Genomic DNA, 65,057 nt, shown 5'->3' with positions numbered 1-65,057 from the left:
TCAATGACTTACTGTCCATCCCAGAATGGTCGCAATATGCTGATGCCCCCCCATGTGGATCCGGAAGTAGAAACCGAAATTGCTGCGCTACAAGAGCAATACAAGGGCTTAATAATAGCATGATATGATACCACTCCTGGCAAGCTGTTGCGATATGGTGGAGTCTCAGTTACAGTCATCCTACTCCGGGTCTGTTTTCAGCTAGTGGGAAGCAGCCAACATCATGGGCAAGCAGAATATGTCCTAATTTCACTTCCAAACACCGGCGATACAACTCTACCGTACGAAAAGCCTAATATGGCACATGAGCAAAGTTAATCGGCAGATCCTTCCGCAGCACGTGCAACTTCACGCGGAGTCAATACAGATACGTACCAGTTATCTGGCACGCTCGGGACCGGACGCTGTTGGATAAATGAATATCCTGCATGACTAAAGCTGCATAGCCATCTTGTGTTCACACATTAGAAGGACGGCAGAACATTGCTCCTTTTCAGTTCCAAAATTGTTGTCACGTGTGAGAAAACTGACCGAAAGTGGGTCATGTGTTGGCAAAAATGAGGAAAAGTGAGTCAAGTGTTTATAAAACTGTGTGAAAACGAGTCACGTGTACTGTCTAAAGTGCAAAATCTCCCAATTTCCAACGAACACACCGACATTTTGCTCCGTTGTGCGGGCAAATTCCCTTTCAAATTTCTTCGATATTTTGCTAGCAGAATTGCTAGCAAAATCGGGCTATGCCTAATGTGAGTAGATGAAGGGCCAATGATAGCCCGGTCGTGTGATGAGAAACATGTGCATACAATTCCTTGCAACAACTCCGCATTATACACGATTCCATATATCTCATCGCTGCCGTGCTGCTTTGTGCCATCAAATTAATAGTGTGTGTTTTTTTTGTTAAAAAAATAATGGAGGGCAGATCCTGAACTCAGCTGAAGGTGTAAGGTCTACCGATTTGAATAATGTGTGCGTTAATTGCCTCCCAAACCCTGCTACAATCTGTACGATTTTCCTTTGTTCACAACTGGCCGTTAAGTTGAACTCATCCAAGGTACTGAAAACGGGCTGAGAAAGCCCCTAAAATAATAGCTCCATCAGCTGTCAATAAGAATGAAGTTCCCAACAAAGGTGCAGCGTTGCATTCGCTCCAATTCTCTCTCCAAACCCACATCGGGCTCTGAATGACGTGAATGGCCAACATGTTAGTCAAATAAGGAGACAAGAATTAATATACTCGGGGGCACATCATGCTCTGGCCAATACGGTACTCCCCTTTTCCTGTGTGTACGGATGGATTTATCCAGCCAAACGTGCCAAAATCGGAACATCTCGCCACAGCGGGGTATGTGCACATTCACTACACATGCATCAGCATTATTTGTTAGGTGTTTGCTGCATAAACTCTCTACATTGTTATGCCTACACATTGAGAGCAGCAATGACTTCGGCAGGCATTCCACTACATGATGTTGGTATGTAAATCATTATCATCAATGAGAGTGTATGTGGTCTCTGTCCATGCCCACCCGCCCGCCCACCCGCCCGCCCGCCCGCCCGCCCACCCGCCACAAGCTACATGTCTATCGAAGTGAGTCAACGGGCTTCTGACTCTACTGGGATCCCTGCGAAACAAGTCTGCCAAGGTCAGGGCTCACCACGACCGTACAAAGCGTCAATAACGGTTATTTGGATTTGACCCATCAGAGCACGGCAAAACGAACCGTTTCTTGCAATTGAGGGGTGCTCTCTGAGCTGAACTTGGCGGTATTCGTTGGTTTTAGACGATAGCCATTGTGGATTTGTGTTCAGGAGGTGTGTCTTTGGAGGGTTTCTGTCTCGAATTTTCCGATTTGGCCTTCGTTTGGCTGAGGTCGGATGGTGAATCACTCAAACTCGAAGACGTGCGAACAAGTGAATGAAAAGAAAATTTAGAAATCGGGGACGGTGCCGATAGAGAATTCCAAAAACCGAGAAAATGAGCTATCTACGGTGAGAATCGGCCGAATAGAACCACTTTTTACTTTTTTGAAGACATCAAGGTAGGCGTGCGTTCCTGCGCGCACCAACAAAAACTGGCAGCCGTGCGCATATCTGCAAGTACAACAAGAAAGGGCCGAGGAAACAGCAAGCGTTCCAAGTGAAGAGTTTACCTTCGTGTTGACTCGAGCTAAGGACTCAGGCCAGTCAGGGATCATACCAGTCACTTGTCATCATGGTCTAGGCGCGTAATGCCGTATCGCAAAAATCGCAAACAAAGCAGCTAGGGTTTGCCGTGCCATGTCCGCAAAATGCCCAAAACAGGATAAAAAAGTACCGCAAAGTCCGCGTGCAGCGTTCACCTGTCGATGCGTGGACTGGACGTGTACAAGTACCGGGTATGAGGTCTTTCATACATGTTGCGTGCAGGGTATACAGTATGTCAATCTTGAACATGATTGAACATGCTAGCCATTTTCGACACCTTTGAAAACCGTAAAACAGCAGCGACACCGGTGCGAGGGGAGCTGAGTGTGAACGTGAAGCAGGGGGAGTAGTAAATGCCGGTATTTTACTGCTCCCTAGCCCTGGTGTGAAGTGACTACACTGTGCTGAGTTTGTTCCAACTTGCTGCTACCTACCAGTCGAGGAAAAGAAGCACGTTTTTTTGCAAGTCCAAATGTCGGAGCCTCGAGCAAAACTTTTGTAAGAAGCAGCCGATAGCACATGTATATGTAGTTCAAGGAGAATTATGTATACTGTATTTCCCCGATTATAAGTCGCACCTATTTACACTAAAAGTCAGGGTAAAAAAGGAGGTGCGACTTACAATCGAGCATGACTTGCTACTGAAGTGAATATATCGAAACAATGTGGCTCAAACCTGAAAATGGGGGTGTGACTTATAATCGAGTGCCACTTATAGTCGGAGAAATACGGTACATGCTACGATTGTAGTCTGCTGTATGAGACTCGTTTCTGAGTGCAGTTTACCGCAAAACTTCAAAATAAAAGGACCTATCTGAGCCAGTAAAGCATCCTTGGCTGCAAAAATGAAAATAGAGTGAATTATCTTGGACACTATGTGGCGTAACATGACCTTCCAAAGCAGACCGAACAGTCCTATGCCACGCCCCTGCGGTCATGACTAAGGTATTCATTTGTGGCCACGAAACTCCACACTCGCAGGGTGAAATTTGCGAGGTCAAACAGAAAAGAGTTTGCCGAGTCGCGATCAGGAAACGCTGTGTTCTACTGACAACATTGGTTAGCTAGGTGCTGCAAAATATTGTACAGTAAATAGTGGATATAACGTGCCCCATTGATTTTCGATAATTTATCACTATATCCGGTGCATCACTATAGCCGATTTGCATGTGTGACTGACACATGGCACATGACTGTGCATGAAATGATGCGTACATGCTGGAAAAAGCATGAAAAGCAGCCACGTGTACATGTGGCTGCTTACAGCATACAGGGAAGAATTTTCTCTCAATCATGTCTGCCGCCAGATGCATCCAGGCAACACTGGATCAGTTTTGGAAGAAGTGAACTATATTGGAAGAACAATTGTTTTGTGATCATCACTCTTGATCAGTATATGCGATATTTTCCTGTGCATTTATATGGTTTGCTTCCTGAAGCCCATCACAATAAGCGATATATCGGTATAGCCGATAATAGTGTGTATAGTGATATTTTAGCTGTATTGTTTGTGATTTGATTTTGATTTTGGCGAGTTCTATCATTGTAGCCGGTATATCGTTACACCCGGTCACTTTAAAAACGATACTCACTGTACTTCGAAGTAGATGCCAGGACTCCAGTTCACCAGTAGGGAGGTTCTGCTATACGTGAAACGTAGAGAAATCACGAAGAGAGCAGGTGTCTTGGTTAGAGTCTACGGCTTCGCGTGTTTTGGCTCCAGATTTCTACGCGGAGATGGGGTTCTCTACGTTGTGGCACACGCAGAGAAAATGCGTACGGATTTGCTGGGTATCGATCAACTGCATGCAGAAAACTGCCAAATATGGAAGGGGAAATTCCCATCACTCATTCCACGTGACTTCTCTAGTTGAAACGTAGAGCAGAACAGCATTTCTTTACGTTACGGGAACGCGAAGAAAGTTCGCGTGATTCTTTGCGTCGCATTCCCAAAACGTAGAGCAGAACCTCCCTAATACCTCACGGACATACATGTATCTTGGTCGACATGCAACAGCGGATTGAGAAAAAAGACCAACGTGGCTTGGAGAAAGGACTTTTACAGTTCTCCGCGTGTCTTTCCCGGCGTTAACAAATAGATTCTCTTCGGCATTGGCCCTTCACGGTACAGACTAGACCAGGGAGTCGTAAAATACAGGTATTTTACAACTCGACTGTACATCGCGTACATGGATCAGCATGAACTCCGGTGCGTAGCCGCTATGACCGTACAAACTCTGGCCTACCCGGCTGTCGCCATTTTTCAAAATGGTGGTCGACGCGTTTTAATTTTGTATGATCGTGGTGAGCCCTGATGTATTTGCTGTAGTACTAATTTGCTGCTGAACGAAGAGTGCTATTTTCAAACAGAAACTCACCAGAAAGTGCTTTCACCCTTGGAAACTGCACTTTACTAACGGTTTGCTTGGAAGCGTTTTCTTGATGCTGCGCTAACTACGAAGCGATACTAAGCAACAAGGTTTGCTACATTCGGCTTACCTTCAAAGACCTGCATGGCGTTCCTTGCCCAGGACGACCTTGGACTTCTCAGGCGAGCGTGGGCCATGACGGCGAATAGCCTGGCTAGACGATTCCAACTTCTACAAGCACAAGCACTTCGAGGCCACGCTAGCCCTTCTGACACAACAGATTGCAATTTACTACTGCTCAGGCTTGCGCTCCACGCAAAAAGCCTCCACTGCGAGCCGAAACACAAAGTGTTGACAGCGATAGAGAAAGTGGGGCTAGATTAGAGAGCCCAGGCCATTATGGATATGCAGTGCAGGGGCGCGGCGTCGCACACGGTACGGTCACTACGCCGTCTACGGTATTGACCGTACCACTATTTTTTGCCCCAAGTACCCTGTGCATCAATAATACGCACTGATTTGGGCTCTAAATTTCCAATTTTTTCGGCTCAGCCACCCCTCCCCCACGAGTAAATTGTACTTCAGTTCAGTTGGCTGTCCGTACCACACTAAAATACCTTCCGACGCCCCTGCAGTGAATGTCACGCGCAAGCGACAAGGAAAACACGAGGCCCATCGAGGACAGCAACAGAGGACAGCAACTGTTGTACCATCATCATTTAGAAAAGCGATCCTGTCAGCTTTTCTATTATTGTGTTTGTACATTGTCATTGGTGCGAAATCGTGCCTACAAGACTTTTTACTCGTACAAGACATGACAGGGGGTCGTTCACACCTTTGGTTTTTTGCCACCAATGGCATGTGTGGGTAGGAATTGTCGTATCCATACTATTGACACGTGCCTTTTAGGCCTAGCGCCTCTACGGGACAAGTACCGTAAAATCCCGCCAGAGCGCCCCGTCTCATCCCATCCGCCCCTCGAGGCCTCCCTGACTTCTTGTCAGGGACGTGATTATCCTCGCGAGTCGTATGACTCTGTCGCGCGCAGTCTGTGATGCCGTACTGTACTGCAGACGCGTGCTCAACCCCGTTGGAAATGTACGCAACAGTGCCCATCCTCTCGACCAGTAATCGCACAAACCCTGCATTTTGTCGGGTCTGTACAGGGAGTCGTAAGGTATTTTACGACTCCCTGGGTCTGTACGACTCCTGGGCCCTCTCTTTTTCTTTTTTCTTTTTTTTTACAATGAGGCTGTGTGTGTTTACATGAGAAATTTCAACCCGGGTCGAGTTCAGCCCGGGTTGAAAGTCTGTACGATAGACAAAAGAGGTGAGCGTTTACATGAAGACAGTTGACCCGGGTCAAATACTGATATGCCGCCAAAAGTCCACTTCTACAGTCCTGCATGATCACGTGACTCCTGGCTCTTGACCTTTGATCGGTGTACGAGATGCACGAACAGTATAGTAGGGAGGTTCCGGAGTACGATTTTTCGTGCCACACGTTTTTCTTTGCAATAATTTGTACAGGATCAGGCTTCGGTCAACCACAGGTTCCGGATTCGTCTGATAATCCGTGTACAGTGCGCATTGCATCATCAAATGACGTCAACTTGAAATTCTGTCGGGACTAGTGCTGACCCGAGTTTGCTAGCAATTCTTCTAGCAAAATATCGAAGAATTTTGAAAGGGAATTTGCTGGCAAAATGGAGCAAAATATCGGTGTGTTGGCTGGGAATTGGGAGATTTTACACATATACGGTGCACATGACTCATTTCGGCACAATTTTACCAACACGTGACTCACTTTTTCTCATTTTTGCCAACACGTAACCCACTTTCGGTCAGTTTTCTCACACGTGACACAAATTTTGGAGCAAAAAGGGAGCAAAATATCGAGTGGCCTAGCAAAATGAAAGCAAAATTTCGACGATGCGCGCACGAGCAAAATTATGCCGCAAAATATCGAGATTCAGCTGGCAAATTCGGGTCAGCACTAGTCGGGACAGCACCCATAGTGGAGTTGCATACTCTGGGGGTTTATGTACTCTTGGTAGCACTGAATGCGGCAAGGACTCGCCCATCCGCCCCTCCCCACATGATGAGCTGAAGCGTCGAGGAGGTAGGGGCGCTCTGGCGGGATTTTACGGTATGCCTTATTTAGGTGTCTCTCTAAGGCTGTCATCACACCATGGTACAAAGCGCTGCGTCTACGTCCACGTAAGGAGTTTTTGGTCGGTTGTCATGATGATCCGTATACGGGGTGAAAACGGGAGCAGAGGAAACGGGAGACGTGGACGTGGTATGGAGAGGGGGGGGGGGGTATACGACTTTTTGTATGAACGTGCGTATCTCCCCCAGCCTTTTTCCGATCGACCCTGTACTTCGATGTACGTGGGTTCAAATTTCTCCACAAAACCTGACTGCGTGTACGCGTCAAGAACTGTGCCTATCTGATGACACGACCACCCGTTTTGGTTTTTTCACCATAGACGTAGACGTAAACGGGAGTCGGAGAACGTGGTGTGATGACGGCCTAATTATTTATCTATCTCCCGTAAACGGGCTCATAATCGTCTTTATTTTATGTCTTCACACAAGGCCTTCCTTATTTGGTATGTATAGGATATTACCAAGAGTACATTATGTACTCTTGATATTACCCAAGCACGAGGGTGTTACCTCCCGAATATCAATTACTAGCCCCCTCCTTCAGTCACTGTTTCTCCTGCGTTCAGTTGGCCCGCACACAAATGCTCGTACTCGTGGCCAGGATACAGCTGCCTTAGTATTACCTACTGTACATATTGGGTATGGACTGCGCTCAGTTTCTTTTCTGGCGGCAGGTCGGTGGAACACTCTTCCTCCAAACTGTCGTCAGGCACAATCTGCTGGTACTTTTGCTCACCTCACAAAGATTCACCTAGGGTTCCCTGTAACAAGGCCATGCCTGTTGGGACTCCCCTAGTCAAAATTTATAATAAATACTACTACTACTACTACTACTAATATCATCCCGACTGCGTACTGTGCGTAGCAGGAGGGATTTTTTAGGAGGGTACGGTAACACCCGAGTACGCGGGTCAATATCCTACTTCTTTTTTTTTACAGTATTATAGCCTCTTGTACGGGCAAGAACAAAGTAGGGAGGTTGTTTTTTTTTCAGGATAGAAGTAAGCCTCTTGTACGGGCAAAGCAAACTAAAAAGAAGAAGAGAAGAAAAACTAAACTAAAAGGAAGAAAACTAAACTAAAAAGAAGCACCCATTTTGTTAAGCCAGGGGCTGGCTCACGCCTGGCATGAAAATGATAGATTGAGAACTAAAGAAATTAAACATGATGACAACTGTCTAGCTGACCACCAGCTGTGCCTCTGCTCGGACCAGGTCGACAGGGGCATGGTCAAAGTGACGGCGGCGAATTGAGCGTGATCCACGGACACAGCGAATAGCAGACCTGGCTAGCGAAAAGCTTAGCATGCATCTGAGCCAACACACCATCTGGCTGTACGGCGCATGCCTCTTCACGGCTAAAGCACTTGCCAGCCTCTTCACCGTGATGGCAGCTTCGTGGCCCATCCCCCCACAGGAAGAGAAGACCAGAGGGGTGAAGGAACCATGCTCGACGTGGAGAATTCTCTCCCCATACGCACGCTTCTTCTCCCCTTCAAAGCTTCGGTACAGAGAGGAGAGGGATCTGGAGCGGTAGCTTGACGCATGGGGATAGAACACCCTTGTATCAAAGAATGCGTTTCTGCTATCAGTCCAGAACCCCCTCACTCTCAGGTCAGCGCGGGCATCCGGGTCGGTGTTGGCGGTGCGTCGCTGGAGGACCTCACCGGTGAGAGGTTGGAGCTTCGGCTCCACCTCAACATCACAATGCACCTCCTTCATGCATGAGGCGATAAAGTCGGTAGGATCGTTGTGACGCATATGGATGAAGCCGGAGAGTTTACAAATCTGCGCATGATCCACCGAGTAGCGTGCTCCACATGGGCAAGAAGCCGGCAGGTTGTCCAGTGGCCAACAATATCGCATGCGCACGTGGTCATGGAAGTCGGACTTGACGTCGAAGCAGAATCCGTGCTCAGCCACCGGTATTGTTGTGAGCGTGCTGGAGGCTCCCTTCTCTCTTGCCAACGCCATGGCCCGTTGTTGCGGCTCGGGCAGCCGAGACTGGATTTCGTTAGCCTTGGTGTCGAGGGTGGCGCGGTGGCGCTGTTGCACGGCAGTCTTTGCTTCATGGTCTTGTCTGATGCTCCCTATCAGGTCCGAGCCGCCTGTGGCGATCTGGGTTGCAAGATTAGCGGTGCACTCAACCGATGCCGTATGTTTGCGGGAGGAATCGATGACGGGGTTGTCCAACGACAGACCTCCATATCGAGCTGGAAGCGCAACCATATCCATCTCGACGTCACTGACCTCATGCTTGGTCAGGGCAGGTAACAAATGGCTGCGAATAGCACTGAGCAAGGGCTCCATATGAGTGCCCATTGTAGGCATGGTACGCTGAAGGAAGGTCCAACGATGTCGGAGGCCAAAAACATAGCCAGCAAATGCAGCATGGGGGTGTGTTGCGGCAATGTCGGCGAGGCGGTCCACTTGTGCTGTCCATTAATTTAGTTCCCACGTAACGGAAACGCGTACGTGGGTGATCCACGTAAAGTGGATGAAGGGCACCCACGTTGCAATGTTGTGTTTAGTCACACGGAACAAACAAAAGCATAAAGCGAATGGCCCAAACCTGGTCAAAGACGAAGCTACCCGGGCCTAAGAAGCTCATCCAATATTTTGATTTCGTGCTTCGGAAACTTCTTCAGCTGAGCACCCTCACAGCTTGCACAATGCGCTCCATTCTGATTTTCACCCACGTTCTGGCAGAACGTGGGTGAGCCTCCATACACGGCATGTCGTGAATCAGAAAACGTCTGTACGTGGGTCACTGAGTATCACGTGGTACACACACGTAAAGTACCCACGGATTACGTGGGACTAAACCTCCCTAGTAATACAGCTAGCGTGTGTTGAAGAAGAAAATGAGCGGAAACGTACTATGCTGTGAAACATGCATGCGGCATGATCAGGGCAAATGACAGCTGAAAAGAAAAGGAAAGAAAACAAACACACACACACACACACACACACACACACACACACACACACACACACACACATAACAACAACAAGTGCCATACGCATGAATGTTAACGGCCGACACCATCGCAAATTGCCAGCCCACCGAGACGACGACGTGAACCCCGGAGACGAAGGTCGACAGCCCGGAAAACAGCAAACTGATGGTGGATCCGCACCCAGGACATGACGTTGCTGTAGGACTTGTCCCACCTGGAGGCAAGGCGCATAGCAAGTCGCCGTTGATACGCACGGTACTCTGTGTGCAGTGCACCATCAGTGGAGCAGACCAGCGGGGTGAAGGATGCTCGCAGCTCCTCAGCGGCCGCCTTGTATTTTCTCTTCTTGAAAGAGGCAGCACTGTTGGATACGGCGTTCCAAGAGAGGTTCGAGCGGACGTAGCTGGGTGCGTCGGCATCCACGATGCGGTTGTCAAAGTACGCCACCCTGTCTCCTTCCCAAACTCCCCGGACCAGCCAATCTGCCTGCAGTGTGGGGCGGTTGTTGCCATCCTGCACAGGTACCATCACCGGCTCGACAGCCACACCTCCCCATGCAACGTCTGCCAGCCGGGCATCGAAGTCGCGGACATCGTTGTGCCCGCGCTTGATGAGCCCACCATTCATGCAATCCAGACCATGCTGTAGGGAGAAAGCAGCTCCACAGCCATCGCAATGCGACGGGAGAGCGTTCGGCTCCTGGCCATAGCGAATGGCCAACTGATCGCGGAACTAGACCGCCGACATGTCATAACCTTCCTGCTTGAGAGGAAGCACGGTCAACCAGCCGGAAGCGTTGCCATCAACGATGCGGTTGAGGGTCCGCTGTTGGCGACGCGGAAGCGCAGCTCGGAGGACTTTACTACGTTCCGTCATCTGCAGGTCTCGAGCACGGCTGACCTCGCTGGTGACTTGACGGCACTGGCTGATGTGGTGAGCCATGTCGACCGGTGCACCGGTGCAAATGGCAGCCTGCAGAATCTCAGTGGCGCGCTTCGATGTGGCATGAGCATCAGGGGCTGACGTAACGGGATTGGCCAGGCCGAGACCCCCCACTTTGGCTGGAAGGGCCAACAGATCTTGCTCAACGTCAAGCACCTCACAACCTAGCAAGCTGGGGGCGAATACGTGCCGGATAGTGTCCCGCAGGGGAGTATACTCGGTCTCGCTGCCTTCCAACACACGCTGGAGGTAGGTCCACTCGCACGAGAGGGATCTCGTAAACGCGGAGTGTGCTGACTGCGGGTACGCCTTTGCTGCCTTGGGAAGACAGTTGACACTATCGACCCAATCACTCACTCTGCTACGAACAAAGGAAGAGACTCCCTCTGGATCACCAATGTAGCTACCCAGGAAGCGACCGGAGGTGGTGACTTGCACGTTTAGATTGCCGAAGATTGTCTTGGCGGCCTCCACATGATGGGGCTTGACGATCACGATGGATTTCGAGGGCTCGGCGAAGTACCCAAACGCTGGACCCTGCTCAAGGAGGGAGAGGAACCACTCCTTGATTCGCAGCAACCTCCCGAGGCACGATGAGTCGTCTGCGTACTAATTCTGGATGTGATGACTTGGATCCTTGAGACGCTCGATGAGGGGCTGTATGCCGATAGCATACATGAGCATGGCTAATGGGCAGCCTTGGGTTGTTCCTTCGCGGCTGAGGATGGTATGGGTGCCGGCGCCATTCGGGTCTTTCAGAACTACCACTGGGAAGCCCCGATAGCAGTTGAAGAGGAACCTTGAACAGCGTGGCCACAAAACCCTGCAGTTTCAGAGAGCTGCTGGCCGACTGATGGAGTTGAACGCGTTTGCCGCGTCCACCAGTAAAAGACCTTCAGTCTCGTCCTGATTGAATAGCTGGGACATGGAGTGAACAGCAGCTTCAATACCAGCCTTGGCCCCAGAACATAGCTGGTCTGCACCGCAGGTCTCCTGCACATCCTGGCCGGTTGCAAGGGCCATTGCCTTTGCCTCAATGCGTTGGCGACACTCGCCGGTGCCGATAGGACGGACACCGGGTTGCTTGTCCAACGCAATACCACGGCGTGCGAGAAAGGCACTGATGTCAGACCACGGCACAACTTCGTTGGCGTGCCTCCGAGTTGAAGCGGCAACTGCTTCTCGGAGACGAGTGCTGGCATTTCCGAAGCGCAGCAGGAATGCACGCCAGTGATCAGAATCGGTCCCACATGGTCCTGCACTGCCGAAGAGCCGCTTGGCAACATGTATGTATATCCTACTTATCCCAGGTACATCTACGCATTTTGGGGATCGACGCAACTGCGTTCTGAATACAATTGCCAAGGTACAGCTATACCAAAAACAAGATGCTGCCTTTCTTTTCAATCCAGTCAAGGTTTGAAAGCGATGGAGCTCGGGAGACAAGTTGCATTTTAGTAGTTGGACGAGAGAATTGACGAAGATTGCACTGTAATGATACATAGTCATTTGGTTCAAAGTAAGGGCCATACTTCAAGTCACGGCGAGATACCACGTCATTATGGAGGCTGGTGCTGACTTCCTTGTCATTGGATCGGCGTGGAACTTTCAACGGTTTGGGATCCTTGCTGAACACTGTCCGTGCAGGCAGTAACCACATTGTACATATCGTCGGACATTGGCACCAGTGAGTAAAGTGCATTTCGTTGTATCAAGACGCTTCGTTGTATCACTATCGGCCACTTTGAAATCAGAAGAACGTTGATCTTGTTATATTATAGGCATACTGGATCATCAGCAGCATCTACGTTTTAGATTGTTCTTGTGGTAATCGTACTGGATACTGTATAACAGTGTCATGATAATCACCGCAGGTCGCATCTTGCATCAATATCTTATCTACATCACACATGGATTGCTTTGCAGCCCCTACTCTCCCTGCTGTTTTGTCATTGTATACTCTGTTGTCTTCTCCCCTTCTGACGAGTAGGTTGTGTACTTAGTAAAATAAATAAATAAAAAATAAAAATTGCTGAGCTCTTCTTCTTTCACACTGTTGAATATTCTGTACAAGATTTTTCCTCTCACTTTCATGTCTTGTACTTTTCGTGTTGTTATGGTATCTCTCCTTGCAATTAGTAATTTCAAGAGTACATGAAAACCCGGTTTTCATGTACTCTTGGTAATTTTCACTCGGATGGTGATACTTTGTGTAGTTTTCGAGTTTACAAAGAGTGAATGAGAACAGATGCACTTCGAAGTCTCCTTTGTGTCGTAGTGTTGAGTTGAATAGTAGACACCCTTATAGGGCATTCACACCAGGGAGTAGTACAATACCGGTATTGTACTACTACTAGTACTCCCTGGTTCACATAAGCAAAATCGGCGCCGCAAGACATCGGCGGTGGCCCGGGTTGAAAGTCTGTACGATAGACAAAAGAGGTGAGCGTTTACATGAAGACAGTTGACCCGGGTCAAATACTGATATGCCGCCAAAAGTCCACTTCTACAGTCCTGCATGGTCACGTGAATCCGTTCGCGCGAAATTTGCATCTGCAGTGCCGTTCAAACCTGGCGCGAGATACGCACAGAAGTACGTTTGTACGATTTTCTTGACCCGGGTTGATTTCAACCCTCCCCTTGGCCTTGGGGGGAGGGTTGAAATCAACCCGGGGCGAAATTTCAACCCGGGTCAAGCGCAATGCGTCATGTAAACGCGCAATTCATTTTATGCACATGGCGGGTTGAAATCTGACCCGGGTCGAACTCAACCCGGGTTGAAACGCTTCATGTAAACACAGCCTAAGTGATTATGTCGAAATTATGCTTGCCAACGTTGGTGAAGTCACAAGAACTTGCCAATGCATCCATCATATTATTTATTTGTTTCAATTGTATTTGTGTCAGAAGTTGCACAATGGTCAAGCAGATCATCCGAGAAGGACGGGCTGGTATGCTGACTTATTTGCCACCTTGAAGCGACTACAAGAATGGCGAACGGACCTCCTCTCTAGCTTCAATTTAGGAAAATTTAGGACAAGTATTGGTTTGATATTTTGACAAAGTCTGGCTCCCGGTGTAAACGCGAAAACGGTTCCTCCGCGAAAATGGTTCCAGGCATACACCGGTTATCCCCTGGAACCTAGCCGCGAAAACAGTTCCTCCGCGAAAACGGTTCTTCCACACATTTCCTGCATCTATGGCCCTCTTGGAACCGTTTTCGCGGATGGGGCCTCACCGCGAAAACGGTTCCAGCTAGCCGCGAAAACGGTTCCTCCGCGAAAACGGTTCCACACATTTCCTGCATCTATGGACCGTTTTCGCGGATCGACATGCATCCGCGAAATCAGTTCCCAATCATGAGTTGTGCTTTCGGTTTTTTTCTTCAAAACGTCCTGAAGATGTCTTCTCTTGGTGGTAATCGGGTGTGTTACGACGAAGTCTTGCAAGCGTTGCTTGCAAACGCCTGCCTCGTTTCCTGCGGACGCGAAGAGGCGTAGAGCAATAAAACGCTTTGCAGTCAACTTCGTCTTGGATCGTGGGGTCCTTTTTCGCCAAACAGATGAAGGCCTACCGCAATGGATCACAGACGACGGCCAACAAAAGGAGATCTTGCATCCATGGCACTCGCATGATATGTCTGGTCACATTGGCCGTGAAAAGAGAGGAGGAAGGTCTGTGAGAGGTGAGTAACTAATATTACTTGGATTTATTTATTTTCAGTCTCAAGTCAGTGAAAGTCGAGAGGGTGGTAGTGTGTGGTGTAAGTAAGGGAGTTAGTGAACCACATTTAATTATTATTACTTTCAACCGTCTTCATGAAGGCCCACACACAAAACTGACCACAACTGACAAGGCTTCTGTTGGCATATCAGTACAGTAATTGACCCGGATTAACTCACTTCATATACATGTATGCACGCACCTAATTTTCCACCATACATGACTGTACAGACTTTCAACCCGGGTTGAAAATTCTCATGTTAACACACTAAGGCCCGGGTTCCACTGCGGCTCCGCTTCTCCGCGGTACATGCAGCGGAGCAGCGCGGTTCCACTGACACTCGCCATTCGCGGTACCGCGGTCGTGCTCCACACTTTTTGATGACGTTTCATTTGCCTGCAAGTGCAGTGCTTGAACAAAGGAAAATTCAAAATTTAACATTTCCTGGCATTTTCAGGAGGTCACTATGGATACATTGACGGTAGCAAAGTTTGTCCAGCGCTGTGTGAACTGGATCAGTGCCAGTGTTATCTTGCTGCAGCGTGTTGGAGTGTTTTGAGTCTGCCTTGTTCGTTCTGCCGTTATGTCACGCAAGTACTGTTCTCTATCTGACCTTTTTTTGCAAATTATCTGTATGTGTCCACTTGTTGTGTAGCTTTCGACTTCGTAGTTTTCGGCTGTAGTTTATTAGTAGAATAGTGGTGCATACATGTATTTGCTCGTATTACAGTCATGTACAATCATGTATGTCCGCGGCTTTTAAAGGGGAAGTGCATCGATTTTTCGAGTAGGGTCCAGAAGAAAGACAATTTGATATCGGTTCGAATGGCATATCTCCCGCTTCCATCCGATAAGCCAAACTTGCCTTATCGCCAATTGTATACTCACGTTGCCATAGCGACCAGCGCAGTGATGACGTATGAAAGGCTTAGCTCCACCACAGAGAAGGTCGATCACTGCAGAAATTGGTCATTTTCGCCTTACTGTATTCACGATGTGAAAGAAGTGCTGTGTTCAATGCCGTTAGTGCCGTGAACTGTTTATCGGCCTTCCCCTGCATTTCCCTAGGCTGACTGTGCCTAAGAAATGGTTTCCTCTAGGAGAAGATGCTTGGTATTCGCCATCTCTCCTGATGTCTCCGCACTCCAGCTTTCTCCTGTCGGTGTCACGTCCCAGGACACAACCGAGAGGACTACTAACAAGCAGTTCACTGCACTAACAGCATTGAAAACAGCCCTTCTTTCACTTCATGAATACAATAAACCAATTGAAAATGACCAAATTCTGCAGTGATCGACCTTCTCTGTGGTGGAGCTAAGCCTTACATACGTCATCACTGCGCTGGGCGCTATGGCAACGTTATGTACTCTTGGTTAGAATAATGGCTTTTACAGTAGTCTTTGTAGCATGCCCAAAAGTAGTTTGTTGTTTGTGTTTCCCTTTAGCTGACTTGTCCTTCCTCCGATGTGGATGGTGTGGTAGTTTCGGCAGACTCCGTTCAGCAAGGAGCGGAAGAAGCTGATGTAAGTTGACCTTGCCCAGTGCGTATTTTATGCACTTTTCATGAGTGCGTCGTGAGCTTTCAACCTAATCTTTGTAGCATGCCCAAAAAGTAGTTTGTTTGTGTTTTCCTTTAGCCTATTTGTCCTTCCTCCGATGTGGATTGCATGGTAACTGGCGCCAAAAATGGGTACAATTGGTGGGTACCTCCTCGTGGTTGTACCTGGTAACCATTGTAGCACGCCATAGAAGCACCAGACACCATTCTCCGCAGCTTCCCACATTGTGCAATCCAGCTGTGGAATTCCCTGCCGCCAGCTTTTCTAAACTCCGCCCCAACTCGCCAAAATCTTCAAAAGTTTAAGTGCAACGTCAACGATTACCTCCGCCGACAGGATTGACGATGGTCCACGGACATTCTGCCTGTCGACCCACCTACATTCTAGTGCCCCGTCAACGACTCCCATTGCTACGAATGCGCTGCACACTAGTACTAGCTGTTGCTTGCCCTTGCTTTCTTTTTATTTTTGCTGACCCTTACAGCTCTATCTTTTGTTTTTGGTGCGTGTTTCTGGCCGTGATGCCGAGACCTCAGGTCGGCAGAGCCATCAATGTCCCACCATCACTGCTGCATCTCGGTGCAGCCCCTTCTCAGTAGTTGTCACGTTTGTCCTTGTCTCAGTACCATTGTCTTCTGTATTATTTTATGAGTTGGGTATGTGAACATAGTAAAAAATAAATAAAATAAAATAAAAATAATATTAAAAGATTTAAACACACGGCGAGGAGACAATAATTTGATAACCGCAACCAATAAAACTAGCTGAACCGACATTTGTGTACTTTATTCATGCAATGTAAAAACGGTGGAGACGATGTGCAATAAAACGATGAAAATATGAAGAAATGGTGTAGGAAAAAAATATGGATTCAAACAAGTTTTCGTACAACACTCATCAGGAATCGTCGTAACAAATGTCGGTTCAGCTAGTTTTATTGATTGCGGTTATCAAAATATTAAAAGAGTACGGGATAAGTGACGTCCGACTGCACTTACGCACCCAGCCATGGTACAACCAACTCCTTTTCTGCCGTTACGCAGTTCCGTGCATCAGACCGCCTGGTATCTGATCAGCGTTTTTCAAGTACATGTAATGTACTGTAATTTAAAACACGAAACGGAGTAACGGCTAACGGCCGGCAGACAAGGGCTTGGCCATGTCATTGCTGTGTGAGTCTTGTGTTCACTGGATCTGTCCATTGGATGTAGAGCACTGCACTGTATACGCAGCCTGAGGATACTGTAGTAGACAACTGTCATCATCATCATCATCATCATCATCATCATCATCATGAGAAAAGCCTCTTTTACGGGCAAAGCAAATGTATATCATTACAATATGTAAAGTGAACAGGGGAAATCAACACAAAACCAACCGGAAAATGATGAAACACAAAAGCAGTCAAGGAAGTAAATCAATACAAAAACAAGCAATGAACACAGAGTAATAAAAGGGGAAAAAACCAAAATAGCATTATATTAAGTTGAGGCCAAAGGCAGCACCCTACTCCGCCTGGCGGCACTGGGCCAGAAATGAGTTCGGCTGTCGCCTCTTGCCGTACGAACCGCGGCAACCGCGGAAGCAGGTGACTGCCCATCGCAGCAAGCAGAAAGACAAACGGGTGCGTAGTATGCCCATTACTAGTGGGTACTTCAGTTCAGTATGGCGCTCAACAAACAGGGAGGCCAATGATTTCAGGAATTGAGTAGTTTCTGGGCCACTAAAGCCGTACGTCGAGAACACAAGTGGCGTGAAGGAGCCGCGCTCCACGTTAACCACACGGCTGGCGTATTGATTTTTCTTGTTTCGCTCGTGAGACTTCAGCTGACTCAGGGCTTGTGATCGAGACAACACAGACGCTGCGGGATGAGTGATCCGCACATCAAAGTAAGCGTCCTGTTGCCACGACCAAAAGCCGCGAGCCCGCACATCCAGACGAGCTTCTGCGCATCGGTTGAGGGAACGACCACCAGGCAAATGCTCACTGCTGCAGGGCAATAGCCGGGGCTCCGTCTCTACGTCCACCACTCCAGCCTCCCTCAGTAGTCCAGCAACCAAGTCCCGCACCTCATTGTGACGGGCAATGGTATAGCCGCCAGTGGCACAGGTAAGTGCATGAGCGGGGCTGAGAGGCACACCACAAACACATGAATCGGGTAGCCCACTCAACCTTCGCCCATAGCGGATGCACAGGGCATCACGGAAGTCGGATTTCTTTAGGATGGTTCCATCTTGCCACCGCGGGGCAACAGTCAACCATGACGATACTCCCTTTTCGGACGCGATTTCAACAAGAAATTGTTGCTCCGAGCTCAAGTCCGCCTTAATGTCTTGTTGCCGGCTGCATAGGCTCCGCATTTTGCTTGTCCGAGTCGAGCGTGCCAGCTGGCGGGTGTCCCCAACAGCATCGCGGACGGGATCATGATTGGAGAGCCTCACTCGGTCGGCAACCTCCTGGGTTGTATCACCGGAGCCCTCTGACTGGGCAGTATCCGACAAATCGCTCCTTGCCATATCACCAGGCACGCTTGGAGGGTTCGCATATGTGCCAGTCAACAGTAGCTGAACAAGAGGCTTTGTGATGCTCAAGGATGCTGCGAGCTCTGCTGGTGCACTGTCCTGCAACAGAGGGAGGGCCAAACCACCAAGACGCACTGGAAATGACATCAGCTCTCTCTCAGGGCTACCAGGACGAACGCCATCCCCCAGAAGGGCAGGTATCAGGCAATCATTGATCCTCTCATCAAGCTCGGCCAGTATCTCAGCCGAACAAGGTGAGCAACGCAAGTGGTATGTCCATGTGGATGACAGACCCTTCGTAAAAACGGTGTATGCGGCCTGAGGCTGAGTGACAGCCATCCCCGTCAGGGAATCCAGAACCTGCTTCCATTTATCCACCTTCTTGGCCATGAAGGCAGAGCAGAACTCCTCACTGCCAATCGCTCCGCCGAGGTGACGGTTGCCGCTGGTCTTGATGGTAACTCCAGTGGCGGAGAAGAGGCGCTGGGCCTCTTCCTCATGCTCCGGCTTGACCAGCAACATTGATTTCTGTGGGTTTGGAAAGTATCCATAGTCAGGGCCCAGTTGGCTTATGTCTCCCCAGTATGTGGACAATGAAGAAACGCGGCCACCTGCAGAATCGTCGTCCGCGTACCAAACCTGAGCCACAGATGGATTGGATTCCTGGAGGCGCCGAATCATCGGGACTGTAGCGATACCATACAGAGCCATGGCCAGCGGATCGCCCTGGCAAGTACCCTCCAGTGACTCAATCTCCCCGCCGCCAGAGACGAAGAGACGAATTGAAGAACTGTACGTGTTCTGGAACACCTTTGCCATAGCGGGGCATACATAGGGCACGTTATGGAGGGCCGCGTTTCTATTCAATGAATTGAACGCATTCGTAGCATCTACAAACAAGATGCCTTCCGTGTCCTCTCGTGCGAACAACTCCTGCATTGCATGAACCCCTGCCTCACAGGCAGACGGCACCCCAATGCACAATTGCATGGGAGCAGTAGCACGCAGTACATCGGACTCAAGCACCCGCATAACGGCACGACACACAAGCCGGCGGAACACTTCACCCACCGCAATCGGCCGCACACCTGGGTGTTTGTCCAATGGAATAAGTCTAGCGGCGGTAAATGCGGATAGGTGTTCCGGATCCAAGTCCTCCGAGCACAGGCATTGGGCAAAGCTGGCAAGAGCAGTACAGAGACCATCTGACGATTTGCGATAACAGGTTAGCATCCGGCACCACGCGTCAGAGTCCAGACCAGATGGGCCCGAGGACCCCTTCATCTGTCGGCCCAGACGTCGGATGAGCTCCGGTGTGATTTTCTGGAACACTATACTGTTGATTGGCTCCGGGTCGCCGGCGAGAAGTATCGAAACCGGGGGCTCGGCAGCAGGTGGATGTTTTTGCAACAGTGCCTCCTTCACGGTAGTTCCAGTTTCTTCGTCCACTACATCTGTCATACCCAGCACATCATTGGACGAATCACTGGACAGGTAGCGAATGGCAGACTTAATTTTTCCCGAAAATACCAGGTTGCTGAATGTGATATCACTCTTCTCTCCTCCACCAGACGAGGTAGAGTACCGGGGCTTGAGACGATCCTGAAGGGACTCTCCTTCAGTAGTCAGATCATCTATTCGGCCAGATTTCCATAGAGTGAGTCGACGCCGTAAATGGTCGCTATAGTTTGACATCATCTTAGAATCATGCGGACGCTGGAGAAGCAGGTGGCAGGCAACACCGACGGCCTTCCATGCAACTGGTCGTAATGAGGAGCCATTGGTGAAACCCTTGATGAGCCCAGTGAGCACGTCAACAAAATCACCACCAGCCGAGCCCAATGGAACGTTGAATAAGTTTCTCCGCCAGGTCACCACCTTCTCATACGCTCGGGATATGTCGTTGTTGAGGGAGGTGTTCGAAGATAGGGAATCATCACTGCTCATAGTATTAACTCTGGCACCCGCAGGAGAGACCTGTGATGTAGAAGTCTGCCGAGCGACCGCGGCAGCCGGAGAAGCAGCAGCAGCAGGCTGGGCCGAGCCCTGCCCCACAGCAGCAGCTCCTGGCAACAGGGAGGGCGCAGGATCCACCCCGCTCCGCCCACCAATGCGATGAGCCGGCCGACCAACCGCGCCTCCGAAATCGCCGGCCGGTAATGACGAGGTGCCGGCATCACCGCTGTCTGCCGCTTGTCCAGAGGACTCAGGACCCGAAGCATCTAGGGTAGCCAGGAGCTCCACCTGAGAACCTGTGGGATGAATGTTGGATGTCGACGCTCCAGCCCGTGAGGTGCCAAGGCCATCACCTTGAATCTGAGAGGATGGATCAGTTATTACATCACTTGCAGGGGAAGAACCAGCGCGTGCATGATCTGCGCATACCAAGTTCCTCGGAAGTGTCGAATTTATATGCAGTGAATCACTGTCACTGTCGCTAGCTTGCGATCTATCTCCAGCGCAATCAACACCGCGAGGTGCAAACCCAACCGCAAGTGGCTGGCTGGCAGGGTGCGCGTTGACAGTTCGAGTGACATTGCTAGCACCAGAAGGCTGTGAGGCAGATAACGAATTGTTGCACGTGCTAGGTAGCGACCTTCCTGGGTAGCAATCAATACACTTCCTCCCATGCCGAACACAGCTGCATCTCACACACTTTCGACTTGATTGACACTGGCAGCACGGCATAAAGTATTCCAACGGCTGGAGGTGCGAGGCTGGCAGCCCCTGCAGGCCCACTGCTGGTAGGTGGCAATGATGTTGATGAACGATGCTCTGGCGAGATTGATCAGGCGGGTACTGTTCAAGACAATGGCGAGATGCTAACTCTGCTAACTCAAAAAGTGAACAGAAAATAGGAGAAAAAAGCAACAAAACCCAACACAACACAGGAAAACAGCAGCAGAGTAGCAGTCGCATCCAAGGCCTCTTCTCCAGCCTCCCCAGTCTGCAAGCAAATCCAGCCACCTCCAGAGCTCCAGAATCACCAACCGACCTCCACCAGCGCAGCTCAAGAATCATCATCATCATCATCATCATCATCATCATCATCATCATCATCATCATCGTGTGTCAGGGGTGCTCGGTCGGCCCGTCATCGTCCAGTTCACATGCTTCGTGAGTTGGCGATGGTGGAGGGTCGGGTTCCCCTACAGTGATTGGTGCTGCGCCGAGCTAGTTTGGTGTGAAAGTGTAACTAATGTTATTTTTCTTATATATACATCAAGTAGTACTAAATAATTGAGAGGCTTTGAATCGTTTTTATCAAAATCAAAATATTTGCCGGGTTGGAAGGTGGGATCAAAAAAAAAAAAAATAAATAAAAAAAAATCATCATCATCATCATCATGAGAAAAGCCTCTTTTACGGGCAAAGCAAATGTATATCATTACAATATGTAAAGTGAACAGGGGAAATCAACACAAAACCAACCGGAAAATGATGAAACACAAAAGCAGTCAAGGAAGTAAATCAATACAAAAACAAGCAATGAACACAGAGTAATAAAAGGGGAAAAAACCAAAATAGCATTATATTAAGTTGAGGCCAAAGGCAGCACCCTACTCCGCCTGGCGGCACTGGGCCAGAAATGAGTTCGGCTGTCGCCTCTTGCCGTACGAACCGCGGCAACCGCGGAAGCAGGTGACTGCCCATCGCAGCAAGCAGAAAGACAAACGGGTGCGTAGTATGCCCATTACTAGTGGGTACTTCAGTTCAGTATGGCGCTCAACAAACAGGGAGGCCAATGATTTCAGGAATTGAGTAGTTTCTGGGCCACTAACGCCGTACGTCGAGAACACAAGTGGCGTGAAGGAGCCGCGCTCCACGTTAACCACACGGCTGGCGTATTGATTTTTCTTGTTTCGCTCGTGAGACTTCAGCTGACTCAGGGCTTGTGATCGAGACAACACAGACGCTGCGGGATGAGTGATCCGCACATCAAAGTAAGCGTCCTGTTGCCACGACCAAAAGCCGTCATCATCATCATCATCATCATCATCATCATCATCATCATGTGACCAAGCCGCTTTTACGGGCAACAATATTATGAATATAAAACGCAAGGTATTGTAAGAGCAATTTTCTGAAAATAATGTTAAAACACGAAATAATTTATAGAAATGCATTATCACACCGTAGCCACTTTTATGGGCAAATTCCAATACAAGGCAATAGGAAAACGAGGATGAAGTCAACCTTTTAACCCAAAGAAAAGACAAAAGATGTCAACAATAGAACTACAAATATAAAAAACAAACATCAGGTCATAAAAACTACTTTAAAACATAACCAAATGACAGCAAAGCGTGGAGAATGAGATTGACTTACAAAACAAAAGTAGTCCTACTATGCTTACAAAACAGAATCTACCTACACCACTAAGGAAGAAACATTAAATGATTGCAGTCTCACAAACACCGGCCTCTATCTAACGACCCATCAAACAATAACTCCTGAAATTCTTGACTGACTTTTTCTGGTAGGAGCTACGGCAGCCGCGAAAACAGGTCACTGCCCAACGGAGTAAAGTGAACGAGAGCAGGCACCGCAATCGACCCATAACCAGCGAGTAGGCCAAGTCACTGTGTTTATGGACATACTGGGCTGCAAGACACTTGAGAAAGCGGTCTGCCTCCTGGCCACACATGCCATTCGTGGCGAAAACCAACGGGGTGAATGTGCCTCGGTCTATAATATCATCATCATCATCATCATCATCATCTGCGTTGCCGAAAAATAATAATACTAAAATAAAAAATAAAAATAAAAACAGCATTATGCAGCTGTGTAAGCAGTAGATGCACAGTGTCAACCCTCATGGAGGGTTTCCCACCATACGACACAATGCCATCCGTGACACTACCGCACAGCTCCTACACCAAGTCTGTAGCAATGTGTCCACGGAGCCTACGCTGCAGCCACTGACCGGTGAGCAATTGCAATACCGAACGGCCAACGTGGAGGATCATGCACGCCTTGATGTCGCTGCCAGTGGCTTGTGGGGCAGTCGATTTGAGCGAACCCTTATTGATGTCCGGGTTTTTAATCCTTATGCTCGCTGAAATCAGTCTGCACCACGTACCACTGTGTATCATCGACACGAACGAGAAAAAAGAAGGCACTGAGTCTATGAAGAGAGAGTGAGACAAGTGGAGCATGCCACTTTTGTTCCGGCTGTGATGTCTGCGAGCGGAGGCATGAGCAAGGCAGCAACGGCCCTCTACAAAAGAGTGGCCTCTCTGTTGGCGGCGAAAAGAGGGGAGCAGTACTCTCATGTGATGGCTTTCATCAGGTGCAAGATCGCTTTTTCCCTCTTGCGGTCCTGCATCATGTGCCTCCGAGGGTGCAGAAGGCTCTCCAGCCAGTCTGCCTTGGCTGTGGGTGATACCTCTGCTGCGCTGGCAGTGGTAGAGGTCCGGGTACCGGCTTAGCGTGCACGAGCGGTATCAGTGATTGGAATATTGACTTGAAATTGAACTTGCTGCTGTTTACCTAAGTAGGTATATACATTATTATGATGTTTTGTTTTTTTGCGTGTTTTTTCTTTTTTTCTTTCTTTCTAGACCTTTGAGTTGAAGTTTTTGGAACACTTGGGAAAATATTCATTGTGTTTATTTTGCCCGTAAAAGAGGCTGTACGTACTGTAAAGATGTAAATTACGTGCATGTGCTGCAGTTTGTTGAAAAAGGAGAAAGACACAAATGTTACGAGTTACGACTAACTGTCCACCAACGTAACCAGATCTCATACAGTCAGCCAGTGCGACAAAATTGCACAAAACTGACCAGGAGTGCTGAGACATTCGGCGATCTCACACCTAGCTCCAACACTTCTCCAAGGCGCAAAACCAACAGCCTTCCAACTTGTAAGGCTCAGGTTCGGAAAGGTCCAAGTGGGGAAGGAAAGCGCAACGAAGAAGAGCACGAGCACATTTTTGTCCTTCTCCTTTTCACCATAATTTATTTGGTTCCCCATCCGAGTTAAACTGAAATATGTGTACTTGTAGGTAAACATCGTGTTCAAGCGTCCTGCCAGATAGAAGAAAAAGCAATAGGTCGATGGATAGCGGCTACTAAAGGATACCGAGAACATGAAGTGCTGCAACAACGAGGGGTATCAAGAAAGAACGGGTTGAGGTGGAACGCATTCTAACCAATCAGCCACGCTTACTTTTTGTTGTTGTTGTTGTTGTTGTTGTTGTTGTTGTTGTTGTTGTTGTTGTTGTTGTTGTTGTTGTTGTTGTTGTTGTTGTATTGTATTTGTATTGTATTGTATTTTATTATTTTACTTGGGCATTCCCAACAGACCCTAAGGTCTTCTTACAGGGTGCCCAAGATGAATGAAATTGTTAAGTTCCTGGCGAAATGAATTGGGGATATGATTTGTGCGAAGGGATTCGGGAAGCGCATTAAAGCGGTCAGCACCAAGGAATGAAATAGATCTGTATCCAGCTTGGGCTTGCACAATGGGTAAGGAAAGGGAATAATTGACTTGGCCGCGGGTTACTCTGTCTGTGTGAGCGCAGTCACGGCGAAGGGAGAACATGTCAGAGAGGAGTGAACTGCAGATATTGTGGATGCAACGGAACACGAAGAATATGGACTTAGTATGATATCTTTTGTCTAAGCTAATTATGTGGTATCGCTCAAGAAAGTATGATGTCCGCGTGAATGTGTCATGCTCAAATATGCATCTAAGGGCTCTCTTACTTATGCGTAGCAGCTGATCTCTCACATTGTCAGCGAGGCAGTGGACATAGGCAGTGCTGGCGTACTCGAGCTTGCTCTGGACTACTGACAAGTAGAACTGCCTTCTGGCCTGGACAGTAAGGTTCCTCCTTCCACGTCGAAAAGCACCTAGTTTCTTTCCGATGTCTTCCCTGAGGGAGTTAACGTGGGCACTGAAACTTAAAGTTGAATCGAGAGTCAGTCCTAGATACTTAACTTCGTCAGACGGGGCAATAACAGTCGAACCACAGACAATGCTCAGGTTAGGTGGGGGATGTGAGCGTCTGCTGTGGATCAGTAGTACTTGGCTCTTGCTGGAGTTCAGGAGCAGGCCGCGATCTGTGAGGTGCTGCTTAACCACTGAAAAATCGTCTTCTAAGTAAGACATGAGAATTCGTGGACACTTTCCAGAGGCATACAGGGTGGTGTCGTCTGCATAAAGAAGGCATTGGGAACGCAATGGCAGAGTGGGGACAAGTCGAGTGTAGATGCTGAAGAGGGTAGGGCCTAGGACGGAACCCTGGGGAACGCCCCTAGTGCAGGTTCTACAGTCACTTGAGGTTCCGTTCACTTCTACGCGTTGCTGTCGGTGAGACAGATACGACTTGAACCACTCAAGAGCATTTCCACGGATCTTCAGATTGTGAAGGTCATCTATTAGCGTTTGATGGTGGACGCGGTCAAAGGCTTTGCTCATATCGAGCAGCAGTACGGCCGTATAGTCTCCGGTATCCATGCTTCTCTGCCAGTTGTTGATGGCAAGTGTTAAAAGGTCCTCAGTACTGTGGTTCCGCCTGTATGCAAACTGTTCATTTGGAATTGCTCCGGGTGTGATGTCCAGATGGTCGTGAAGCTGCTGGAGCACTAGTGATTCCAAGACTTTGGAGATAATGGGCAGTAGCGAGACTGGGCGATAGTTGGAACTGTCGTAGGGGTCGCCTTTCTTAAACACTGGACACACAGACGCTAGTTTGTAGGCTGACGGTACCTTTCCGCTAGACAATGACTGGTTGAAGATGGAAGTTAAGGAATTGGCCAGCTCGGCGGCATGGTGTTTCAAGATGTAAGCTGGTATGCCGTCTGATCCAGATGCTTTCGTGGTATTCAATCGTTCGAGAATCTTCGTTACTGCTGCTGTTGTAACGGGTTGGAATTCGAGAAGGCAGTTGTCTAAACAGTCGTCCGCCGGAGTGTCTGGGGTCGTAAGAGCAGCGCGGTGTTCATCATGGACGATATTGCCTAGGGTATCTGACAAAGATGAGAGGGAGGCTTTCGGTGTGGGGTGGGATTTTCTCCTTCCAGTTAGTTGATTCAGCACTGCCCATTGGAGTCTAGGATTTCCTGTAGCGGCACTGAACTTATCTTTGTAGTACACACTTTTCAGTTTGCGGTTTAGTAAAGTTCCTTGACGACGTATTGCACGATACTGCTGTCGGAGGCGGTCATCCATGGGGTGCTTTATTAAGGCGCGGTGGGCTGAGCTTCGTCGATGAAACATCTGTTTCAGCTCTGGGGTGACCCAGGGCTGGGGGCGGGGTTTGGAGTAGGCTGCGCGCTTCTGGGTAACGAATGGTGCAAGATCATCTAGTACTGTCATGACACTTTGTTGCCAGTGGCTTGCCGCTGCATTTAGAGTATAACCGCCGGATACATCTGAGGGGTCAAGGATGTGTTTGAGAGCTGCAGACGTTACACTACGGTCAAGGTGAGCCAGGCTAGGTTGGCGTCTTCGAGAGAATTGCTCGTGTGGCTGTTCAAAGTTGGCTCTACTAACACGGACAGAGAGGCCAATAAGATGGTGATCGGACAGGCCATCGACGCTGTGAACAAATGTACTATGAAGAGACATGGGAGAGGAAGACGGAGCAGCCGTTGTCATTGTTGTCGGTATGAGTGCAAGGTCTAGGCATGACTGACTAGGAACTCTGGTGGGCTGTAGTATGACGTTTTGTAAGCTGGGGTCAGCGCAGAGGCCTTGTACATAGCGGGCGTTTGGGTGAGGTGGGACAGAGAGCATGTTGACATTGTAATCACCGAGGAGGAGGATGTCCGGACATGTCGCGGAGGCCATCTGCACGCTATTGTCGAGCTGCTCCCAGAAATCCACATGGCTGTCGGGAGCGCGGTATACGCAGCCGATGGATAGAAATGGATTCGTTCGGCTATGGGTGTGCAACCCAACGAATATGGTCTCTAGCCTGTCGTTGACTTGAAGTTGCCTGGATTTCAGTTGTTCCTGCACATACATGGCAACGCCGCCACCCTTTCTGCGATCAGCTCGGTCCCGGCGATAGAGAGTGTAGGCTGGTATAGCAAGATCGCAATTCATCGCAGTAGAGTCCAAGCATGTTTCACTGATTGCTAGCACATCGATTCTGTACTTGTACATTATGCAATGGATTTCATGAGTTTTATTTCTTAGGCCACAGATGTTGATGTGGGCGATGGTTAAGCTCTTGATGGGTGAAGACGGACAATCAGGCACTGTTTGACTGGATGGATAGTTACAAGGATTTCTTAAAATGTCAGGTGCTGGGTCAGCGACGACATCTGTTGCTCGGAGATGAGGTGAAGTAGCTGAGAGGGAGTGTTGCTGGTAATTTCTTGGACACCCTGATGAAACCTATTGTGTTGCCAGCTCATCGATTTCAGTTGCACTGTATGGGGTGCCATCTGGGTTCAAAATCTCACCATACGGTAGCGAGCAACGGATCTCCTTTTGGCGGAGTTCCTTATACCTAGGCAGGGCCTGTCGTCTAGCAATCTGCTGTTGCTTGGTCAGGTCGTTGTTCACGTACACATCTTGATCATTCAGTTTCAAATCCAGACGTTTACGGTACACTGACAACTTGGCCTCGTGGCTTTTCATGCGTAGCCTCACTGGCCTGGCCTTGCCCTGTACGGCTTTGCTGGCGGAACCAATGCGCTCTGCAGAGAGTATTTGGTCAGCACTAATCTGGAGGAGCTGCTCACATCTGGATGACAGTGCTACGCTGTCCTCATTGTCCGCTTCGGGGATGCCCCTGAGAATAAGGTTTTCCGACCTCTTCACCCTCTCTACCTCCTCTGCTATGACCTCGGCAAGCTGCGTTGCACTGTGGCTCCCAGCTGTCTGCCACGCGTTTCCACGTGGTGCATTGCTTTGCACCGCACTCCTGGTACGGTACGCAGGGTCATCATCTCGAGTACGGAAAGTCCTCTCCATCTCCTCCACTCTCACTTCAAACTTCGTCAGCTTCTCTCTCAAGGAGCGATTTTCCGCCATTACACTTTATAGCTTCAGGTAGATTTCTTGAAAGATGCTGTTTACTCTCATACTCATATCCTTCTGCTCCCGCAATATCTCGTTTAACGTGCTGCGCATGGACGCAGTGTCGTCCTGTTCCGCCTGGCTCCCGTCATAACAGGTGTTGTCAATTTGCTGTCGCAGGCCGTCAGGAGGCGAGCGATCCGCCGCGGGAGACTTTCTGCTCAACCTCTCAGGAGTTTGGCGAAGAGAAGACGACTTCACACCTGGAACTGCTACTGGCAGCCTGCTTGGCTGACTGGCTGGCATGCTGGGGGGGAACAAGGGGGGACTTTGACCAGAGCTCAAAAACCTGCAACCAGTTCCTACGTCACAGAGTGTCACGCCTTTGTTGTTGTTGTTGTTGTTGTTGTTGTTGTTGTTGTTGTTGTTGTTGTTGTTGTTGTTGTTGTTGTTGTTGTTGTTGTTGTTGTTGTTGTTGTTGTTGTTGTTGTTGCTGTTGCTGTTGCTGTTGCTGTTGCTGTTGCTGTTGCTGTTGCTGTTGCTGTTGCTGTTGCTGTTGCTGTTGCTGTTGCTGTTGCTGTTGCTGTTGCTGTTGCTGTTGCTGTTGCTGTTGCTGTTGCTGTTGCTGTTGCTGTTGCTGTTGCTGTTGCTGTTGCTGTTGCTGTTGCTGTTGCTGTTGCTGTTGCTGTTGTTGTTGTTGTTGTTGTTGTTGTTGTTGTTGTTGTTGTTGTTGTTTCAAATCTTTATTCTCACGATAGCCAGTGGCCAATAAGAGATAATATTGTAAGAAAGGAGAAAGAGTGAGGAAGAATTGGGTGGGCAGGGCCTAGGGGTTAATGACTACTTAAGTGTACGGGCAGGGGTGGTCGCCACACGAGCATACAGAGTTGTGTACTTAAGTGTACGGGCAGGGGTGGTCGCTACACGAGCATACAGAGTTGTGCAACAGCAGGGATATCTCGGATTTGAAGGGAGTACGAGAAGGGATTTCGCGAAGCTGGGTGGGCAGGCAATTAAAGTAATGAAGGGCCTTGTACAGGGGAGAATGGAGACAGTGGTCAGTCCGCGGAGTTGGCAAGTGCCAAGTACGAGAGCGACGTAAATTATACGAAGGTTGCACGTTGCTAGCAGTATGCAGCGAGAGTATATGTGGTGGGGCATAATTGTGGCGCAGAGAATGCGCGAAGAGTATATTAAAGCGTGAAAATAATGTTGGCCATTTGATGCAATGCAACATGTGGGAGTGTTCTAAGTGTGTGTAAAGGGGAAGGTGGAGACATATTCTGGCGGCTTTCCGCTGGAGTCGTTCTAGCCTGTCAAGGGAAGTGTGGGACAACGGTGTGAGAGCATTGCTCGCATATGAGAATATAGGTAGTATGTATGTCTGATAGATGTGAGATAAAGAATCACTGGTGAGTGTAGACCTTAGTCTAAAAAGAATATTGAAAGACTTGAGTGATTTTTTGACTATGTATTCAACATGCTCCGTCCAACGGAGGTCATGCTGAAAGATTATTCCGAGGTGTTTGTGTTTTTGTGCTACGGTAAGCGGACTATTCCTGAGGGTGATGTTGTTGTTGTTGTTGTTGTTGTTGTTGTTGTTGTTGTTGTTTTTTCTTTATTAATTTTGAATTCGCTAAAACCAAACGGACAGAGCTGTCCAGTGACAACGGAGCGAATGATGAGCGTCACAACCACTATGCATCATCTCGGGGCAAAATGAGACAGACTAAAATGAGGGTTTGCACAGCACTAGTACATAGAGGGGAGTACGAGAACAAAGGCGCGACAGGAGTTTAAGCAAGAAAGCAATCAACGCAAGAGATGTGTTCGTGCACCAAAACAAGAGAGAGAGAAAAAAAGAGAGAAAGAGTTACACTTATAAAGTCTAACAAATGCGGGCTGAGACCTCTACAACAGGGTTGTACGCCTGAAAACACGCGCTCGAATTATCAAGCAAGTTGTCAGAGAAACAGGGAGAGAGACAGGTAGGCCGGGCATCATCACTAGGCATCAGACAGGCATAATTATAATGAAAATATGGCGATAGTGATCTGTCTGACCTCAAAGGTTCATGCTGTGTGGAACAGCAGCAGTGCGAAATTGGGCCGGGTGCTGTACCTCGCTGGGCACGCATTCCTTCTCCACGAGATGTCCAGAAACCAGACTGTAGCCACATGTAGCTGCCGTAAGGTCCTCGTTTAAATGCTAGACCTCAATGCGCACGCCCTAGGGACAAATTAAAAATCCTGTAGAGATCCGGATGAGCCGCCTTGAACGGGACTGAACAGGCGAAAGCTGTTTGCAGTGCGCCGTGCAAGACCAGAGAGTCAGGAAAGCCCGTGACCTGTTTCAAGTGATGACTTGCGCGTAACGTCATGACTCTCATTTTACTTTAGTGTGCAATGATGTGTGAACAACTGAACATACTGAATAATTATAATCATGGTCTTGCCTGGGACACTTTTACGTGGATCATAACATCGTTTTTCCAAGCCCTGCTGCTGTGTGGGTGTGGATATCATTGTCTAAGGTTCCTGCTACTGTAAATATACAAAATTTCGGCGTTGCAAAATTTCGGCACTTCACGATTTTTGACATTTCGGCGGCGATTTATTTTCGGCGTGGGGTAGAGGACATGGTATTGCGACAGATGCTGTGAAAAATTTCATCGGCGTTTTAATTTAGGCGTTTTGGGTCGGTGCCGAATATAGCCGAAATTAAATAGCTGCCGAAAATTTGTATATTTACAGTATTCTTGCGTCCGAGTAGTGTAGACCAATCATTTCCCAATTCCGACGGTCTGCCTATGAAAAAATGTCTGCTTGCCCTGATTCGCAACAACGGACAACCTCCGAAGACTCAACTATCTCCTCGAACACGTTTTCCTTGATGAGCGATCATTCAGTGCACATACATGTACGCGCAATTACTGTATGTTTCGCTCACATCTTGCTGCCCTACATGTATGTGTTGCCCTTGGGACCTCTCTACATACGCCTGATACATACTTGTTCTTCATAAGCTGTTGGCGGAGATTCCCTCGATTTAGCCTAAGGCCTGTGGAAGATCCATGAATACAAAATTTTACAATACAACAAACCACATCAATTTTGTTGAGGAGCGCCTAATGGTGCACGTGGTAGCCCTAGATCCCCCAGGCGTCGCGGAAGTGCAAGTGATCTACGGTCCTGGGTATTGACGGGTCAAGAAGAGCGGTCGTCTGACAAACCGACATTTAAATCCCAATGAAAACACGCGATGCACGCACCTGGGCTTTTGGATGGGCAAACAAGAAACTTAATGTCAAGGCGGCCCGTGACCTTTTTACAGCTCATAAACACTAGCGGTGTTCACATACACCACACATGGATAACCGTATCGGTGTCTGAGCGCTGCACTGACGTTCGGAAACGCGTTCCGCCTAGGTAGTGTCTAGAAATCAAAAATTTAATTTAATTGACAGTTTTCAATCCGGGTTCAGTTCGACCCTGTGGAGCACGGTAAACTTGGCATCCAGAGTTTGTACTTTCGGGCCATCTGCATGTACCGGCATACATGTATGTACAATGTTCTGTGATCGTGGATTGAAACCCATAGAAGAGTTCTATAATGTCATGTATACCTCTCATCCCAGGCAATTAGAAGGCTATGTAGTGGATCCCCCCCCCCCCCCCCCTCCACTGTAGGTTCAAGATCAAAGAGAAACTTCGTAATCAGGGAGTACGAGGTGATTTGGCTTTTTTGAACATGGTTGTAAAATGACATTTTTTCAGCCACTTCTAGGCAAGCTAAGTGCAAATGAATTGTTGCAAGTGGAAGTGCTATCTTTCATGCCCATTGTGTCATAAAAATTGGGAATGATCCCACCTTGGAAAGTGTCTTGAATCATGCCCTACTTTCTTAGTATTCTCAGGATTCAAATACTTGGTGTGTCATTTGTTAACAGATTTGTAAAATGGCATCACAAACTGGGATATTCGGTCATCAATGATCTGAAGTTGATAGATATCACTTCATGGATTGCTATAGTGGATTAAAATTAATCTATCAACTGCATTTTATGCTGCAAAAGCCGTGTTTTTGAATTTGTAACTAGTGGCTGTGTCATACGGTGGAATTTGATAGGTACCATAGCATCGCAGCCACGTGTTCGTTCTCACAGAGTGTATTCCGTGACCTACTGTTCTTCATTATTGTCTTTAGTGATGGCAAGACGGCCTGACGTCGTCCAAAGGCCCTGAGGAAGCAATTCATTGCTCTCCTCGTCCTTTCAAGGGCTTATTTTACACATTTTACAGAAAACAGCAAAGCACCCGCCACTAGGGTCCAGCGGATAATGCTCCGAAAATGTTCGTATAATGCTAATCATAATGATCCAAAAACTACCTTGTAATGCTGATTATAATGCTTCAGCAAGGCTAGCTATAATGCTCTTGGTTTGGAACAAAAATGGAAGAAAAGCTGCACATTGTCAAACTTCTAGGAAAGGATGCATTTAGCCGATTTGCCTCTGAAGCTGCTACAATATCTCACACGAGCTCCACCACTTCTTAGCAGTATAAGACATGATCGCGTCTCCATTGGCAGCTCTCCATTGCAACTTTGATGCAAGGCTGTGGCTGAATAGTGGGTGTATCAAATCTTTTCCCTTGCTTGTCCATGCAGGGAGAGGTGAAACCATTATTGCTGGTGATCATTTGGATGCTGGAAGCTTATCATGGGAAGTGGTATTCCTGCCTGCAGACAAGCTGTCACTACTTCCACTCTGTGAGAAGATATCTTCATCTGAAACAGCTCACGTGAGGCCAGCTCCTGAGAGACGAACTCAGATCGAGATCCCTCCCGTTTGCGGAAATCCGTGACACTTGGTCAGAAGTTACTTTGCCGCTCTACATCCTCTGCTTGCGCTGTCTTCTTCTTCTGAGGTTGCGTGGAGACAAATGGTTGGCCACAATATTTTCTAATAGCATTTGACAGTAGGACTTGTATTATAATCGTTCACGACGAACTGTACGTGCTTCACCAGGAAAGTAAAACACGCGCTCCTGAGCACTCAAATCGACTTGGTACTGCGTCCATGAGAAATCCTAGTTCTTTTCGAGCCTGCTGAGCTGGACTCGGCAAAGGCAGTTATTTGGAACAAGCTCTTTCTGTTTATAGCCGCTCCTTCATCCAGGTCCAAATTTATCAAAGGATCAGTGTTTACTTCAGTATCGCTAGAGATGCTATGGCCAGAGCCTATGGCATAGTAGGAAGACTCCTCTTCGTCTATTTTGATATTCACTTCGCGGACGTCTTGTCTCCTCCATGGCTTTCCATGATTTCTAAAAAAGAACTCCTTGTAAATCATCGTTACGGATTTTGTGTAACAGCCTCAGTTGCAATTTGGGCATGCTACATCGCCTGTACATTTACCCGACTACATACATGTATACATTGCTACATAAAGACTTAACCGGTATGTAGCAATGGCATCACATGTAAGTAGTCAGGTAAATGTAGCATTAGTGCTAAAGGTGTTACGTGTCTACAAATTACAAAATCATGTACCGTTAAAGCACATGGCGCTGCACCTCATGGCTTTAGCCGATTGTTGCCAAAAACCTGATATTTCCCGACATTACCCACAAAGAAACTCGTTATGCCGCTCAAACCTCACATAATGCTCGTGTTGTTCCTTTCTAATGCTGCACAATGCTCTGATGCTCGGATAGTCCCATAATGCCGAATATAATGCCGGCATTCTCCGCTGGACCCTACCTACCACTATTTATATCGACGTGGCAGGGGGAATTAAATTATATGCACCAAATTTCCTGGTCAATGTTGATCTACGATAATCTGGCTCTCATTTGCCACCACCCATGTTTCTTTACAGCCATCCGCAGCAGAGAAGCAGCCAGAAGAAAAGCAAATTTTACACATTAATTTTGTTAAAAAATGCCAAATATTTAAAAAAAAAGCCAAATCACCTCGTAGTACAATTGCAAATAATCCACGTGGAGACAAAAAAATAGCAACAAAAACATTCACGGTTCGCGTCAGACTCGGCTAGAGGCCGAGTTTTCGGCAAAAAAATCAAATGTCACATTCTATATCATTGGAATGTTGTGACAAAAGGTTATCCCTCGCAGAACACCATTCAGGATCTCCACCTGACTCCAAGAGTATCTCGGTTCTAAAGTATGCACCGTAATCTCGCGCATATACGACCATGGTCTTATAATCTAAAAGTCGCTGTTTTCGGTCCTTTCACAATTGCATTTTGTTCGAATATAAGACCATGGTATTACACGCGAGAGACAAACATCGCATCGACATGTACATGTGCAAGTACGCATATTACTGGCTAATGCCAGTACAATGGAACCATGCAGGCAGGCACAGTGGGTTGGTCAAAGACCATGATTGAGATACGAGAGGTACCTGGTTCAAGTCCTGCCTGGGAGCGGTTTTTTCCAGCCGTGCTGCTACCCACAGTCAACTGGGAACTTGTGGCCAGGCACAAGGGGTACATGGATGCAGCTAATGGGGTCGTTCTTGGCACATGTGCCAGTGGTTGTGAGGCTTACCCACTCACCCCCACCGTTAGGCGCTGCATCTGCCGCTAGGGTTTACTGGGTGTTAGCGGCCGTCGTGAGTTCCCTTCGGGAACGGACACGATATTTTACTTTTTTTTTAAATGGAACCATGATTAACCTCGTGTAGTTACGGTGATTTCGTTCACTTAGTAGTGAATGTTCTTACAAGCGAGAGTGGTCTTATTCGAAAATAAGAACATGTCCTTAAATGCGCGAGATTACTGTAAAAATAATTTACAATACAGTCAACTTCGCTAATAACGGCAGCGAATATAACGACAATTCGCGAATAACGACAGAATTTCCATGCCCAGAGCAAAGTCCTATCCAACTGTAATACATATAATGAGACTTAGGGTATAACGACACTTCGCGAATAAGGACACTTTTCTGATGCCCCGCCGAGGGTGGTTATATGCGAAGTTGACTGTACTTAGAAGCAGTCGACGTGAAGACATGAATGATGAAAAATACCGATAAAGAGAACAAATTCTGCCGCCATCGCAACACAACAACGAAGTCAATAAAGTGTTCCAAAAAAATTGAACTGAAGGTTTTCCACGCATTCATGACTTCTTAGTTGTATAGTGATGACGGCAGAATTTGTTCTCTTTATTCCTATCTTAGTACAATCGTGGCCTGTGAAAATGTCGCCTGTGTTGCACATCGGATCATAACATTGGGTGGCCATTAGGCATATGCGGATAATGCCGGCAGAAAAATTGGCAGAATTCGGTACTTTTTCTGGTAAGTTTCATGCACGTTTGGTATGTGGATAAAGAAATGGAATTGCCTGCCATAAGGTTTGTATGGTTCTGCCAATTTCACTGCTTTTCGAGCAGAATCTGCCACCTTTTCGAGCATTATCCGCACACCCTAGGGCCACATACCCGTTTGATATCGATGTAAATTAATACAAATACAAATAAAAAATTATTGGAAAGAAAAGGACCAAGAAACTACAAGTTGCGCTATAAATAATGTCCACTAACACCATCAGTTACTTGACGATCAGCTCATGCTATAACATTGCACGACACAGACCAACGGTAACTGGCGTCCTTCAACAAATTGCCAATCCGCTCTAGCACGTCTTGGAAGCGCACTCCAACAGCCAGTTCCAATTTGGAAGGCTCTGAGTAATAGGAATAACATAGGAGCGGAAGTTGCGCGCAACAAAGACAATCGCAAACTTAGAGCCTTAGCTGTCAAGAACGTTGGCGGATGTGCATGCTGGTCTTGCCAGTATTGTCATCGACATGCACTTACATCCGCCAAAGTCCTTCACAGCTGTACTGATCAGCTTGTGCTTGTCTTGGTTGCGCGCACCTTCCCTTCCTTTTTATTCCTATAATTTACAACCTTCCAAGTTGGAAGGCTGCTGGAGTGCGCATCCAAGACGTGCTAGAGCTGATTGGCAGTTAGTTGTAACACGTCAATAGCGTAACCCAAATTTCCTTGGTACATGTATTTTCTTAAATTTATCCTTGGCTCTCCGTCCGAGTACAAATAGAAATACACGCACATGTACATGCACTTCCTGTGCTTCCAGTCCTGCTTTTTTTTTCTTTTTCTTTTTTACTAAGTCCACCATGTTCCTGAATGAATGCGGAAAGTGGTGGCGGGGCCCTGCTGCTGCTCAGCCGACCTTGGTGGTCTCGGCATCTGCACAGACAAAGAGCGCGAAGAAAAATAGAGAAGGACATGGGAGACATAAGAGAGAGAGAGAGAAAAGAAAAACAAGACGAGAGCAAGACATGTATACGGAAGTGCAGCACCCACACATCCACTGCAGAAGGATAAAGATAAAGGATACATGTATGTTGGATAGGGAAATTGAGGTCAATCAGAACTTAAATTAAGCTAAGGAAGTCAAAGAGCGTCAGTTGCTCTCTGCCAGTCAAGGCGCAGCAGGTACTTATGGCATCTTTCCTTGAAGGACTGCAGCTGTTGTGGGTGCGGTGCAGATCGCAAGACATGTCCAGGCAGGCTGTTCCACGTTGGAATGGCGCAATCGGGGAACCCAATGCAGAGGCTGCTTCGGGTGCGTGCTGGGAGTGTGTATTTTAGCTGGTTATGGTGTTGATGAGCAATCTTAGTAGCCAGCCTAGTCGATGGTCTGCACGGAGGGGGTGGGTCGGCTGGGGCTGGTAGAATGGCCTTAAAAGGGGATTCGTCGGGGGAAGATACGTTAGCTTGAAGAGGAGCGACAGGGATGCAGCCATTCTGCGGTGCTCCAGGCTGGCAAGCCAAACTCCCGGGCCAATGATCTTTAGCGCCCTGTCCTGCATCTTATCCAGGCGGGAGGTACTGGAGCCTATCCACACCAAGGAGCAATACTCCATCGGAGGGCGGAAGAAACCCTTGTACACAGTTGTGCGACCTCTGGCGTCTATACGGGGGCAACCTTGGCACGGAAGTGGAGCCGCTGAGCAACTTTGGTTGCAATGGAGTGGAAGTGAGTTGAGAAAGACAGCTGGGTGTCAAAGGTGACACTGAGAGCGGTGTTCCAGCCTTGCTGCTACCCACAGTCAACTAGCGATTTGTGTCCAGGCACAAGGGGCACATGAATGTGGCTAATGGGGTTTCTTTACACAAGTTATGCCAGTGGTTGTGAGACTAATACGCTCGACCTCACCGTTAGACGCTGCATCTGCCTGCGCAGTGTATTGGGTGGTAGCGGCCGTCGTGATCTGTGGCAATCCAAGAAGTGCGAACACTGGGGTGTGCGCTGGTGCTAGCCTTGGCGCATATGCTCGAAAAGCAATTGCCAGAAGCATACAAACCATTTGTTGTCTGGTGATTGCCTATGGCTATGGGCATGAAAGTATTAGTCACTATGAACGATGCGTGGTGCTCTGTGTCGTGTGCACAAACCTTATCACAAACAGTTCCTTGGTTTCTGCTCCATTTCTTTATCCACAGACTTTAATATGCCTGGAACATGCCAGAAAAAGTAACAAATTCTGTCAATGTTCTGCCGGCATTATCCGCCACGGACTAGCTGGTGCAGCGAGCAAACTAGACTCACGCGATCACATGTCATTGATACAGATCCATAGCTCCACAGGTTTAGCCACAAAGGAGGTGGAGGCAGGGGAGGGGTTGGTACTCTCCTGCATGGTAAAGTGAGTTTCGCGGATAAAATCACTGCTTAGTACTTTCCCCCGAGGTCCAATGATTATACTGTTGTAACAATTTTCAGGAGGAGGGGGGGGGGGGCAGTACACATGTATGCGACACAGAGCAGAGTTTCAAACAACCGTGAACACAGATTGACGTAAGCATGTACATGTACATGTATATGCTGCACTGCGCATGACCCGGGTTGAAAGAAGACCTCGCGTCTATGGGGACCGCCCTATGGAAATCTGAATATGAAATAGAGAAATCGACTCGGGTCCTCTATACGTGAGCAGCCACCTATGTTCCATTACACAAGCTGTCGACCCGGTTTGAACTCGACTCGGGTTGGAAATTCTGATGAGAACACAGCATAGCTTTATGGCACAAATCAACACAGTTGCTTTACCCTAGGATCTAGTTGGAGGAACAACACAACTAAGAGATGACACTAAGTGTCCCTATAGCAGTACTGCTGCATGCACTGTATCACCGTATCAATGCATGGCACTGCGTATACGACTGCTGGTCCGGTACACCGGGGTATCTGCCCTGAATAGCTCGCTGTTGTCCGAAACCCGTTGTATATTTGAAGACATTCGTTGGAGCTGTGTCGCTTTGGCAATCTCCAGGTTGTGCGATACTGTAGATATTCGCTAACTTCATCCCTAGTTAACATACTTAGATTTGGTAACATTATAAACGGATAGCCGAGCTAAGATGGGTGCGAGACTTCAGCGAGCTCTATGCTGCTCTTTGGTAACTGTGACCTGCTGCTTTTTGGTGATATCGTTTACACCGGAACTAGTTGCAGAACTTTCCAGCAATCCTTTGCAAGTGGTGTCTCGGCTGATCATGCGTTCACAATACCACCGAGGAAGGAATGATACGGGACTGAACGAGGGCGCAAATATGACCTTGAAGACCTCTTCGTCCAGGTCTGGATCCAGTGTTGCTCAAAAGAAATCGCCCTCCACAGCAGCCTCACCTACAAACCAGACGGCGACATTGCTCAGTGGCCTGAATGCGTTCGAATGCACCAAGCAGACGTCTTGGATAAACCAGTGTGCGAAATCCTGCGTTTCCGGATCCGGTCCAGTACCACGTATAGCTCACGTCATACAGATTGGTGACAAGATGGGATTTACGCAATGGCTTTCGATTACGTCCGCAATAAAATTCCTTCATCCTCGGGTAGTGTTTCTGCACCACATAGGCAAACTCAGTACATGCTGGGCAAGGCGTATTCAAAGTCATCCTCTTGTGCAGCTGAATGAGGTCCAACGTAGTTCCTTGCCCACAGCGCTGAACGGAGCCACTGTTCAGTTTCTCGCCCATCTGTCTGATTTCATGCGCACAGCAGCTCTGTGGCAGTATGGAGGGGTTTACATGGATGTTGATGCAATCCTGACCAAGCCATTCGATCCCCTGTTGACGGCCGAAGCAGTGTTCTCCCGGCAAATAGACGGCACGATAGGGAATGGGCTGATCGTGGCGCGCAAGAATTCCTGCTTCATGTGTGCGTACAGTCAGCGAATGTGCAAGGACTATGATGGTTCTTGGGCAAAGCATAGTGTGCTCGCCGTCACCTCGCTACTGGGGAATGCCAAACGGTATCCGGCCGTGACTGTTCTGCCCCACAAATCGGGCTTTTTCCCCTACAGTTGGTACGTGAACGACCTGACATTACTGTTCAGGCGCGACGCGAAGGACTCCAGTTTCAGTCCGGGCTCCGTTTACGCCATTCACCTGTACAACAGTGCGTTGCAAACACATGGCATGGCCAGCGCTTCACAGTACTCTGCCATAGGCGCCAGTAAGACACCATTCGCATTAGCTGCAAGGAGTGTTTTGCCACCGTCATTCAACGCTAGTTATGCAGATGAAACAAAATGTCTCCAGATCCCTCTTGCATAGTCCATTACCCAAATTTCGTACCATTATTTCCTTCCCAGTTGTACTGGACATTAATTACACCAGAGTACAATCTTATGAACTATTCTCAAACGAAGTACATGTGCACAGATTGTGCCTATCTCTACGCTCTCTAAAACCAATTCTGTTATAGATGCCGCCTCTGAAAGGTTAGCAATGCCCATCATTTGCATTGTGCAGTTTTAGACACGGCAGTGTACTGGGCACCGGCGAATTATGCCGGCATAATTATTGGCATAATTTGGAGGTTGAACATTTGGAGCATAATGAGGCATCCTTTCGGAGGTAGGAGCATAACTACATGGTTGTACCACAATTCCAGTATGTAAGCTACACAATTGTGTACAATGCACCTGATCAGTGCTGGTGGTCCGCATGGTAAAGGGTTCGGAGTAGCCCTTTTCCAAAGATGCTGGCCACTTTTTCGCAACTTTCCGTTGTTTTGCAAGAAATCGCAACTTTCTTCATTTTCACAAACTACTTCACAACTTCTCCGAAAAGGTGTGCAGAGAAGCGCGCTGGATCGAGACCATCGACTGTGCAAGCTATGGTTATTGTTCTAATAATAAAAATGAGGTATAGGTGATGTTCGGTCATGGTGGAAGGAGAGGTGGAGCTACGGGAGAGGTGAGCTGATTTTTCGCAGGGTGAGGGTGACATCGGTTGGACGAGTATGACGATTACGAAGACAGTTGAACATGATAATTTTCAAAGGTAACTCAAACTAATTTAGCAATGAAAAAATCTTTTTACAAAAGAAATCAACTAATGAATAGAAGGAGTTATGTTTTCTCTTTCCATGTTGATTTCTAGCATGCGTGGTCATCTTGGTATGGGGATATTCATGTATTTTGTTGTACTAATGGCCACTTACAAGTACGAAAAGGCACAATTTTCCGAACTTTGAGGCTCCATAAGTACAACAAAGTGAGTATGTATCCCTGCGTGCCAAAGCATAATATGAGGATTTCGCGAGCATAATGCGAGAATCCATGAAAGCATAATTCCATGATTTCGCGAGCATAATCCGCCGGAACCTACAGTGTACCCTTGTGGACTACACATTGTACATTCGTATCCTGTGTAAATCATTAGCTTGAAGCTGACTGCCAACACCCTGATGTTCAGGCATCACGACGTTTTTTCAAAGGGTGCAGTCGGAGATCCAGCCTTTGGAAAGCGAAAAGTAACCAGAATTAAACAGTGTGATTTATTGGTTTGATCGAATTAGCATACGAATACTCAACTACTGTTAAACCTGTGTTTACCGGACCATGTACCAAACGGAATCCTCTATTAGCCGGACAAATTGTCTTGCACCAAAGTGCTGTGGATCCAATGTTCCCCCATGGACCAAGCACCAAGGGCGTCCGGTTAGCACAAGGTTTACTGTATGTGGAAGCGTTGATTTACTATTTGATTGAGTTATTGTAATTCAAAGCGTGACTGGCAAGATTGAAAAACTAGAGAAAGCCAGCAAAATGCAGAAAAATTCTTTAAAGAAGAAAACGTGAAGTACGTACCGTATTTCCGCAAATAAAAGGCCGTCCTCGTATGCAACGCCTTCCTCGTATACATGTACATGTACAAGGTCGGGGCAGGGGGCGATTGAAAAAATAAAAGACCGTCTCCGATTAGAAGACCGGGCCTACTAAATGAGTTTTTGTTCTTGTGTTAAAAATAGAAGACCGTGCTCAAACTGTGGAAAAAAATAGAAGACCGTGCTCAAACTGTGTAGAAGAAAATGGAAGAACGGGGGTAAAACTGTGTGGCGAGAAATAGAAGACCGGGGTCAAACTGGGTTGAAAGAATAAAAGACCGTCCTCGAATACAAGACTGTCCTCGATTATAAGGCCGGGTTAGGACGAGGTTGAACAAAATAGTAGACCGGCCTACTATTTGTGGAAATACGGTATTATTGAATCTGTAGAACGAAGAACATGTAGCAGGTGATATTTAAAAAGCAGTACATGTATTAGATCTATGCAGGAAAATTGGAACCAGAACTCGGGACATTGGCTGCTCTGATAAGTACTCACAGCGAAGGCGGTAAGAAACGTTAGAGCGACTTGGACGGGCTCGAGTGCGCTCTAATAACCTGAGGCAATCTATAGGATGCGAGGCAGCTGTTGTTTGATATTAAACACTTGAAAGCATCTCTCTTCTTGTCTCATATTGGAGATCCTTCCGAGATGTTATGGCCTTTGGGAGATCCTCAAAGATTATCTTTTATTAGTGTACATGAAGCCGGATTCTGCAGCGCAGCACAGATTACAGCGTTCGCACAGACACGGATATCTATTAGCTATACACAATGATGTTACCTCCAAAAAATGGTCGCACGTCAACTACATGTACATGTACATGTAAGTACTTGGGCGACAGCAATAATTATGACATGGACATGTAGGTAGGGATCGGCGGATTCTGCTCGAAAAGGTGGCAGATTCTGCTCGAAAAGCAGTGAAATTGGCAGAACCATACAAACCTTACGGCGGACAATTCCTCGAATTCTGCTCCATTTCTTTAGCCACATACCAAATATGCATGAAACATACCAGAAAAAGTACCGAATTCTGCCAATTTTTCTGCCGGCAGAATCCGCAGAATCCGCCGGACCCTACATGTACATGTAGGTGCAGCAGCTTTAGAGGTACATGTATTAGCAAAATGCAGTTGGTTGCTTCTACGTGGAACAGACACGCATTGGTAAACTTGACTGACACGCGACTGCTATCCGGTGCTCCCGAGTACCCAGACACACATTCCACTCCATACACAGCGCTTCGGAGAATTCCCCCCTCACCAGTAGAGCTTGAGTAGGCTGCGCCGGGGCCAAACCTACTCACCCTGCCATCTGGTGTTCATGAGGTGTTTGTCGAGCTGGGAACGGAGCGTCTCTGTAAGTAGTTTGTAGCCGTGGTGATGGTCTAGCCTGGAAAGCACTATTATAAGTGATGCTCTTCAGACACAATCTTCTTCAGCCTGCTCCAGATCAACGGATGAGGTAGGGTTCCACGAAACACTGTGTATAGCAGGGAGTGGTGCAACGCAGTATTGTATACTAGTATGTGAATGACGTACACGGCACTGGGACTGTTGTCTGTACTAGAACATTTTTTTATGATGTCTGGCAGCATTGCCAATCGCGTCCCCCTGATAGGATGGGCGCACAAATCTGGTGTATTCTTCAATGAATCATTGCATGCCCCAGCTTTCCTCCTGACGAACCATTACAACAATCGCTTTCCTTGCTTCACTGATGATAACTGCGGTAATAGCAATGGTACAGCTTAGCTTACTGATGCGATGGTTAACACATAGTAGGTAAGTGTTTCACGTCTGCGCCATACGAGTGCTTACGTATCTAATATTGACTGAGTACGAGGTCAGGAAATAAAAGCCGAGTAAAAGACTGAAGCGAAGCCGAGGTCTTTTACGAGGTTTTTATTTCCTATACTGACCAAGTACGAAGTCAATATTAGATTTATCACGACAAACAGTCCGTATTTCAAATTCCAGAACGATAACCTCATGAATCCCGGTTTTATGATTGCACAACCGTTGCACCATCACCTACTCATACAGTGACCATGCTGCACTAGGCAGCACCGTTCAACTGCGGAACTCATAAGCAGTCAATATAGCGCTTAAAAGGAGTGAAATATGCAGGAATATTTGACTGCTTAGGTATGGCAAAAATCTATGGGAGTCAATACTAAGGGAGTGATAAACACTTCTATAGCAACTAACTTTCAATCCTCTACCATCAGGCATAATGATAATATAATAAAAATAGTACGAACTAGTGGTTGCGACTTCGGCGATGAGTTTTTTTAGGAATGGGTTTGCTCCCACACTGGAGCTCGCGCTATTCCGCCGACTTGACTTGACACTTGACTGACTCACGACTGCCATCCAGAGCACACGAGAAGTCCATGGAATCTTCGACTCAACAAACCTGCAAGAAAGCACCACTCCCTGCTCAATACACAGTGTTTCGGGGAATTCACCCTCATCAGTTGAGCTTGAGTAGGCTGAGGAATATTGTGCCTGAAGAGCACCACTTACGTGTACATGTGTATATTATAGTCCTCTCCATGCACAAACATCACCAGGGATACAAACTTACAGAGACGCTCCGTTTCCAGCGCGACAAACACCTCGTGAACACCAGATAATAATAATAACTTTATTAGGATGACCCCAAAGCAAATCGCCTATCGAGGGGTTCACCGCATTGAATGGTTGTGGTATGACAAAGCAAAGAGGCAACCATTGTGTGTGTGTGGGGGGGGGGGGGAGTTTCGAACTATGACCGGTGAAGGGATACTTGTATGTACATGTACATGACCAAGGAAAGGGTATATCGGACAAAGTTGCCATTTTTGGGAGCAGCGGATTGGGAAGTATAACAGTATTGTGGTAATGAGTGCAAAATTATAAGAATTAGATAGCAGCGCGGGCTTGCGACTAGCTGGTTCGGAGGTGACAGCGTTGTGAATGACCGAGGGTCGTCTTCGTCTGTTCCCACCGTCCAGGAGCGACACTGACTCACGCTGCTATCTGGTGTTCACGAGGTGTTCGTCACGCTGGAAACGGAGCGTCTCTGTAAGTTTGTATCTCTCGTGATGTTTGTGCATGGAGAGCACTATATAAGTGGTTCTCTCCAGGCACAATCATCCTCAGCCTACTCAGGCTCAACTGATGAGGGGTGAATTCCCCGAAACACTGTATATTGAGCAGGGAGTGGTGCTTTCTTGCAGGTTTGCCGAGTCGAAGGTTCGATGGACTTCTCGTGTGCTTTGGATGGCAGTCGTGAGTCAGTCAAGTCAAGTCGGCGGAATAGAGAGAGAGAGAGAGAGAGAGAGAGAGAGAGTGAGAGTGAGAGAGAGAGAGAGAGAGAGAGAGAGAGAGAGAGAGAGAGAGAGAGAGAGAGAGAGAGAGAGAGAGAGAGAGAGAGAGAGAGAGAGAGAGAGAGAGAGAGAGAGAGAGAGAGAGAGAGAGAGAGAGAGAGAGAGAGAGAGAGAGAGAGAGAGAGAGAGAGAGAGAGAGAGAGAGAGAGAGAGAGAGAGAGAGAGAGAGAGAGAGAGAGAGAGAGAGAGAGAGAGAGAGAGAGAGAGAGAGAGAGAGAGAGAGAGAGAGAGAGAGAGAGAGAGAGAGAGAGAGAGAGAGAGAGAGAGAGAGAGAGAGAGAGAGAGAGAAGGAGAGAGAGAAGGAGAGAGAGAGAGAAAGAGGGAGAAAGAGAGAAATAGAGAGAGAGAGAAATAGAGAAAAAGAGAAAGAGAGAGGTAGTGAAGCAGATGAGTTCATTCTAGTTGAGGGTACTGCCTAACAGAAAGGCCAGGCTAAGCGATATAAAAGTGGAGCGCTTTCTTTCGAGGCGTGCTTTGTCTGGGAGCTGGTGGTGGCCTAGCACAAGCAAAACTTCCTATAAGCTGGTTGTGTTTCTCAATACAATTGTATAGCCATTTTGTGTTTCTCAATACTAGGCTACGCAATACAATTGTGTAGCCAGTTGCAACCCGGACGTGCGAACTCTACTCTACTCTTCATACTTGTACATGTTCTTCACCTCCTGGCTCGGTCTCTGCAAAGCCTACAAGCAGTTCTTCTTTCTCTTTTCTGTCTCTGTGGGTTCATTTCTCGGGCCTGCTATTCTCTGTTACATTAGGAGGGCTCTACTATTAGAATAGATTCGTTTGGATGTGTCATTGCACTTTTTTGCGGCGCCGTCAATGTGGAGCTGCAAAGGCGCTTTTGGAAGTTCCGCTTTCAGTCAGTTTGAGTTTCGCGATGACAATAAATGGGAAGGCGAATTTTTGGGGAAACTACAATGTCATGTTGAAGGCTTCTGCTTCGAAACCTGTTCCGCTACAGCCTACGGTCACTACTGATACCACGACCTGGCCTGGTTGAATTAGGTTGATATTCTCAATGCGTGGAAAAAAAAAGAATTTTTGTCACCATTATCTAGGAAACTCATGACGGCCACTATGTAAGACCCAGTCCAGGGACAGATGCAGTGCCGAACTCGCTAAGGGTGGGGGAGAGCGGATAAGTCTCACAACCACTGGCGCGGCAGAGCTGCTGAAAACCACGTAAGCTGCGTCCAATTATAAATTATTTTTAGTTACACACTGACGTACACCGTCTTGTCACAGTACGCAACTACGCATGCACTGGGCGCACACTAGCCTGTCATTCCTGTGTGCTGAGTAGGCACTTACACAGCAGGCTGTGTGTTTCGCTATACTACAAGTACATGTAGTATGCAGTAATGTGAAGCATTGTAATGGTACATATGGCCACAGCAGTAATCCTTGCAAATCGCTTCTATTGAATGAAATAGAACAGCTACAACAAAATATCACCTCAGTTTGAAACAGAGCTGCCTAACAATCATACAAACATTAACAGTGCAGGGTAAAGAAATCAGACAGGCCCGCTAGAGCGAACAAACGATATCCATTGTGCTTGCACGGATAGCCACACGGACACGGCAACACCACCACGGCATCCGCCAGTTCCGGCAGGCAGCAACGTTACCACAGAGAGCATACTAGTGAATGCTGCGGTGCCTTCCACAATAACCAGGCAGAAGGCAACACAACAGCCTGTCAATACCGAAAACCAAACACTAGAAGATAAACACAGGCGATAGCTGTGGAAGCCTGCTTTTAAAGATTCTGCCATTCTGCTGAGAGGCTGCAAGGCCGGCACAGGCACAGCGGGGGATATCGGTCAATGAAAGGCATAGGTTCCGAAGCAGCCATAGCCTTGTCGAATCATATATCAATACAGTTGGAAAAGTATGAATACGGCCTACAATGCTGGCTCTATCAAAAATCAGAATGGCAGCACCACGCCAAAGGTTTGCCAGCCACGCAACAAACATGGAACACTCCAAACTGAGGGTCTAGCGCTCAACCGGGGGCGAGCAGCTCCTAGCAAATAACACATTCCGTCTTTTCACCTCCCTTCTTCGGGTCACCCTGCACAGAGAAAATAAAATAAAGAAGAATTGGTGACTTCTGAACAGCTGCAAACAAGAGCCAGGCAGAGTTCGATATGCGGTATAACGCGCTTCTGACGTTTCAGCCCAAAAGAATACATCCACAGTAAATACCGTAATTGGGAAAATACGGAAGTGGTGACCACGGCACAAGTCCATCTTTCGTTAATTGGCCGACACCACATCGCTACGATTTATCAGGGACAAGAAAAAGTAGTGATTGACATCAACCCACCGTCTGCTGTCCCACTTCCAAAAATGTAAGACAGAACCCAAGGCACTAGCCTCCTTACCTGCTGGTGGAAAAGGTCTTCGTTGCTCGGGTCTTTCGTCTGGCTTCCATCTATTACATCGTAGTCATCATCCCTCACCGGAGGTGTCGACACTTGTGTGGCCGAGTCAGGTGCACCTTTCGACGGAGTGACGCCGTCCAAAACATGTTGAATCTGGAGTGAAAATGCCCACACGACGAGATACATGGATGAAGTGACGTGCATCTTCTCACACTTGACAAAACGCTTATCCCCTTTAGTATCTGCTCAAAAGGAATACTTGGTCTAATTGGAGTGTCACGAAAACTGTGCATATTTACAACTTATTGCAAGCATACAGTGGTTATGCCTTAGGCATTTCCATGTCCATCAGTGCCGGACATATTTCAAAATCTGCTGAACAGTGAAAACAGCTTTCCTTTGCCTGCAATCTTTGTAAGAGAAATGTGCCCACTCTTACCTTGTGAAGTATACCATAAATGCAATTTGTGTAGCACCTAAAGTCTTGTTGTTTGCGAGTGCACGGCGTGGAACATAGTAGTTATTAGAATAGGCTAGCAGCATTAGCCTAGAGTCTCCTTTCTGGAAAACCTGTCAAGGCAACAACACTGCTGGGCGACCACTCGGCTAGGGGCTGCACTCTGCTAGGGGCTGCACTCGGCTAGGGGCAGCAATCTGATAGGGGCAGCACTCTGATAGGGGCACCACTCTGATAAGGCGACTACGTGTCGGACGAGACACCCACATCCAGGGGCAGAGCTCAAAGTACTCATGTGACCCTGGATACAGTGATCACGAGTGCACGGGTACCACACTTCAAAAGTCTTAGGCGGGCTTCACCGTATTAACATCTGCACCCAACAATTGTGTGCAAGCTACAGCGCCACAAGCGCCACAGGGCATTATCAGCTAAGACTGACGGCGCGGGCACAACGCCACAGATGATGCACGGTTCAAACGTCTCGCCATAATACAGTCAACTTCGCTAATACCGACTGCGGATATAACGACAAATGGTGAATAACGACAAAATTCCCATGCCCAGAGCAAAGTCCCATCTAACTGTAATACATACTTGGTCCGTTTCATCGCAATTGTCGCTTATCTATCACAACTAAGAACAGTAGTTTTTTTACCGCTCTGTAAAATTTCCAATACGCATAGTGAAGAAGCATGATACAGGATTCCTGTCCGCCACAAGAAAAAATTCAGCGGTGGAATCTGGTCAAGCAAGTCGAAAAAAGGAAGCAAGGTTACAAAAAATGTACTAAAGAAAACAGCGACGGAGCGCGTTCTTGCACTCACGCTTTTATCCGACTCTGGCTCTGTATCATTCCAGCTGATGTCACTTGAGCTGACATTCCGTGGCTGGTCTGTATAGCTGCTGGCGTAGAGTATCTCTTGCTTTCTCCCCTTGGCGTATGGCAGCGATGGGAAAGGAACAGTCGTGGCTGTCACTTTGGCACTTGGAGGAACTGGGCAGCGTGATCCGTCTGTCACTACGTACATGTGTTTCAACAACGTTTTTGAATCAGGCACACATCCCTCTCCAGACAGCTGTCATACGCTCTGCTGGATACGCTGCCCACGACTCTTGTACTGCCACTGCCAGGTCGGACAATGTCTTCTTTGCCACCATCTCCCATCAGTTTGCAGGCTTGCAAAGAATGCCAGGCCGTTGCAGTTCAAACGTGGCGACTGAGCTGGCTGGCCTGGCCGTGACTGTCACGCTCTCCAGGTCAGGATGTCGATTTCCCCTGAGAGCTGCTGAGAGCTGCGCTTGGCTTTTTGCTGCAGTGAATGCACACATTCACTGCAGACTGCAGTGCAGTGCATTCACTGCAGCGAAAAGTTCGACACTTTCCCATCAAAATTGTACGAATCGCGATGCCACTGGCGCCAGTCGCGATGATTTTTTCTTTCTGGTCTCCTTTGATCTTTCCATCACAACCTCCCAAACGAATGTGAGTTAGATATCGAGATCGGACTGGGTTTTACCTGTCAAAAGGTGTGTGGGAGATAAGCGACAATTGCGATGAAACGGACCAAGTATAATGAGACTTTGGGTATAACAACACTTCGCGAGTAAGGACACTTTTTTGATGCCCGGCCGCCGAGTGTCATTATACGCAAAGTTGACTGTAAAAGCTTTCAAAGCTCCCCGAGCGTTATTGCTCCTCTAGCGTCTCACCTGTCCGTCCCCACTCAATAGAGTGCAGATCATTTCTGCATTGGTCGGCCAGGACTTGAACGTCTTGGCAACAACGTCCTTCGGTGGTCGGTGAGTTCTACCACTTCCCGAAGACCACACCTGCACAAGTTCATAAGGAGAAAAAGAAAAGTGATGGACATGTGTGTGTGTGTGTGTGTGTGTGTGTGTGTGTGTGTGTGTGCGTGTGTGTGTGCGTGTGTGTGTGTGTGTGTGCGTGTGTGTGCAGACGAATGTGTGTGTGTGCAGACGGATGTGTGTGTGTGTGTATGTGTGTGTGTGTGCGTGCATGTGTGTGTGTGTGTGCGCACATGTGTGTGTGTGTGTGTGTGTGTGTGTGTGTGCATGCATGTGTGTGTGTGTGCGCACATGTGTGTGTGTGTGTGTGTGTGTGTGTGTGTGTGTGTGTGTGTGTGCATATGCGCATGTGTGTGTGTGTCTGTGTGTGTGCGCGCACGTGCGTGTGCTTGTGTTGGTTTCCGGGTTCACATACATTCTACTTGAAGTATTCATACCTGTTAGTCATGGACTACTTCTGACTAGATACACGCACCGCAACCTCAGGCTATTATATACGAACTTGAAGCCACTCCAGGCAACAAAGTGAGTGCGGCCATATACGACCGCTCGGAACATTCACGAACAAATGTGCCCGGGGAATAGGGGCACATGTCTGGATGATCAATTCCAGTAACACAGGAATGTTACTCTCTACCTCCTGGCAAAAATCTTCCTCCGCCACACCACACTCAGACTATTCATTACAGTGCAAAATTGATACAAATTAGAACGTTCTCTCATATCACCCAAGAGGCATTGCGCTTACTGCAAGTCGACACATGTTCGGCCCATTCAAATTTCAGCCTCCCAGGGCTAAAGCCCATTTCGGCCACATCAAAATAATGTTCGGCCTGTACCACTGCTGCCTGTATACACTGTCACATTGAACTTTGCAAAAACAATATTTCGGCCGCAAATTTTTTTTCGCCAAACATGACCAGGCCGAAAACAGCCGAAAACAGAAATGCGCCGAATATTTGTTGACTAACAGTAGATACAATAGTCTCAGCAGGGAACGTGCGCAATTTCACATCTCGCAACACTTTCTCATTCATACCGTGGACATAATGCACGCGTTTCACCAGTAATCCAGCAACCACTGTCCAAGCATACCTAGGTAAGCAAATTCACGGCTCACGCGAGACTCAGCTAAAGGCCGAGTTTTCCGCATCCGTAGGAACGCCACCGCGCTTTCAGGATCACGGCGCAGATGCAGCTCCTAGAGCGGTACTCTGTTAACTTACCGTCACAGAATTATGTCCCTTGAGTGTGAAGCGTGCGCCAAACTTGTACGTGACGGGACCTCGAACAAGCTTCCAGTTCCCAAGAGAAGTGTCCTACGGGCAAACAGAACGAAAAATGTAACACAGATTGCAAGCAGTTTCATCACAATTTTTGTTTTTCTTTTCTGCTACCATAAGCAGTGTTGTACGCTCAGTTGAGACAACTTCGGGTCATCCGTTACCCGGAAACAGTGGAGGTTGTGAAGCTTCGTCAGCTTACACATAAATACTTCAGGTATGTGACATGAGCAAGCAGAAACATGCGGCAGGACTCCATCAAACCCATGAGCAAAGCACTCTGCTTCCTCCGCCATGGACTGACATATGAGACACACGTGTGCCCACACACACGCACACAGACACACACAGACACACACACACACACACACGCACACACGCACACACACACACGCACACACGCACACACTCACACACACATGGTGCACTCTAGTCTTGCTAGTATGCACGCATGCCCCCTGTCACAACCCCAGACGATCTATATTCGGGACTGTTCGGTCACCTTGCTTGTTGTGTTGCTGATGCGAACAAAGTCCCCGTTCACGCCGACCTCGCTGATGACAATACTAACGGATTCCTCCTGCTCATCAGCTGGGCGGCGACGCTTGCCCCGGCGCTGGCCCCTGCAGAAGCCGCAGTATTGGTCAGAGAGAAAGAATAACAACACCCGTCACTCATACAGCAATAGAAACACAGCCAACAGGGGTGTAGCTGATCCCCCTTTCAAGAGGGGAGGGGGGGGGGGGCTGGTCCCCCTTTCAAGAGGGGGGGGGGGCTGGTCCCCCTTTCAAGAGGAGGAGGCTGGTCCCCCTTTCTCGGGGGGGGGGGGCACGGTCGCATATGTGTAGGATGGCTGGTGCATGTCAATCCTGATCATTATACGGATGCTGAACCTAGGTCGAAATGTTAAAGGGGGGGGGGGGGGGGGTGCATGTGCCCGTGCAAAACGCATTTCTGATCAATTTGCGAGAAAGGTAAGCGATGCACTGGCCACGGCTGCCCCGTTGGAGCACAATGAGAACCTTTGAGGGTTTACGACAAGTGAACTCGTCATGTAGATCCCATTTTGTCTGGGCAATGACGAGCATGCTTGCCATGAACTAAGTGTACAGTGCGCATACCGCATGCATGCACTGCCGAGTCCACTGTACGAAAAGCCACAACTCTGAGACGGAATATCCCAGCACGCTGAAAGTTTTCTCCCAGAGTGTTTTTGGCACGCTATTATGATCACGTTACAACAGCATGCACTATATGCATACAGTGGTTCTCACTTTGGCATTTCCATGTCCATGAGTGCCGAGTAGGTCTGGATTTCGTTGTCCACTCTCGTCTGCACATCCATCAGGTCCTCGTAGGCCTTGCGATAGCCCTCGTTCTCGGCGCGCAGAGCACTAATCTCGTCTTCCAGCTCACGGCGGCGCTGATCGTGGCGTGCACGCTCGCCGTTGCGATCCCTCTCGGAGTTATCAAGTCGCTTCTGCAGCTCGCCATTCTGGAGAGCACAGGGAACGCAATAGGTAGGAGGAAGAATACTGGGATTTCAGAAATTTCAATTCGATAATACCTTACTGTTATCATTTTGATTAGTTGAGGTTGTTTGACTTAACGTTACATGTCCTTCCCAAGTAGAAATTTCATCATGCATACAAGAACCAGCATCCAATAGGGAGCTACGCACCCAACGTGGCGTCATCTTGCCCACACACCAAATTAGTTCACCGGCTACAGTGTCTGAATTTGAAATAAATTAGGCCAAAGGAATCAATGTCCATGTCCACTTTGTGCTCTGGGGGGGGGGGGGGGGGGGGGGGGGCTGAATGTACAAAGCTCAGCTCTTTTTCTTTTTTCAACTGGGATGGTGAGCCAATTAATTAATTTATTTAGTTTTGTGCCATTTCGTCGCACTTGCTGACTGTATAAGATCTGGTTACATTTGGTGGACAGGTAGTCATAACTCGTAACATTTTGTCCTTCTCTCTCTTTTTTTTTCAAAAGCTTTGAAGATCCATTGCAGCCTTGTCATCTTTCACTTCACCTCCAATTCACAACACACGAACAGTCCTTGGATACACCACAGGCAGCGATTGTTTCGCAATGCTTGGGAAATCAAAGCGGACATTCAGCGGCATCAATGCTCCACTACCTCTTCCGTGCAACACAAAGACAATAACGTCCAGCTTAACCCTTTCCATGCCGGGCCCCTTTTCTCCAATCGGCCGGCTGTCCAGTGCACTGACTCTCTTGGTGTAGTTTGCGTGCACAGCTCTGAATGGAATTTATTCTCATTTCACTCCACCATGATGGATTTTCATCATCTTGGGCTTGTTGGAAAGATCAGGACCAAGCGAATCCATCATGGTAGATCTCAGCACCATAGACAGACACACCAGGGCCACTTCCATCTCCTCTCCGAACTACTCCACCGTGCCTCGGAACGGCACAACAACTCAATCTCACGTTCTTGTTCGGCATCTTGCCCAAATAATAATTCAACCAATTTTCACGATTCGAACTGCGCTGCAAAGCTGAGATCCAAGCGCTTCATTTGATGTCCATCACGCATGCGTCGTGGCAAAGGGAAATCCCCTAGCACGCTCCAAAAAACTGCGAAGTCATGAACAAAAAAATTCGTGTTCGCTCCGGCCCGTGATTTTGGTGTTCATCCTGTCGCCGCTCAGTGATTCTTTATCCCATCGCGACGAACGTTATATTCGCGGAAAGATGAGCTCAAGACCTTTCCAACGGTGTATTGATTGTCGTGATGCGTTTATGTTTCACAGAGTTACGATAGTTTGTACACTGGTCTATGCACTGCAATATAACGTGCGCACTACGAGGACGAGATATCTCCCGTGAATTTGGGGTTCATCCTGTCGCCGCTCAGTAATTCTTTATCCCATCGCGACGAACGTTATATTCGCGGAAAGATGAGCTCAAGACCTTTCCAACGGTGTATTGATTGTCGCGATGCGTTTATGTTTCACAGAGTTACGATAGTTTGTACACTGGTCTATGCACTGCAATATAACGTGCGCACTACGAGGACGAGATATCTCGTCCTTGGCCAATCGCGTGGGGTTCTGTAGGACGAGTTATCTCGTCCTTGGCACTGAAAGGGTTAAACTGTACCTTTGCATCAAGAATCGTGTTTGCGTTGTCCATCTTCTGAGCGTCGTCGCGGCATTTCCTATTTTCGTCCATGAGTGATTTGATAAGGGCCCTGTCACGATCGCCTCTGTCTGCCAATGCCCGATACTGCAGATAAAGTGGACATGCGTACAAAAACCACACCAAATGCATTATGAGGTTAGTAACACCATCATATTCTGTACGATTTAACATATTCGTGTCACATAGACCCACTAGAGTCTCTTCACCGGCAAAATAAACACAATGAAGGGAAATGAATTACAAAATTTGTCTAAAAATACAAACACAGCAAAGTAGGTAAACTCACGCTTTCCCTTCTTTGCATGTGTACTGGTGTAGGTATTTAGATCAAATCGACCACAATGAACATTGCAGAGCAATCCCATACCAAAACATGAATTTGCTGAAACTTGATACTGTCACAGGGGGATTTTGCTCGGCAGCATGCTAAGACGTGTTGGATATATTGCCACGCATAAAGACACGCACGCGCGCGCGCGCGCACACACACACGCAAACACACATGCAAACACGCATACACACACGCACACACACACACACACACCGGATGCATACCTTATCCTCGGCCGCTCGTTCAATCTCCTCTCGCTGGGCGGTCAAATCGTGGTCAAACTGCTCGCGCAGGTCGTCCAATTCCTTCGTGTGCTGCTCATCCAACCTTGCCTGGAACTCAGCAATGGTATTGTCAAGGTCACGTTCCTTAGCAGATAGCTTGGCATACAGATCAGTTCGTTCCTACACAGTTCGACCACACACATGAACATCATTGATGACCAGCAAGAGAAAATGTATCCAATACAGTCGTTTATAAAAAAGTAAAAAGGACCAAGGAACTACAAGCTACACTATAATGTCCACGAACATCACCAGTTTCTTAACAGTATGCTCATGCGATAACATTGCACGACACTGACCAACGGTACTGACATTCTACAACATACTTGCCAACCCTACCGGATTTTCCGGGAAAATCAAGGAAAATTCCTTCGTCCCGGTATACCGGTAGATGTTATAAAGTTATAACATCTACCGGACTTTCGAAAATGTCCGTCAACACCTTTTTTGTTGATTTTCACTTATTTTTCAGTGTTTTGGACGCTCGCTCGCGCCGTGCCGTGCCCAAAACGAAGGTCTAGCGTAGTAGCGAGCGAGAACTTTGGGAGTTAGCGCATGAAAAAGTACTTTTTGTTGTACATGCTGTACTATTTCGTTAATGTCTTGTGGTCATGGTAACGTCACTGTGATGTCATATACAATACTTTGCACAATTATGATGTAAAAATTGCAGAAAAAGGAAAATGGGCAAAATCAAGGAAAAACGTAATCAGTGTCAAGGAAACTGTTTGCCAGGGGTTGGCAAGTGTGCTACAACTAACTGGCTAACAGTTTTAGCACATCTAGGATGCGCACTCCAACAGCCTTCCAGCTTGGAAGGTTCTAGAAAGGTTCTAGAAATAACATAAGGAGGGGAAGGTAAAAAGGATCAAGGAACTACAAGTTACATTATAGTGTAACTTGTAGTTCCTTGGTCTTTTCACTTTTTATAAATAATCCTTGGCTCTCCATCCGAATACAGTCGTTTCTTAAGGTTTGCAAACTCCATTGAAGCCATTTCATTACATGAAAAACCCTACACACACCATCCTCAAATCAAGTGGTCTCTTCAATGCAAAGTACTAATTTCTCAATCAAATGTTCGGTCAGGAGCCATCATCAGGGTTGAGGATACAAGACAGTCGCGGACAAAGAAATCCCTCCCACGAATCAAACGCAGCGCCGCATTTCCATTCCAATAACATCATGTAATGTTCTAAAAACCTATCTGTGGGCCGCGGGGCCCACGTTAGCCGTGGCGTTGCTTTCGGCATGTGGGTTGGATTTCTTCGGGGCACGACTATACCAGCAAGATAAGGAGAAAACTGGGAAATTTACGTGTAGTCCTCCCGAGAAGGTGATGTGTGATGTGTGAATGTCACTGAGTGTGGCTGCCATGGATGCTATACACTGATGTCCACAGTTCATCGCATGCCACCCCTAACCCCTAAACCGGAGCGCACAGAACAACCTATGACATTGCTTACACAGTAAAACGTTGAATTATGGTACGGGTATAGTCTCTGTCACACTCTGTGTTTTTACCTTGTCGAATAGCTGCTGTTTGAAGTCCATGTCTTCGCGAACCGACTGGAGATTGTTCTCGGCATCCACACGCGCCACCGTCTCCCCTTCCAGCTGCGTGCGCGCCGCGTCCGCATCCTCCTTGGCCATGGCCAGCTCCTTGTCCATGTCCTTCTTCGCTCGCTTTGCCGCCGCCGAGTCGGCCAGAGCTGCCTTCAGATCACTATCCCTCTTGGACAGGTCCTGCTGGGCAGTGCGCAGAGCACGCTGTGCTTCCGCCAGGGCATCGCTCTCCGTTCTTAATCTGCAAGAATGTAGAACACAAAAAAGAACAGTCACCACATTGTTACCCGACATGAGAACACAGTATTTTCAGGTGAAAGCTGTACTTATATTTCTCAGCAAAGTGGTTCTGTATTTCTCATGAAAGTAGTACTGTATTTCTCATGAAAGCTGCACTTGCTTTTCTCACCAGAGGCCAGAAATCCCGCTAGCAACTCATACCCAGGCATTTGAAAAAGTAGTGAAGTACCCAAAGCTACCTGACCTAGATTGGCATATTGTGCCATCACGATCATGGTGCCAATTCTGCACGGTTACATCTTTGGCGTCGGTAATTAGTGTTTAGCTACATACCTTCCTGAACATCAGCGGACAAGCTAGATTCACAAGTCTGCTACTTATTTCCAAGCTTCAGTCTTGCGAACACGACCAAGCAAGAACTGGCTATGCGGACGACAGCTGTATACGGCTCAGTACTCACATCTTCCCTAAAAACTAGCTCTACATTTCTGGAGGGTGTAGAGTACATGTGAAGAGCTGAGACGCAAAAGCCGATAAACGGTGCCCCTATCTTCATTTAGATAAAAACAGCCAAGAAATGAATCCTGTTTTGACCATTATCCGAAAAGAAATAAAATGGTTTTAGCAGGTTTCGTATTCCACCTCTTCATGTACACAATGAATATGAAGAAGTCCTGCAGGAGAGGTTGATTGCATACGGAGCAGAACTGGATTAGGCTATGATATACCTTTTATTATTAAAGTCCAAATCAATTGGGATAATTATGCTTGGTCAATTTTGTTATTGCCTCTACTAAAATGGTGCAGGTCATCTTTCCATCAATGCAGGTCATCAGACTGTATCCATGGACACAGCCAATCAAAGGCCTCAGACAAGGTGAAGTATTTCCTGGTACACTGCGTTAGGCTCTGCTCTGCATGATACATCGTGTCCAATGAAAACGTACAGCAGTGACTATACAAAGCCATCATAATCCTAGCAAAGGTGCCACGAAGAGGGGTTTCGGTTTTCAACCATCTGAATTTTTTACCCAACGAAACAGGCGCTGATCGATTGTTTAGCAGTCTGCAGAAACATTTTCTGCTTCCTGGCACCCAGTCAAATGGTATTGAAGCTGTTGTACAGGATAACATGAATGGGGTGCATTTCAAGTTCCGTAGAGTTTGGATGCTGAGTTGAATGGTCTCTGTCCGGGAGGGGGGGGGGGGGGGGGCTGCGACCCATGGTTTGCCAGATATTCCCAATCGAATGCAAGCGTGCAGGCTATCTCATGGGTGATAGTATAATTGATGAAATAGAACGTCAGTGGTTTGAGAGAAAGATGTAACCGGGAAACGTCTGAAGAAAACGTTGATCGTCACAACCAGGACTCGCATCAGAGACCTTCGTTTGAACATAAATGAATAGAGTAATACAGTCAACTTCACGTGTAACGACACTCGGCGGTGCATCAGAAAAGTGTCCTTATTTGCGAAGTGTCCTTATTTGCGAAGTGCCACTTTAGGTGTTACAGTTGGAAGGGACTTTGCTCTGGGCATGGAAATTCTGTCGTTATTCGCGAATTGCCGTTGTATCCGCAGTCGTTATCAGCGAAGTTGACTGTATGCGAATTCATATCACCACCATGGCAACAAACACTGTGCTGTAGAACGTTTTCTAGTCACACTATCGTTGGTTTGTGATCTGGTAGTACACGTAATTTTATTCATTGGCATGTGACATTGGTAAGAATCTCTCAAAATAGATTAGTCACTTTGTAGATCAGAAGAGAAGGAGAAGTTGTAGTACAATACATGTACATGTACATGGCAGTGACCATGCTGTGGGATTTGCAGGAGTGGAAATGCACTAGCCCAGGCAGTCTCTGATTGAGTCTGAAAGAGACACCTTTCTTTGTCACGTGTAGAGTACAGTGCACTTGATTTTGTCATCTCCATGGGCGTGGGTGCATTGAACGGAGCCGCGTGTATTTCTTCTTCCTACGACGCAGGATAGTACTTATGATAACAGCGATTTTACACTGCGCAGAGGTCTCCGTACAGCATTACTTGATTCGCATAAGATGGCCAGGATGCTGCCACACACCCAACTGACTCGTAGGTCTACGGCGTAGGTCTACGGACCAATGCCTCGCAGTTACCGGTTCGAGGATCACCCACAAAAGATTCGCAACCGGCCAGTGAACATCCCGCCGCTGTTTCAATTATTTTCATTATTTCACCTGAGCCGAAACGCCGGTATAATTCACATTTCGAATGCACAATCAACAGTATACGGAAACAGTAGACTACGCTTTCCCTCCGCACACGAAAAATGTTCCATTGAAAATTTACTCGTAAAGACTACTTTTATCTTACTTTGCTTTTAGGTCGTTGGCAAGTGCCTCATTCTTAGATGCAGTAATCTGGTTTTTTGCCTTCTCCCGCGCTGTGTCGTCCAGCACTTTCCTCAGGTCGGCTACTTCTTGCTCGTACATGCGCCGTGCGTCTGCGAGCTCTCGCGCCGCTGCCGCCTTGGCATCGTCCAGCTCCTTGCGCAACAGGTCGTTGGACTGGCGCAGGGTTTTCACGCGATCCATGAAGACCGCCAAGCGACCATTGAGCTCGGACAGCTGCTCCTTCTCCTGCTGGCGAGTGAGCTTGCCAGGTGAGGAGAGCGGAGACTGGAGCGTCATTCCACCCGGTGTGGACGACATACTGACTCAGCGTTTGGAAGGACGCGAGATAAAATCCCAAAGAGAGAAGGCAAGAATGCCTACCTAGTCGTGGACAAACGATGCCCAGCAATTCTTCAGGGAACGTGGTTACTGCACGCACCAAGCCCTGAAAAGAGCAGAGTCAGAGGCAGACGCTACAGAGAAGCAGAGCGACCAGCCGTTGCTTTGATGTTGTTTTCTATTTTCAAATTTTTTGGTCGCTACACTAGCGTGCTGTACATCGTGAAAACATCAATGCTTCGTAGTCTGCCATGCCCATGCCCATGGTCTACAGTCATGAAGAATCTGTAGAGACTAAAGTGTAGTGTGCGGCTGTGTAGCGCCTCTGCCTTTGCGTAGCCCGCGTAGCCTGTGCAGTGGTCGCACTTGACTCGCCCAGCTTGACCACATGCCATGTTGGGCACAAGGCCATACATGCTTGTTGTACTCAAAAATCAACTGAAAGCCAAAACTGCTGTGCAAGCCCGTGACAACCCCATGCCATGCCATGCCATGGCGATTGCATGGCCCTGGGCTGGGGTAGATCTACGACCGGGTCCCGACAGCTGTCCGACTGAATGAAAAATCTACGCTGCTATAGCGCTACCGCGCATTCGGATCGCGGGGGCGTTGGCCCATGGTGAGCTGCTCGTGCATCCAAGGGTAGCGGGCGCGGCCGCAGCGTAGCCCTTCGCGGATTATCATTATTTTCTCATCTTGTTTAGGGATTTACCAACAGGCAATGTTGCCTTTTACTGGGAACCCTAAATGTGACTTTGTGCGGATATAATTTTAACGAAAAGCAGTGAAATTGGCAGGCACTTCTGCTCCATTTCTAATAGTGGTTTTTGCGTTAGGGTTAGGGTAAAAGAACAATGCGCACGTTCGGGCTCTCCACCTTCTCCTTGAGCAAAAGAAAACTAGAGGGAAAAAGGACACCATGTACATGTACAATCATACATGTATTTTACTTGATCAAGTAATTAGTTGATGATGATGGAGGAAGCAGATGCCATGGCCCGGCGAAAGGGAAAAGAATGCCTCCTGCCCACGCGTCACGTGTCTGAACCCTAGAATAGATCAAGCGCAGTCTAGTAGTAGTACGGTATGCGTGCTAGCTGGTGACCGTACATGATAATAATGAACGATTTCTTTTCTACTTTTGAGTGCAATGCAGCTTGGCATGCCATTCACAGCCTGGCCTAGTGCTGTGTAAGTAAGTTTAATTAAAAGTACTATTGAGTGATGGTTGTGTGCAGGAGGGTCTAGTCGGCTAAAGAGCGCAGTGTAATGGTGGAGGTGACTAAACATTTTCTTCAATGGCCGAGAGCTCTGTCGCACCCTGTAATAATATTGAGTATTGTCAATAAAAAAAACTAATGAGTATTGTATTTCCAGGCATATAATCGCGTTTTTACTGTTCCGCTCATCACTGGAGGATAGGGAACTGAGGTATACAAATATTGTGTACATAATGACATTGTACATTGTACACTGTACATGTAAATCTACATCAAATACATGTAGACAAGTAGCTAAGTCTCTTTTACCGGCAAAAACAAACACAATGGATTTTAACAATGCAACACAAAATTGGAGCAGAAATCAGTGCTGCCTAGTGTAGTGATGTGTAACGTATCTCGTTGATTCTGCAAATGTACCATTTACAATGTAGCTACAGCTGCCTTATCTCTGGCGAAGTGGCGTCATGCATGTGCAGCACTCATGCTACTGGCTGCATGGAATGCATGGCAGACGTCGGATGACTATAGTTGCACATAGTGACGTACAATGACATAATAATTATCATGTGCTTTTACACAGGTACATGTACACCCTAGCTTTCACATCACACTCACAGTCACAGTTCTTGAAAGGTGCAGCCGTTTGATAATGTAATAGACCGATCCCCTTATTATACTGGGTTCGAGCACGGGGGCAACTGCACTCGCGATCGAGCTAGTTTTTGAACGTGACAGCATCTTTGACAGTGTGTTTCAGGTTTGGTTTGGAATGTCTTCTGCTTAGTTCAAGTAGTTTGCGATGGCTTCGAGCGGTGCTGAACCTCCTGCTGGTAGGAGCAGAGTCTCCGAGAGAGACATGGACTGTGATGCAGCTGCAGGATTTTTTCAAGGCGCGGGAGGGAACGATCTCGGGCCACAAACAGGAGTTACTCCAGAGGTGAGTTTTTTGTTGTTGAAATATTCGAATCGCGAATCGTGTTGTGAGATTTATTTTGTGCCTAGGCTACAGCAGACCGTATTTCTTTCTCCTTGAGATCGGTGCTGAAGATAATAGTAACCTTTTTCTGGTCTGTCTTTTCCTTTCCAGAGCCATCTTCTATGAAGGTAACCGTGGTGCTGCCAAGTCACCAAGTCGCGATCGCGATCAGCAGCCCTGAAGTGGAAAAATCGACTTTCCAACGATCTGGTTGGACATCAGCCACTAAAGATTTGCCTGTAGTGACAACAGCAGCCATCCTTGGACACCTTGCAAAGACAGGAAAAGCCACTGATGGAAGCGACTGCTATGAGGTGACGATAGCAGTGCAGTGGTGATCGCTGTTTTGTCAAGTCGAAGGGCTAGCCAACCCAGAGGAAGCATTAAAATAAAACCGATGAGCAGTGCGTGGTATTTGTTGAGCGTGAAGAGCTAGAGGAGGACAGTGCAAACACATGGACGGAGTGGATGGTGTTTGAAGAACAGTGTGCTGTGTGCCAGCTGGTGATGATGGTGGTCTTTGTCAGCATGTATTCGTGCTGCTTCTTGTGCTGGAACACTTCTCGCCCAGGAACACTACCCCAGAGCCAGTGATGAGTCGTACTTTTGAAAAGTCGAAGCTTGCTGTTAATCGCAAGCGTAGCGCAGTGGATTGCTCCCTCTTCAAAGCACGAGGGCCAAAGCTTGCCGCTGTCTGCAGCAAAGTGTGTGTGCGGTTCTTTCGAACCTATGAATATACCCCCCCCCCCCCTCTCTCTCTCCTAGGAAGACTGCATGTTCAGAGTGAACTATTTTCTAGTATATTTAATGTGAGACGGGCTGTTTACGCCCAAGATGAAGATACAGTTTTTTCCGTTTATACCTTCCTAATAAAATACATTGTGACAGAGCTTTCGGTCATACTCCGCTGTACTACATCCTCAACCCGCCACCACCATGCGCTCTTGGCCGAACTAATGCACGAAGCATAAACACACCCACATCCGTTGACAGATATTGTTTACGCCTCTAGACAGCTGTTTCGTTTCTTCGAGCTCATCGTTAGTGGAGGATAGTAGCAGGATACTAATGATGATAGACGGTTTATGGTCCGATATTGATGATTGGAGATCTAAGAAAGCAATGACAGTGATTGCGAAATGGATAATAATTATTATGATTATAAGCCAGTCTGGTAATGCGTTGTACTAGTGGACAGTATTGAAATCATCACTGCATTCGATGCAAATATTGGTATACCTTTGGTTTCCGTAATCAACTGGCTACTGGGTGTTGTGATCAGCAATGTTACCATGGGAGAAAATAAGAGCGCAAGGATCTGTTGGGTCTTGTTTTGCCGTGCCGGTGCGAGAACCCTAAGTGCATGGCAAAATAGAACTGTTTCATCCACAACGCAGAATGTCTTGCGGTACATGGCATTGATAACAACATCTCGCCAGCTCGCCCAAATGGGGATCATGCCCACACGGAGGAACAAGACATCTTTCCAGCTCAGCTAGCTATATACAGTGAAACGGATGATTAACTTGTGCCACGCATGCCAGCTTCTGTTCCATTCGGCCCAGGCTTAGACACATCAATACCAATAGCAGCTGATCCGCCATTACATCCTCATTGGCGATTTACGGCCACCTCCAACTGTATCCGTCGTCCCTCAGCTTCCGTCTTCGCAGATCTGGCACGGTGCAGTACATTTTCTCGGCTAGGCTCAAAGAAGTCCAACAGAGCGGTCCAAACACCTGAAGGCAAACCAGTCAGAAACTGGAGCGGCTCCAAGTCTTTCTTTATGTTATTGTACGTAAGCTGTTTTTCGGCTTTCTTCACCCCAGTCCTCACATCGTCCAACTGCTCCACAAGACTCTGTACACGAGCTCTACTTGCTGCCAGCTCCTGAGGCAGATGCTGCACTTCCATTACAGGACCAAACTGCACTAAGCCAGGTTCCTTTCTAACTCAAAGTGCCGTTGCCTCTCAGCAAAATACTGGTTTGCGAGCATGGGGAGCTCGTGATGCAGACGCTGCACTTCCATGACCGAACTGCACTAGGCTCAGCAAATACTGTTTTGCGAGCATGGGGAGCATGGCGTCGAGACTCCACTCTCTTGCGAAAAGCAAACCTGGTACCGTAGGACAGCTGTCTGGTTTCCTGGACTCCTCATGCCCTTGTAGAGCTGGGCAAAACGATTTCGATTTCGGGATCGAAATGATCGCTGCAACTCAAATATTCAGAGTGACCCTAAAACTACGTCCTTCCTCACGGGGAATAGCCTGGATCCGCTTGCTCCAGGCCGCTGTGGCTCCACACGAGGAAAGGAGTGAAATGACTTGTTTGCTTCGTCCTCCTGTTCTGACAGTGAGGAACGCAGCAATGATCCTGAGAAGGCATCCTCAGACCTGAAGTCGTAAAAAGGAAGACGTCTAAACAAAAACAAAACAGCTCAAATCAAAAGTCCTTGTGGCATTTTTTGTAGACAGGCTTGCACTGCATGTAGATTTCGCGTGCTCTGCACTTCGCATGCGAGAAGTCGCACACACTGCCGAGGTGAGGGGTTAGTCGCGTGTGTGCAGCAGGATCCCACGCGACTGCGGAGTTGCCCCCTTGCTCGAACCCAGACAATAATAAGGGGATCGGTCTATTACATTGTACATGCACATGTACTGTACATGTACATGTATGCCGGCACAAGTCAAGTGCCATCACCATACAGTCCGTGCGCCAAATTCAAAAAAGTCGTCTAGAAGTTGCACTTTTATTTGCAACCGCGGGAAATTTGAGGGGTCTGAATGAGAAAATTCTCAATGGGACTCAAAATTGACAAACAAGACGACGACCAGCGCTCGAGCATAGTACCTTTTCGCCATTCCTTCGTGCATGATACCTATTCTAATTGATAAACACTACCCTCATGTTTCGTTTCATGCGCAACGGACGAAGCGAAGTGTCTTTTTTCGTCCACGAAAGAAAGGTAAGAAAATTGTCGTCTTCGCGACACCCTTCGGATTATTTAGTGGGGCATTGTGGGCCAAGAGTATTTTTTCTTTTTCTTTACAACTGTCCCCAGGTACTGAGACGGGGCTGATATCCTAGGAGTTCTGTTGGTGCAAAATGCCAGGTTACTGACTTATGGCAAGGTTTGTCCACCCAAAAATATGGGAGATTTCTTGGATAGCATACACACATAATACAGTGAATGGTATTGCAGTGGGCATCCAAAACGGTTGAACCAAACAAATATGGTATGATACCTAGAGGCTAGGCACACAAAAATCACTCAGGAGTTGGACGCAAGTCCCGGGGCCTTGGTGCGTCATTACACCCGGACATTGAATGTTTGCCGGCGCACGGCTTTTTCTTCACCACTTCATACAAGTTTACGCACTCACTCAATTCGAAAGACTGGAACGAGACCAAACCGAATGTGACAACTAAGAGCGAGTTGTGCATTTGTTGGAACAACGTTCGGGCATTGCGAGAATGATATCAGCAGGGTCCAACAATGGCAGCAACAGCACCAGGTGATGATGGAGTACCAAGGAGCTTGTATCATGCACATTACAGTGAGCAACAAGAAAAACCGTACTGTGGTACGTGAAATCAGAGCCTGGGCAGGATGATCTAGACTGTGCTACAGCGC

The 65,057-nt window shown here is 47.7% G+C and overlaps 2 protein-coding genes across 2 annotated transcripts; one reads left to right on the top strand and one right to left on the bottom strand.

Annotated features, from left to right (window-relative positions):
* Positions 1 to 38,788: 38,788 nt before the first annotated feature.
* Positions 38,789 to 40,589, top strand: LOC135826108 (uncharacterized). Its single transcript, XM_065338746.1, has one exon. It carries the CDS (start codon positions 38,840 to 38,842, stop codon positions 40,034 to 40,036), a length of 1,197 nt encoding a protein of 398 aa, XP_065194818.1. The 5' UTR covers positions 38,789 to 38,839; the 3' UTR covers positions 40,037 to 40,589.
* A 5,706-nt stretch (positions 40,590 to 46,295) lies between these two features.
* On the bottom strand, positions 46,296 to 59,421 carry LOC135826261 (lamin-B2-like). The gene is made up of 10 exons (XM_065338892.1): positions 58,865 to 59,421; positions 56,225 to 56,507; positions 54,641 to 54,820; positions 54,044 to 54,169; positions 52,186 to 52,406; positions 51,414 to 51,534; positions 50,855 to 50,947; positions 49,533 to 49,652; positions 47,363 to 47,515; positions 46,296 to 47,049 (listed from the first exon to the last, which is right to left on the bottom strand). Exons 1-10 carry the CDS (start codon positions 59,200 to 59,202, stop codon positions 47,002 to 47,004), a joined length of 1,683 nt encoding a protein of 560 aa, XP_065194964.1. The 5' UTR covers positions 59,203 to 59,421; the 3' UTR covers positions 46,296 to 47,001.
* Positions 59,422 to 65,057: the final 5,636 nt, after the last annotated feature.

This window comes from Sycon ciliatum, chromosome 10 (assembly GCF_964019385.1).
Source record: "Sycon ciliatum chromosome 10, ocSycCili1.1, whole genome shotgun sequence".
Classification (NCBI taxonomy): domain Eukaryota; kingdom Metazoa; phylum Porifera; class Calcarea; order Leucosolenida; family Sycettidae; genus Sycon; species Sycon ciliatum.
Note: the sequence above shows the minus strand (reverse complement) of the source record. Positions and strands in the feature narration are given on the sequence as shown.

Bases quoted from the DNA above. Each gene is read 5' to 3' on its own strand.
- LOC135826108 (XM_065338746.1), top strand. From the start codon at position 38,840: ATGGGTGCGAGACTTCAGCGAGCTCTATGCTGCTCTTTGGTAACTGTG.
- LOC135826261 (XM_065338892.1), bottom strand. From the start codon at position 59,202: ATGTCGTCCACACCGGGTGGAATGACGCTCCAGTCTCCGCTCTCCTCA. The intron at 50,948-51,413 runs GTGACCGAACAG...GTTTGCCCGTAG, and splicing joins TCAGCAACACAACAAGCAAG to GACACTTCTCTTGGGAACTG. The intron at 47,516-49,532 runs GTGAGACGCTAG...TTTTCACTCCAG, and splicing joins TATTGAGTGGGGACGGACAG to ATTCAACATGTTTTGGACGG.